The following is a 72,089-nucleotide window of genomic DNA, read 5'->3' as shown; positions in this document are numbered from 1 at the left end:
CTTCAAATTGCAATTCAAAGATGAAATACACTGCCTTTTTTCCTCTTTACAGTGTGTGTTCCTTTTGGTTGACAGATGTTAAGAGGATGAGAAGATAAGCTACAGACTGGAAGAAAACATTTTCAATCCAGATATCTGACAAAAAAATAATAAACCCTGGTGTCTAGACTACATAAAGGACTCTTAAAACTCAACATCAAAAAGATTTTTCAATTAGAAAAATGGGCAAAAGACATAAACAGACATTTCATCAAAAATGACAAGATGAATGGCAAATAAGCATGCAAAAATATGTTCATCATTGTTAGCCATTAGGAAAATGCAAAAATTAAAACCATAGTGAGAAATGACTATACACAAATTAGGATGACTGAAATAAATGGGGGGGGGTGACATCAACAAGATGGAATTATAGGGATTTCTAGTGTGCATCTCCTCGCAGAAACATCAGTTTGAACAACTATCCACTCACAAAAATAACTTTATAAGAGCTAAGAATTTCAGCTGAAGGATTAGAACACCAGGGTGAAGCACAGAAGTAAGAAAAGACGCATTGAAGACGGTAGGAAAGGCAATTGCACATTACTGCCCTGTCACTATTCTCCCAACACCAGGCAGCCCACAGAAATCCTCCCTGTGGAGGGAAGGAAAGTGAAGGCAGTACCAACGTTCATCAGGGCCCCAGCACCAGGCCCACACCAGCCCTGACTGGCTCCCCCAGGGAACATTCCTGTGGTCCCAAGCTCAGGGCAGCTCCCACGAACGCAGGGTCCTCATCCCAGTATCACCAGGCTCCAGGCATGCTCCCAAGGACCCAGGCTCCCGCCCCGCCCCAGTGCCAGGTGGTCCCTGCAGCCTCAGCCTCCAGGCCCATCTCAGTAGTCCCTGGTGACTGGCTAACTCCTGCCAACCCAGGATTCAGGCTTACCATGCCGACCATTCGGATTTCAGGTGAATGTTCCATCTAACAATTTATTGTTATGCTGACTTTCTTTGCCAAGTATTTCTCTCAGAGACCTGGTGAGGAGGCATCACTATATCCTGGGAAGAATTCATATATTTTGGGCTTCCCTGGTCATAACACCACCATAATAGCATTTTTATCTCAATATTAATGCAGTCTTGTGTCTTGTTTAAACCAACTTACTGTGAGTTGTTCAAAACAGCAATTTGGGGGTGGAACTTTCCCCTGAAATCCAAGAGAAGAGAACTCTGGCAAACTGGGCTGGGTACAGGCAGCAGCCAGTTTTCCTAAGTCATCTGGGTTCTATTTCAGGGATTCCGTCTCCTATATGACTCTCAAACTAGTATCTCTCCTCCTTGGAAAGAGCAATGAAAATAACAGAATGAGGAGCTTGATAGTATTTTTGCACTCAAGAACCTACAGAATTTTCTATTTGAGATTTTATTTTAAAAAGAGAGGAAAGTACTTACTTGAGTAGAATTAAGATGCATTATGGATTGAACTGTCTTCATTTATTCTCTGTTCATCCATTGTAACTAGTCACCATCCACTACTAAATCTGAGCCTATTTGTATTCTGGTTCCTTCTCACCACTCTTGTTCTGAGTCATTGTTTTAATCTGCTTTCCAGTCCTGTGTTGATCTATGTCCCAAGCTGACCCATGTCTCAACCTGACCCATGCTGGGTCCATTTAAGTGGATCAGAGCTGCTGTGCTTACTGCAAACACTTTTTGTTTCTTCTTCTCCAGTTGCTCAGCATGCAATCTTTAAATTGTCATGTCTTGATCTTCATTATTCTGGCTATATTTGTTAGGATCTATGCAATGCTGAATTGATAGAGGTACATCTACATCACTTCATGTCCCCCTCTGGTAATGTCTACTACAAAATGCTATATAAGGGCGGGGTGGGGAGATTAAAGATTGTTAAGAATAAGCATATTTTATGTGGAATTAAGAGGTCAGTCTTGCTAAATATGAGAGTTCTTGATGAAAATGAAGGGGCTGGAAGATGGGTGGAGGTAGAGCTCCATGAATAGAGAGGTTACCATGAATTTAGATGAAGGAGAGCTGAAAGATGAGGCTCCTGATTTTCTCAGTAAGGGTCAGGCAGGGCTGTATTTAGAGGTTTCTGTGTGTTGAGAACACCTGGAACATACATACCAGAACAGTTCCCTCCAATGAACTTTCTGCAAGGATGGAAATTTTCTGTATCTGAAAAGTACAATTTGGTAGCCAAGAGTCACATGTAGCTATTGAACACTTAAAGTGTTTTGTGTGACTGGGGTATTGAATTTTTAATTTAATTTTAGTTAACAGAAAGAGCCACATATGACAAGTGGCAACCATATCCAATTGCACAGTTCTAGAGAAAATAAACATTGTATGATTAATTGGGGCACTAGAAATTGCAGTTTATTTGATTTATATAGGCACCCAAGCCAGAGATTAGACAGAATATTTACTTATGTGGTTGGGAATTTTGTTTGGCAGGTAGTATGGTAAAAATATGTCTTCTAAAGCAGTTAATTTAAATACATTTCACTTCTTTTATCAGTACAATCCTGTCATCATTAAGAACACAAAACACTACCTTCTCTGCATTCTTTTATGAAAGTTGTTCTGTGGTATCAGTTCTATTGATATTTAAAATACTACCTACTCAATAAAACACAAAGTTCTGTGTGGGCAGGAAAAAAATGCTGTATATACAGTTGGAGGGAAGAGTGGTGGATGGTTATGAGTTTCTAGATATGGGGAAAGTAAAATTACTTTGGATTCTACTTAGAAAACTTTCCATGGTCTTTGGAGGCAACTCCTTCCTTCCACTGACCCATTCTCCAGGTAAAAGCAAGGGAAGAAAATTAACCAAAATAACTGGTACCCATTTTTTTTTTATTTGAGACCCTCTTAGTTCTGTGTACTCCTTATGGTGTTAAGGACCGACTTCATCTTTTCTAATTTTCACCCTAGAAACTCTGGAGAAATATGAGCTGTTCTTAAGGCATCAGGTAACTCTGTACACATCCTCTGTTTCCTCTGGCCCTGTGGTTGGCTAATGGTTGATATTTACTAATAAGCTAAAGATATTATTAGTGATATTGAGAAAAAAATGAGATCCTGAATTTAACAAGGATACAGGTCAAGTGAAAGGCAAAGACACTGCATACAAGACAGAGATGAATGACAACTATAGTCTTAATAAGAGTTTCAGAAAAGATTCTGTGTGACTTCTGACTCAGTCAACAGGAAATGTGACAGTTTGCATTTCATATCTGAGACAGAACAATCTGTCACTTAGAAATATTTGGGTCAATAATATTAGCTGAGAATAAAATCATGATGTGAACGTAAGAGTGATTCAAAATAAACTAGATAAACAGAAAGATTCCAAGGGCAGAAATTTTCCTTCCTTTTCTTCAAATTTATGTATAAATATGCTGCCACTATGAGACTGCAAGATAATATGTGGTTTATGAATTTCATCTGGATTAGAAAATCATTAGATTCTCTGCATCTTTACAATATGATGAATTTCACTTTCAAACATTTAGAACTGTTAGCAGGAACAAAAAAAAATGATCTCTTAAGGAAGCATATTGTGAGATGGAAAAAAGATGATTTGGGCATATACCGGCATAAAGAAAAAGAGAATAAACTGAAATACTTAATTTTTCAACAAAATGACTAAGGACTTAGAGTCAAGCAATTTTCTATTTAAACTTATCTTTTAAAAATAGCATACTTTATAGATCTTTGGGCTCAGAAACAAAGGTTGTGGCTATGTACAAATATTCTGTGATAAAATAATTAAAGTCACATACGTATAAATATTTAAGGCAGAGTTGTCTCTGTTTACCATAAATCTTGGACCAAATTCATTTGTTCTAAAAAGGATGTCACATTTCAGTTTATTGTATACTCACAGTGTGGCTGACAGAGGTTTTTGCCCACGCCCAAAACTCTGCTGCATTGTCTAGGCAATGCTTTATTGTATCTTAAAGTGTTCCTTCTGCAGAAAAAAACTGAGCTGTCTCGTTCTGGCTCCTCTTGCAACTGTTCAGCTATCCTGCAGTTTTCTATTTGCACTCTCCAGCCTGGGAGGTTGCAACACGGCAGATCTGCTATGTTTCAAGCTCCTTGCTCTGGATTTCCTGTTTAAAGATTAAGAGATTTGATAAAGCTGTATTGGTCAAGCTTTCATTTTAAATCTGTCCCAGGTCCTTGACAGAGTGGTCATTTTACTAACAGCACTCCATTTGTCTTAGGATCATAACATATGTTAGATTTCCAGTGTTATTCAATGATTATCCAGTCCAGCGCCCACAGTTTACAGATGAAGAAATTGACACTCAGAGAGCTGAAGTGAAATGTTTAATTACTGGGAAAATAAATTTCTTATATTTCTGAGAACCCAAACTCCAAGTATAAAATCTGCTGTCAAAAAAAAATCATCAGGGAGAGTGAGTTGCTGAGAGCGAGTCACCATTGGATAAAGGACTCTCTTAGGAATAAAAGTTCTTCTAAATAATCCCTCCTTTTTTTCTTGGTCTCAGATCAACGAATGGACGAATGTTGGGGGAAAAAATGCACATAACACATATGCATTTAAACTCATTTAACTTCAGAGTACCAAGTTCCTCTGAAGTTCACCGATAAATACTCTAGGTTAAGAATCCCTATTCTAAACTGTCTAGATGAATGTCAAGAGCATTCATTATATTCTGAACTAATTATTGCTTTTTTCTTATTGATATTCATTGAGTTCTTCCTATGTTCTAGGAGCTTTACATATATTTAGGTATTCAATCCTGTTAAAAATTTCGCAGACAATTACTATTATAATCCTCATTTTACAGATGATGACATTGAAACACAGAGACATTAAGTAACTTGACTAAGGCCACAGAGCCAATAAGTGGTAGTATCAACATATCAATTTGCTAATTTAGGTTGTCTGGCTCCATAATTGAAACATGCTTTTAACCACTAGGTAATATGATTTATCGAGTATAACATGCCAATCACTTTTGCTAACTATTTTAAGTTTTCCAAACCCTCTGAGGAGGTTGTCATTATTATTTCCATTTTTTAGATCTGTAAATTGAGGTTTATAGATATGAAGTCCAATGTTGATAAATCTAGTAAGTTATAGAACAGAGAACTGGACACAGATCTTCTACCATATAGTGCAGTGTTATTTTCTCTATAGCAATCCTGTCCAGTAGAATTTTCCACATTGATGGAAATGTCCAGTATGATAGATTCTACTCACATGTGGCTATTGAGCACTTGTATTGTGACTAATGTTAACTGAAGAATTTTTTTAATTAATTTATTTTTTTTACATCTTTATTGGAGTATAATTGCTTTACAATGGTGTGCTAGCTTCTGCTTTATAACAAAGTGAATCAGTTATACATATACATATGTTCCCATATATCTTCCCTCTTGCATCTCCCTCCCTCCCACCCTCTCTATCCCACCCCTCTAGGTGGTCACAAAGCACCGAGCTGATCTCCCTGTGCTATGTGGCTGCTTCCCACTAGCTATCTATTTTACGTTTGGTAGTGTATATACGTCCATGTCACTCTGAAGAATTTATTTTTAATTGTATTTAATTATAGCTTAAGTAGTCATACCTGGCTAAGGGTTGCCATACTGAACATCAGGGCTCCAGAGCCTTACTCCTCAGTGTGGTCCATGGGCCAGGACCATCAGCACCACCTGAGTGTTGTTAGAGATGCAGACTGCAAGCTTCATCCCAGACCTATGGAATCAGAGTCTGAATTTTAATAAGACTTCCAGGTATTTTATACACACATTAACATTTAAGAATTGTGGTTCTAGATCACTCCACCACTCATATTATTTGTCAAGACCAAGAAAATAAACTATTTAGTCTCAAGAGTTTTTTGCTCTCCAATTATTTTCCAAATTAAGGGTTTGTCACCTCTCTCCACTGCAATATGAATAAAAGCTTTAAAAGGAAAAAGGACATAGCAGATTAGGAGACTTCAGGCAAATTCATACCACCAAAGAGTAAATCATAACATGGAAATTAGTAATATTTGTAGCTGGAGATGTAGGTAAAAGTCAGATCACAAGAAGTCAAAAGTCAGATCATGAAGAGATGTATCATGTAGGAAAGTTGGACATTATCCTATGGGTAATGATCCTCTTTAAGGAGCATTAAGCTGAAGAGCTACATGTTACATGTAGGTGATCCCAACGGCAGTGTGGAGAATAGATTGGTTTAAAGACCATCTCAAACCAGGTCAGAGGTGATGAGTGATAAGTGTTAAGAGTAATAAGAGATAAATAAGGTAGTGGTAGCTAGAATAGAGCATAGGGAACAAATTCAAGAAATATTTAGGAGAAATAAATGGATAGAACTACATAATTGAATGTGAAAGATAAGAAAGAGAGAAGTTAAAAACAAGGGTTTTAGCTTAGGTGACTACCTAGCTTATTGCCTCCAGGTGACATAGAGGATACAGAAGGTAGCCACAGATATAAATTCAGTTCAAGAATACTGAAGTTTAAGTGACTTTTGGACAGGTAGGAGAATATATATACATGCAGCAACTATATAGGCAAGTTTAAATTTCATTAGACATATGTGGGGTATAAGATATAAATTTGGTGATCAACAAAGCTTAGGAGGAAATTGCAATGGATTTGTCAGGAAGAATATGCAAAGTGGAAAGAGTTTCCACAACATTTCTGAGGGACTGTGGAGGAAGAAGAGAAGTCTGCAAAGAGTCGCTACATTATAAGGAGCACTTGGGATTTTACAAGCCAAGAGAGTAGTTTACAAGACAGTGTCAGTTGAAACAAAGATGCAGAGTAACAAAACACCAAAAATACCACTTTAGTTTGGTAATTGCTTGGTCATTGGTGACCTTATGAGAACAGTTTAAATAGAGTGGCTGTGATGGAAACCAGATGCTAAAGAGTACAAAGTAAATGGGAGGTCAGGAAATCAGGGCAGTGAGTAGAGACTCTTCTTTGAAAACTTTTATGCAATTTTACACCAAGTATTACAGATCAAGGAGATTAAGGAGACATGTAAAGAGTCTAATTAACCAACTTGTGTTATCTCCAAATGGAAAACATTTTATTTGCCTGTGAATGGCCCTTGTACTGATACTGCATAGAAAGGGAGATCAAAATGAAACCAAACCAAAAGCAGCATGTTTTGAACAATGAAAAACAAAACTCTATTCTGAGCAATGGATATAAAGAGATGCAAGATGCAGTCTGTGGTCCCCGAGGCTCATCATAATGTATAGGAATAACACCCAAAAAAATCAAGAATTAAGTGATCAGAGAGCAGCTGAGAGTCAGAGCTTAAACATAAATTAGGCACCAGTGAATGAACCACTTTGTTCATACAACCTAACTATTCCCACTTATCTCTCTGTTGGAGGAGGTAATCAAGAGGGAGTGACACCGGTTGAACCTCGAACTGGACCTGAACAATCAAAGGCTCCTTACTCCTTCCCCTGTACTTAGAATGTATGACTGGCCCACTGTCCCCATGTTAGGAGCCCCTTAAGGATGCAGCCTTGAGAGAATGATGTGTTGAGACCATCTGAACTGGACAGTGACTGAACCCTGTTAATGGTCTCCATATGAACTATTACAGTTCTGGTGGGTAGGTGCAGAGATCTACTCACCTCATGATTGTCCCAGACAAGCCTCGAACTTAAGTTCCCTTGCTTATTAAAACTACCTCCTACCCGTCTGGAATGGCTTAACTCTTTCTTCAGTCTCTCTTGCCCTCCGTGTAGGGAGCCAGTGTCGGATTTCACCCAGGGAGCTCCGGTAGTGAACCAACACTCTCCCTGTGAAAACCTGTCCCTCAACAACTAAACTTCCAGACACATTCCCTTTCAGTCCCTAAACTACCAGGTAGAGTCTATACCATAACCCCTGGCTCCAGGGCTTTGAGGTCTCCCAGCTAAAGCCACTTAGCACTCCTGCAAGACCAGCTCATTCCCATTGCTGGGAACGTAAAGAACCCGAGGGCAATAGGATTGCATGTAGGTGATGAGTCTGCTCACCTGCTCTGAACTTATGCTCACATTTCACTGTCTATTTCTATCTCCAGTAGATTATTTTTATTAAAAATAAACTTTTGGTGGCCTATATGGGAAAAGAATCTAAAAAAGAGTGGATATATGTATATGTATGGATGATTCACTTTGCTGTACACCTGTAAGTAACACATTATAAATCAACTATACCCCAATAAAAATTGATTTAAAAAATAAACTTTTATTATGTAGCAAGTATCTGTATGCAGAGTAGTAAGTTAAAGATAATAGATACCACAGTAAGAGGATTAGATGACTTTATTCCTACAGTCAGGGATAAACACTAATACCTTATTGTAAGTTCTTCCACATTTTTTAAATTCACAAATATAAATATATGCATGTTTACTGAGACAAGATCAAGCTGTAATGTTATTTTTCCCATAGATGATTAACTCTTTAAGAGACCAAATTTTACAATTCTATCACGGGAGTGTCTGGCTTGGTATCTGACTTAGAATAAGACCCGCGGGAAAGAAATTTAAAAGTGCGTTCTGTTTCTTGAAATTTACTGAAAAGATTTGCACCTCAAGAGCCACCTACGAGGTCCAAGACTCATGGGTCCCTCTTGACTAAAGAATTAATGCTCACTATGCAGAACTGTATCAAGATAATGTGATTGAGTTCAAACAAAAAAGAGAGATGGGTAATGGTCGAAGTTGGGACCAGGAGTTGGAGTAGCCATGAGTGTGCTCTTGAATCCCTTCCTGTAGATAAAATGACCACACCAAGAATGTCCACAAGCATGGGAGCATGGGTGACATGGCCTAGCTGACCTTGAAGCTGATACCTAGCTTCAAGACCTTGCATATGTCAGAGATTCAAATTCTCTTTTGCTTCATGAAGAATATGGATTTATATCTCTTTCCATAAATCAAAACAATATGCATTGTAATCTTTCCATAAATCAAGAGATCAGTAGTGTGCATCCTTACTTTCCTAATGCTCAGTGATCCTTATCCTTTCTGCAGAGATATCTGTGTCTAAAAAGGTCTTTAGAAGAAGCATCTATACATTATATGGAAAAGTAAAAGTACAAGAAAGTTTTAGATTCTATTACTGCTCAACATCAGTAATTATTAAAGAAATGCAAAACAAAACTAAAATGAGGGCTTCCCTGGTGGCGCAGTGGTTGAGAGCCAGCCTGCCAATGCAGGGGACGCGGGTTTGTGCCCCAGTCTGGGAGGATCCCACATGCCGCGGAGCGGCTGGGCCCGCCAGCCATGGCCGCTGAGCCTGCGCATCCGGAGACTGTGCTCCGCAAAGGGAGAGGTCACAACAGTGAGAGGCCCGTGTACCGCAAAAAAAAAAAAAAACTACAACGAGATATCATCTCACACCAGTCACAATGGCCATCATCAAAACATCTGCAAGTAATGAATACTGGAGAGGGTGTGGAGAAAAGGGAACTTTCCTATACCGTTGGTGGGAATGTAAATTGGTGCAGCCACTATGGAGAACAGTATGGAGGTTCCTTAAAAAACTAAAAATCAATTTATCATATGATCCAGCAATCCCGCTCCTGGGCATATATCCAGAAAAAATGGAAACTCTAATTTGAAAAGATACATGCACCCCAATGTTCATAGCAGCACAATTTATGTAAATCCATTGTGGTCACAATGTTTCCATAATAAGGAAAACTCTCTTTAAATTAAGAAACTATCATAGCAACACTGTTTACAATAGCCAAGATATGGAAGCAACCTAAATGTTTATTGACATATGAATGGATAAAGAAGATGTGGTATATATATATATACAATGGACTATTATTCAGCCATTAAAAAAAATAACAATGCTATTTGCAGCAACATGGGTGGACCTAGAAATTATCATAGTAAGTGAAGTAAGTCAGACAGAGAAAGACAAATATCATATAGCACTTATATGAGGTATCTAAAAAAATGATACAAATGAACTTATTTACAAAACAGAAATAGACTTGCAGACATTGAAAACAAACTTATGGTTACCAAAGGGGAAAGAAGGGGAGAGGGATAGATTAGGAGTTTGGGATTAACATATGCACACTACTATATATAAAAAATAGATAATCAACAGGGACTTACTGTATAGCACAAGGAACTGTATTCAGTATCTTGTAATAACCTATAATGGAAAAGAATCTGAAAAAGAATATGCAAATATATGTATAACTGAAAAAATAATAATATATTATTTAACTTCTCTGTGCCTCATTTTTTACCTAAAAAGCAGAAATAATAAAAGCACCTACCTCATAGAGTTGTGGTAAAAATTACTTTAGTATATGAAATACTGAAATATGTTTCATACACAAAGATATTTCTCTGAAGAAGATATACAAATGCCATCAAGCATATGAAAATATTCTCAACATCACTAATCATCAGAAAAATGCAAATCAAAATCACAATGAGATATCAGCTCATACCTGTCAGGATGACTATTATGAAAAAAGAAAGATTATAAATGTTGGCAATAATGTGGATAAACTGGAACACTTGTTCACTGTTGGTGGGAATGTAAAATGGTGCAGCCATTATGGAAAGTGGTATGGAGGGTCCTAAAAAGATTAAAAATAGAATTACCATATGATTCATCAACTTCACTTTGGGGTACATATCCAAAAGAATTGAAAACAGGATCTCAGAGATGTTTGCACACATACAGTTATTAAAGCATTATTCACAGAAAGCAAAAGGTAGAAGAGGGCCTCCCTGGTGGCGCAGTGGTTGAGAGTCCGCCTGCCGATGCAGGGGATCGGGTTCGTGCCCCGGTCTGGGAGGATCCCATATGCCGCGGAGCGGCTGGGCCCGTGAGCCATGGCCGCTGGGCCTGCGCGTCCGGAGCCTGTGCTCCGCAGCGGGGGAGGCCACAACAGTGAGAGGCCCGCATACCGCAAAAAAAAAAAAAAAAAAAAAAAGGTAGAAGAACCTAAATGTCCATCAATGGATGAATGAAGAAAACATAGTGTATGCCTGCAACAGGATATTATTCAACCTTAAAAAAGAAGGAAATCCTGTCATACACTACGTGGACAGACCTGGAGCACATTATGCTAAGTGAAATAAGCCAGTCACAGAAGGACAAATACTGCATGATTCCACTTACATGAGGTATTTAAAGTAATCAAACTTGTAGAAACAGAAAGCAGAAGGTGTACCAGGGACTGGGGGAAGGGGGCAGATAAGGAGTAGTTGGGTGTAGAGTTTCAGTCATGCAGGATGGTGAACAGGGTAGCGCCCAGGGATCTGTTACACAACAATGTGCATATGGTTGACAGTATTGATCTGTACTCTTGGAAATTGTTGGAAGGGTGGATTTTATGCTTTTTTTTAGTCACACTTAAAAAAAAAGAAATTGGAAGAAATAAACTCTGTGGCAGAGATTGACACTTGATTATATCTAAATCCCCAGAGCCTAGCCTGAGATTTGGCAAAGAGTAAGGGTTTAAAAAATTGTTTCTCAGAGGAGGAAAGCCTGAATGAATGCAAGAGTCAACTTGAGATTCAATTTTTAAAGGCATTCAGCTACTGAATACTCACTAGGGACACTTGCCTCTCTCACCCTTGGGCTTGGTGTCTGTAAGTGGTGATTGGAAGATTAAGGGTCACCAGGGAATATCCTTGAGATGGTCAAAAAGATTCAAAAGTGTCATTTTCTCATAAGGAGCTCTGTGAGAAAAGTAGAAAATTCCAGAGTCACTGAATGCCCTTTTCCTCTAAGAAACTTTCTCTAAATTGTCCTACTTTCTGAGCCGTTATTGTCAGCAATTTTGCTTCTTCAATTCTTCATTTTTATTATCTTGGACTTCTGAAAAGTGATGTTTCCCAATACTAGGACAAGTCCCCCTCCTATTACATATTTAAGCTTAATTCTTAAATTAAGAATTATAGAACTGGGAGATTGGGGTTGACATATATACACCAAATATGCATAAAATAGATAACTAATAAGAACCCACTATATAAAAATAAAATACAATTTTTAAAAATATTTTAAAAAAAGAATTATAAAGTCTGCATATAGGTCACGCCTCTCATGTACTGCAGAAGCTAGAAGGATCTGAAGCAAAGGTGATCAGATGCTGAGTCATGCAAAGCTGGTCTCCTCGATGCAGGAAAACCTCACCAGCAAGTTCACCCAGTGTTCCTGGACCAAGGGCTCAGGGGGCTGACCTCTTTTAAATCCATTCTAAGGGGAGCAAGAGGCAAAATATATTCATTCATTCAAAGACCTCGGCATTAGGCACTCTAGTGCTAGGACAGGATTCTTGCCCTAAATCTACCTAAAGTCTGGTCAGAGAGACAGACAAGAAAATCAGTGATTAATCCCAGAGGGATAAGTACAGGAGGGTAGATATAGGCTCTGAGATAACAGAAGAATTACCACTGTCTTAGCTAAAGATGGCTGAGGATAGCTCAGTTAATGCTCTCAATAACAGAACTAATTTTTAAAAGATTAACAGGGTTAGCCACTGACAGGGCTGGAGGTTTGGTGGGGACAAGGGAAGGAAGCAAGTATACTATAGAGGGAGGCAGTAGCTTGCTTATATCATTTATGCTCTAGGAGGATTGATATGACTAGAGACAAGTGTCAAGATGGAGAGTGGGGGGAGATAGAATACAAGGGACTAATGCAAAACTCAGGTGCTCAAGTGCTTTCTGATATATTTGAACTATCTCGAAGATTAGTGGAAATGGAGTAACGTGAAGAGATGGGCTCTTCAGAAAGACAGCTTAGTAAGAGTGTGCAGCATGGATTAGAGAGAAAGAGATAGAAATGGGGAGCCTAGTTACATGGCTATTGCTACTCTTCAGGAGAGACGTTATTAAAGTCTGAACTCTGGAGGAGGTGATAGGAATGAAAGAGATAGAAAAGATTCAGAAGTCTTTCATCAAGGAGATAGTAAAAGGCAGCATTTAAGATTATCCTGGTGAGATATTATCCTGTTAATATCTGGTGCAGGATTTTTATCATAATGGTTTATAGAAAAGTTAAGTCCCTGATATTATACATAAACTTGTGGATATATTTAGGTAAATTTTTTACTAAGAAAAGGCTTTTTAATTTTCATCAGACTCTCAAACATCCTCTGTCCCAATAGGTTAAAAGTCAAATTATTAAGCTAAGTATTGACAGTGGCCCACTGTACTACTGGGAAGAAACAAAGCTCTTAATTTTACAGCTTATGTTGACAAGACATAGCCCACAAGGCCAGGCTAGAAAGCAAGTTGTTTTTTTAATATTTATCACCTTGGATTTTATGCAAGGCTACTCTTGCACTTCAGAATTCTTTATTGCTCTGAACTACACAGAGTTTTGTCAGGTAACAAGGAAACAATCTCTTATATTCTCAAAAATCTTTTTTTAAGTAAAATCCACGACTTTCCTGCAAAACTTGAGTGAAACTTAGTCCATCTAAGGAGCCCGGAAGGGGCAGCTCAGTTACACATGGCCATACATCCACCTAGAGAATATTTGGGGCACCTTTTCTAGAAGGGTTCACACATTTATCTATGTATCCTTGTAGTTTAAGAAATGGAAGCAAAGATGAATAAGGTACAGTTTTTGTTACAAAGTTATCAGTCACTTAATTTAATAAATGGACTCCATAAGAGTCATCCAAAGCAGGAAGTAATAAACTTTGTTATGGGATCAAGGAGTGGGAATATTGCCAAAGAGAGATGCCAAAGCAGCATCTCAAATACAGTGTAGGAGTTTTCCAGGCTGCAGGATCATATGAGGCCAACTGCAGGAGAGCTATCCCAAACTTAACGTGTTACCTTTGGCTTTATTTTGACCACGTCATATAAGTTTGTGTCTTTTTAATTGTAGGTCATGAAATCACTTTAGGGGGAAATATGTGGATATACCACAGTATGTTTATCCCTTCACATATTGGTGGACATTAGGGTGTGTCCACTTTTTGTCTATTACAAATAAAGCTGCTATGAATAGTTAGGTACAAGTTTTGAATGGTTGTATGAATTTCTCTCAGGTAAATACATAGGAATGGAATGGCTGAGTGTATGTTTACTTTTAAAAAAACTGCCAACCTGTTTTCCAAAGTGGTTGTATCATTTTGTATTCCCACCAACATTGTATGAGAGTTCAAGTTGTTCCATATCCACCTCAACACTTGGTATTGTCAATCTTTTTAATTTTTAGATATTTTATCAAAGGGTACTTGTAATTACTTATGGTTTTAATCTGCATTTCCCTAACGAGTAAAGAAGTTGAGCATTTTTAAGTGTTTATTTTATATATATATATATATATATATATATATATATATATATACATCTCAGATAATTTATATATATATACTACAGAATAGATGTATATATTTATCATATATATAACATGTACACATATTCTATAGCAAAATGTTCAAATCTTTTTCTTTTTGTTTATCAAATCTTTCTATTTATCAGGATGTTGATACTCATTAATAAGCCATTATGTGTTCTTTGTATATTCTAAATAAATGTCTTTGTTGGATATATGTTTTGCAAATATTTTTTTTCCATTCTGTGGTTTACCTTTTTATTTTCTTAACAGTGTCTTTTGAGAAGAAAAAGTTTTAAATGATGAAATCTAAATTGTGTGTGTGTGCGTGCATGTGTGTGTGTGAGCGTATGTGTATGTAAGTGTGTGGGTTCTTTAGAGGTGAGTGGGAATGAGGCAGGTTAGATAATCCCTTCCCCAACTCAGGAGAGAAGGTTGTGAAATAGAAGGTAATAATGTATGATTCCATATAAGTATAAGGAAGAGAACTAAAAAAGCATAAATTATAGCCCCAATTGTCCCTGTGCAATAGTGTAATAGTATATGAAATTGTGCTGCTATATAGGGGAGAAGGATGTGGGACAAAATTATAGCTATCTTAAGAATAGTGATAACTGGCATTTATGTACATTTATATATATATATATATATATATATATATATATATATATATATACACACACACACATATATATTCCCTTGAAACTACTCTTCTGAGAAAATCAATCATTTTCAACAAATTATGTCTTTATAAGTTGGCAAGTAAAAATACTACCAAAAGTGCAAGTCGAGGAACCAGAAAAGTCTAGGTTAAAAATCTAGGCCTCCCTGTGACCTTGAGAATTTTATTTAATACCTACTTGATTACAAAATGGTGGACTGAGCAATTGAAATGGAGTCTATAACAAAAAAGTATTTCTTAGAAGTTTTTTGTTTTATTGAGGTATAACTGACATATGACATTATATTAGTTTCAGATGTACAATATAATGATCCGATGTTTGTATATATTGTGAAATAATCACCACAATAAGTCTAGTTACTATCTGTCACCATACATTAGGGCTTTTTTAAAAGCATCTATGGATGCATACTTCCCCAGTCAAAATTCTGCAATGATTTTTTTTAGAAATTGAAAAATTGATTCTAAAATTTACATAAAAATGCAAAAGACTTGAAAAGCCAAACAACCTTAAAAAAATTTTGATGAACTTAATACTACTAGATTCTAAGACATAGACATAAACCTACAGTAATCAAGTCAACATTATATTTGAGTATAAAGACAGACAAATAAATCAATGGAACAGAATAGAGGGTTTAGAAATAGATTGATACATAGAAAGTCAATTGTTTTTGGTAATGCAAATTTAATGATAGTAGAACAATTGGGTAAACAAATGAAGAAAAAAATGATTTTCTGCCACTATCTCAAATAATGAAATTAACAATATAATAATTTAAGATGAACTGTAGATATAAATATAAAAGTTAAAACTTTAAAGCTTTAGGGACTTCCTTGGTGGTCCAGTGGTTAAGACTCTGCACTTCCAATGCAGGGGGGTGCAGGGTCTTTCCCTGGTCGGGGAACTAAGATCCCACATGCCACAGGGTGCTATTGTACAATACAATAGCCATTAACCACATTTGACCATATATAATTAAATTCAACTGCTTAAGATTAAGTGAAATTTAAAGTTTGATTTCTCAGCCACAGCAGCCATAATTCAAATGCTTAACAGCCAAGGTAGCTAAAGGTTATGATATTGGATAAGGCAAATAGAAGTTCTAATGGAAAGTGTTATTCTAGAAGACAATATAGGAGAATGTCTTCACAAGCAGGAAAAGATTCCTTAAATAGGGCACAGAAGTTGCCAACAAAAAAACTTAAATATCGATAAATTGGACTTTCTCAAAACTTAATCACACATTCATTAAAAGACACTCTCAAGAAACTGAGTAGACAAAACATGGACTGGAAGAAAGTATTCACAATATATATATATATATATATATATATATATATATATATGAAAAAGTGTTCTGTATGCAGGATATGTAAAGAACCCGTACAATTTTATTTTAAAAAGAGCAAAAAAAAGAAGCCAATTAAATGGAGCAAAAAATTGAACAAAAATTGTAAATCAACTGTACTTCAATAAAAAAAATTTAAAGATTTGAACAGACGATTCACAAAAGAAAGCATGCAGATGACCAATAAGTACTCAAAAAAATACTCAATATCATTGGTCATCAGAAAAATGCAAATGAAAACCACAAAGACATCGCTAGACACCTGTAATTGTGGCTAAATATAAAAAGAATGACACACTTGATATTGATGAGGATGTGAAGCATTCAGAAGTCTCAAATATTGCCATTGAGAATGTAACATAGTACAATCATTTTGGAAAACTGTTTGGCAGTATCTTATAATGTTAAACATGTAGTATAAAATTTCCATGGCTTGGCAATTGCACTTGGGTGAAGGAGAAACCAAAGCACATTTCCACACAAATATCAGCACATAAATGTCCCTTAGCAACTTTATTAATGTTAACCTCAAACTTGAAACAACCCAAATGTCCTTCATCAGAAGAGTAAATCATCAAATTTTGCTGGATCCATACAATGAAATACTACTCAGCAATTAAATGGGACAAACTGCTCACACACAGAAAAGCATAGATGAATCTCAAAACTTTTTGCTGAGATTAAAAAAAGGACTTCTAAAAAATATACACTATATGAGTTCACTTAGATGGAGTTCTAGAAGAGGTAAAACTAATCTATGCCTCTGGAAGGAGGTCATTTACTGGAAATGAGCATGAGCGAATTTTCTGGAACAAGGGAAATGTTCTGTATCTTGTTTGAGGTGATGTGTTCATGAGTAGAGGCATTTGTCAAAAATCACTGAACTACAATTATCATATGTGCCTATCACTGTATGTATACTCTCCCTTGATTAAAAATTAAAAGTTCTGGAGGGATTAAAGGAATTCTTGTATAAATGTGTAAATGTGTGTAAAAGTATATTCTAAATGTGCCTTTCCTCTCAGTATCTGCAGTGACTGCAGCTCTAGATACGAGTGCCCTCTGCCCACCCAAACCAAAGTGCTTTCAGAAGATATTCCTTATGGAATACCCTGTTATCAAGGACCAGTGCAGAAATAGAGACTTTACCTCTTGTGGTCTCCAAAGCCTCAGGTAACAGAACTCAGCCTTGTTCTTCATCCCTCTGCCTTTTGGTTTATTGATCATAACTCATCACAAAGAGTCTGACAAACTCAATATGTCATGGACAACTAGAGATTTTCTTATTCCATGAGCAGCTGACTCAACTATTAGTCATCTCAGAGATCAAAAATCTATTTTCTCATTCTAGGCTTGTAAACCTGAGCCCAGACCTCTGCAGACATCTTAAAGCCTTCTGTCAATTGATTTTTTTTCTTTTATATTCTGTAAATCTAACAATAAATAAATAATAATGTTCAAACATCCACTTTGCATTTGCTTTATTTATCACATTTTTAGGCACATCTTTTGGTTTTCAAGTGACCTGAATATGCTCAAACATATATTGACATCAAGTAGGTTGCCATGGGAACTGAATGCAGCTGCACAAAGAGATTTACAGGCAGGTAATTTAAAAAGCCCTGGAGCAAAGAATGAGTGCTTGATAGTGTCCTAGAACCCCCCAGGGCATATCAAAAGTAAATAAAGCACTAAGTCTTGAAGTAAGGGGTGGTTATTATACAGTAAACAGTAGCTGAAAGAAAAAAGCATTTTCCCCTAAATATGTGGTTTTCAGAATATGCATTATGATATTAATTTATTTGATGGAAAAAATCAGGTCTGGGTTCTCCATATTTACTCACTAGATCAAAAAACATAGTAGTTTGAAAATCTTTGAGTATATCCTTTATTGATAATATTAGTGTCCTCAAAAATGGATCAATAATGAATAGAGAGAGAGAGAACCACAGACTCAGAATTAAAAGAATCCTTAAAAGCAACTCACAATTTAGGCTCCAGTGACCTCTTAATTCTGCGGAAGGGCCAAATCATGTATATCGTTTAGAGCCCCAGTTTGGAGACCACTGATATTGTCATTCTCCCTAAACAGCACAAGGCATCCATACCAAATCATGAAAAAGTGGTTTTCTGACCTCTTTATAAACACATCCATTGGCATGAAATTCACAGTCTCAAAAAGAATAATAGTTGTAAACTGTGACTTTTGTAAGAGACCTAAACATTGAGAGGTTTGATCATCATTGTCATCTCTTCTGCAGGTCAACAAAACTGAGGGAAAGGTGAATTTTATCCTCTCAACCTTCCTACCTACTTATTAGCATGGCCATTTTCATAGTATTAGCTTAAAACACCCTCATTGTCAGAGTCAAAATTCTTTATGATGGTGTAGCTTCTCATAGTCTATGAAACGCTTCCCATAAGTTGTCCGATTTTCAAGCAAAATAGTGTTCAATTTTAAAATGTTCCATTAGATCCCTGGTTCTATGAAAAATTTAATACCTTCTACAAGTAAATCCATAATTACATAGTATCCCAGAAAAAACACAGAATTTAGAGTAAAAACAACTCACCTTTACTACTGAGTTTGTTATGTACCAACTGTGTGATATTAGACAAGACATTTACTTTCTCTAACTCTAAATTTCTTTCTTTGTAAAGTGATGATGATAATCACGCCGAGCTCCCAGAGTTGTCAGTTAGATTTTAAATGATAATATGTGTAAAAACATTTTAAAATCATAAAATAATAGACAATTACAATGTTCAATAATTTAAAGCCGAAAATTTGTCACATGTTCCCCCTCTTTCTTCACTAACAATGGACAGTTATCTTGGATAACATAACAGTTAGGTGGGATTATAGAAATAAGGATCGCTATTCAGTGATGAAGGAAAGTTGCACAGTTAACACAGCTCAAATGATAATAATGGCTATCATTTACTGAGTGCCAATCAAATGCCAAGAAATCAACGTAGTATCATTTATCAACACTATGAGGTAGAACTTAGCTCCGTTTTGGAGATATTAAAACCAAGTGTCATGACCATATTGTTTTTATTCTAAAGCATCACGTCCTTGTGGGAACAACTAGTCCCCATTTCATGACGCCTTAGTGAAACTTTCCATCACAGTTTCCTGACTTCCTCTGGCCATAGGAGTGAAAATATGCAAAACTGGGTCAATAAGACATCTTTTTGTGGACTTCCACATGAACTTGGGGAAGAAATCCTTTTCTGAGCTTCTAAGAAAAGATTAGAGTCTGAAGCTGCTGATGGTCATCTCACCTACTCTGCATGACCAACATCCGTGCAGAATAAAGTGGAGCAGAGAGGACCAGTACTAGGTGAGATGAAACCCCAGTAACATGATTGGAACCTGGTCCAATCAAACCCAAGCCTGGATGGACCATTCTCTCACACCCAATTTATAAGAGCAACGAATTCCTTTTTGATTACACTTATTTGAATTACTGTGAAAGGGTCACAGAAGGAAGTAGAATTTCCTGTGACAGAGTAACAGAGTTACTTATGCCTGAAGTTCTGCACAACTGATGAAGTAGCCACTGATCTCTGCTATCTAATACTTTACTGACCTTTGCGATGTTCTATCATTCTGACTTCATCTTTGAAATGACACCAGGCAGCTAATTGCCATAGTGAGTCAGTCTCCTGACAACATTTGATACAAGTGACAATTATATCATTCAATTTCACATTCCTTTGAGAGTGAAATGAAGGACCACTAAGTCCCCAAGTAGCTTGACATCTTTTGGGGACAAAAAGAGGAATGTATATGCAATGTGAGCTGAAAAAACCTTTAAAGAGCTCATTGAATATCAGAATAAGATGGGAAATACAGTTATAAGAGGCTCAAACTGAATCCTGAGGCTGTGAAAGTACATTTGAGTTTAAGATTGCTAGTGTAGAGCTTTAAAGTAAAGGATGCCTATTTTTGAGCTGAAGCATTACAATGTCAACTTACAGGCAGGTGTAGGCTCTGTGGCTTCAGAGAAATGAAGTATGGTCATAGTCATTCATTTAAGTCATACAACAAATATTTATTGAGCAAACATTATGTGCTAGGCTCTGTTCCAGGTAAATCTCAGACTTCATGAAGCTTACATTCTAGTAGGGAATTCAGAACATAAACAAGATAAAGGTACAAACTATATAGTATGTTAGATGCTGATACATGCTAAGGAGAAAATTAAAGCAAGGAGAAAATTAAAGCAAAATTAAAGAAAATTAAAGCAAGGGAAGAGTTAGGAAAATCACCTCGATTTTAGAAACAATGACCAAGGAAGGTGTCACTAAAATGGTGACATTTAAACGAGATGTAGGTGAGAGAGTAAATTATGTAAATATTAGCAGGGAAAACACTTCAAACAAAGCAACAATTGCAAACATTCAGAGCCAAGAAAAGACCCCTTCAGGCAACTTTTTAAAAAAATCTTATGACTAAGTATATCCACAAAGTAGCAATTAATCTCAAACAATTATATACCAATACACACAGAATTCTGTATGTAATTTATATGGAGAGGCTAAACAGTTTTAATACCACCACCACCACCACCACACACACACACACACACACACACACACACATAAATACTATTTGGAAATTGCACAAATATATGTGGTTTTCATCCAGTATGCAAGAAGAGCTCTATACATATCAAATGGTAAAATTCATGGGTAAAAGGAGACCAAAGATTAATATATGACATGTGCTTCTGTCCTCATTATGGCACTTTGCAATTAAAAACAGTATAAACTAAGATATATCTTCTGAGGCTTTGTGAGTCTTCATTCAAACTCTGTACAGACATCCACATGGGAATTCCATTTTCAGCAAGATGTCCTAGATGTACAGAGTAACAATAGTATAGAACACCAAAAAATGCTGGATAACATGTTTTTTTAAAAAATCTTTAAATCACAGTTGAGCTAGTAGTTGAGAAAATAATTTGGGTTTAGAATGAGAAAGCAATTCTATAATTATAAGCTAATCCTGGAAACGGCATTTGCCCTGGGGACATTGGATAACTCTTGTTGGCCTAGAGTCTGAATTTGAACAAAAAGTTGATGACAGCAGATAAAGTAACAGCTTGGGGGCAGATGTGAGGCCCCACATAAAGTTAAGATTGCTGAAGGGTGATATGTCAGTGAGTGAATCAGAAAGCCCCACCCCACAGAGACTCATCTGTGGCCTTGATTGTACATGTCTAAGGGCAAGAAAAGGAAAAATGATTCTGTCCTGAAAATCGTTAACTACAATACTACAATCACACTATATGTGACCCAGAAAACTTCAATCTAAAAACTGCTCAGAAGTGATTCTAGTTTTTTGTACTCTTCCAACATGTGTAAGAAGTAAGAAACTTCATCTCTCAAGGAGGAATCTACCTTCAATTGCAAATCTCAAAGAATTCCCACATTATAAATTTCAAAGTAATATAAGTTTACAATCAAAACTGAGCAAACCCACAAAAAGACTTGTGAACAAGAGTCTGGAGGAATAGTAAACTGCAGAATCAGATCTGTAAATACTACAGTTACTGGCCATATCAGATATGGAACCTAAATTAAGCATATATAATATGTTTACAGAAATAAAAGGGGGAATTGAAAGTTTGATAAGGAAGCAACTACTAAAATTGATCAAGCAATTTGAAAAAGAACCACATAAAACATTTAAAAATAAAAAATACAATAATTGAAATTAAAAGTCCAATGGTTCAGTTTAACAGTAATTTAGAAGCTAACGGTAGAATTTCGGAACTAGAAAATATTCCTGAAGAAATTGCTCAGGATACAGTGCAGAGATACAAAAAGATATAAAATATAACAAGGATTAAAGACAGAAGACAGAGAAGGCCCAATTTATGTCTAATCACATTTCAAGATGGAAGAGATAGAAAGAATAGTGGAGAGGTAATATTCAAAGAAATCACAGCTGTGAATATTCCAGAAATGATCAAAGAAATCAATCCTATAAGCCTGGAAGACCTAGGAATCATAAACAGGATAAAGGAAAAGTAGTCCACACCTAGACTTTTGTAGTACTAAATACCAAAGACAAGTGAAAGATATTTAGTTCAGTCAAAGAGAAAAATTTCCTACAAAGCACCGATAGCTGACTTCTCATCATCAAAAATATGAGTCAGGTCTTCCCTGGTGGTACAGTAGTTGAGAATTCGCTGGTTGATGGAGGGGACGTGGGTTCATGTCCCGGTCCAGGAAGATCCCACATGCTGCAGAGCAGCTGGGCCCGTGAGCCATGGACGCTGAGCCTGCACATCTGGAGCCTGTGCTCCACAATAGGAGAGGCCACAACAGTGAGATGCCCATGTACCGCAAAAAAAAAAAAAAAAAAAAAAATGAGCCAGAAGATAATGGTGAAAACATGGTCCAAGAAAAAGAGAATGTAAAGTAACTGTCATCCAGAATTAAACAAACAAAACCATTTCAATAACAAAGGTAAAATATAGACATATTTAGAAAAACAAAATCTAAGAAGTATAAAATGCATAGACCTGTAAAAAAGCAATTTCTATATCTATAGAATGTTCCACAAGAAGAAAAGTGATGCCAGAAAGGTCTGAAAATCAAGAAGGAATGGTAAGCAAAGAAAATGATACGCTGTTAGATAAAACCAAATAAATTGTAACACAGAAGAGTAAAAATATTTTTCTGTTAGAGTGGAAAGAGTATCAAAATTTTTTTTTAATTTAAAATCATGAATAACAGCAGTACATATGTTGGAATAATGGTGATGGGGTAAAAGTGATCTAAGAGTCCTGGCATTATTCTGAAGGAGGCAAATGTTGATTAACCTTAAACCATGTCATTGAAATAGCAATGTTAAAATTTCTAGGGAAGTCACTAAACCATAAGGAAAGAGAGTGTATAATTTCAAACTAGTACAGAGGCAGGCAGGAGGGAGAAATGAAGCAAAGAAACTCCATCAATTTAAAATAAAGAAGAAATGGAGGAGGAGCTTCAAGATGGCGGAAGAGTAAGACGTGGAGATCACCTTCCTCCCCACAAATACATCAGAAATACATCTACACGTGGAACAACTCCTACAGAACACCTACTGAACGCTGGCAGAAGAACTCAGACCTCCCAAAAGGCAAGAAACTCCCCACGTACATGGGTAGGGCAAAAGAAAAAAGAAAAAACAGAGACAAAAAGAACAGGGATGGGACCTGCACCAGTGGGAGGGAGCAGTGAAGGAGGAAAGGTTTCCACACACTAAGAAGCCCCTTCGCGGGCAGAGACTGCGGGTGGCGGAGGGGGGAAGCTTCGGAACCGAAGAGGAGAGCACAGCCACAGGGGTGCAGAGGGCAAAGCGGAGAGATTCCCGCACAGAGGATCTGTGCTGACCAGCACTCAGCAGCCCGAGAGGCTTGTCTGCTCACCAGCCGGGGCGGGCGGGGGCTGGGAGCTGAGGCTTGGGCTTCAGTCGGATCCCAGGGAGAGGACTGGGGTTGGCTGCGTGAACACAGCCTGAAGGGGGCTAGTGCACCACGGCTAGCCAGGAGGGAGTCCGGGAAAAAGTCCGGAGCTGCCAAATAGGCAAGAGACCATTGTTTCAGGGTGCGCGAGGAGAGGGGATTCAGAGCACCGTCTAAGTGAGCTCCAGATACCAGCGCGAACTGCAGCTATCAGAGTGGACCCCAGAGACGGGCATGAGATGCTAAGGCTGCTGCTCAGCCACCAAGAAGCCTGCGTGTTGGGCTTCCCTGGTGGTGCAGTGGTTGAGAATCTGCCTGCCAATGCAGGGGACACAGGTTTGAGCCCTGGTCTGGGAAGATCCCACATGCCTCAGAGCAACTAGGCCCATGAGCCACAACTACAGAGCTTGCGCGTCCGGAGCTTGTGCTCTGCAACAAGAAAGGCCGCGACAGTGAGAGGCCCATGCACCACGATGAAGAGTGGCTTCCGCTCGCCACAACTAAAGAAAGCCCTCGCACAGAAACAAAGACCCAACACAGCCAAAAATAAATAAATTAATTAATTAATTTAAAAAAAAAAAGAAGCCTGCGTGAAAGCACAGGTCACTCTCCACACCTCCCCTCCTGGGAGGCTGTGCAGCCCACCACTGCCAGGGTCCTGTGATCAGGGACAACTTCCCCGGGGAAAGCACAGGGAGCCTCAGCCTAGTGCAACATCATGACGACCTCTGCCTCCGCAGGCTCGCCCGGCACTCTGTAACCCCTCCTCCCCTGGCCTGAGTGAGCCAGACCGCCCTAATCAGCTGCTCCTTTAACCCCGTCCTGTCTGAGCAAAAAACAGATGCCCTCAGACGACCTAAAAGCACAGGCGGGGCCAAATCCAAAGCTGAACCCCGGAAGCTGTGCGAACAAAGAAGAGAAAGGAAAGTCTCTCCCAGCAGCCTCAGGCGCAGCAGATTAAATCTCCACAATCAATTTGATGTACCCTGCACCTGTGGGATACCTGAAGAGACAATGAATCATCCCAAATTGAGGAGGTGGACTTTGGGAGCAACGATATATATATATTTTTTCTTTTCCCCTTTTTCTCTTTTTGTGAATGTGTATGTGTATGCTTCTGTGTGTGATTTTGTCTGTATAACTTTGCTTTTACCATTTGTCCTAGGGTTCACTTTGTCCATTTTTTTGTTTGTTTTAATATAGTTTTTAGCTCCTGTTATCATTGGTGGATTTCTTTTTTGATTTGGTTGCTCTCTTCTTTCTTTCTTTTTTAATTTTCTAATTTTTTAATAATTATTTTTTTACTTTTTATTTTAATAACTTTATTTTATTTTATTTTATCTTCTTTCTTTTTTTTCTCCCTTTTACTCTGAGCCATGTGGATGACAGGGTCTTGGTGCTCCAGCCAAGTATCAGGCCTGTGCCTCAGAGGTGGGAGAGCCAGGTTCAGGACATTGGTCCACAAGAGACCTCCCACCTCCACATAATATCAAACGGTGAAAATCTCCAAGAGATCTCCATCTCAACGTGAAGACCCAGGTCTACTCACCAACCAGAAGGCTACAGTGCTGGACAACTGGTGCCAAATGACTAGCGAGACAGGAACACAAACCCACCCATTAGCAGAGAGGCTGCCTAAAATAATAATAAGGTCACAGACACCCAAAAAAACACCACCAGATGTGGACCTTCCCACAAGAAAGACAAGATCCAGCCTCATCCACCAGAACGCAGGCACTAGTCCCGTCCACCAGGAAGGCAACACAACCCACTGAACCAACATTAGCCACTCGGGGCAGACACCAAAAACAACAGGAACTACAAACCTGTAGCCTGCAAAAGGAGACCCCAAACACAGTAAGTTAAGCAAAATGAGAAGACAGAAAAACACACAGCAGATGAAGGAGCAAGATAAAAACCCACCAGACCCAACAAATGAAGTGGACATAGGCAGTCTACCTGAAAAAGAATTCAGAATAATGAGAGTAAAGATGATGTGAAATCTTGGAAATGGAATGACGAAAATACAAGAAACATTTAACAAGGACCTAGAAGAACTAAACAGCAAACAAACAGTGATGAACAAAACAATAAATGAAATTAAAAATTCTCTAGAAAGGATCAATAGCAGAATAACTGAGGCAGAAGAATGGATAAGTGACCTGGAAGATAAAATAGTGGAAATAACTACTACACAGCAGAATAAAGAAAAAAGAATGAAAAGAATTGAGGACAGTCTCAGAGACCTCTGGGACAACATTAAGCACACCAACATTCAAAACATAGAGGTCCCAGAAGAAGAAGAGAAAAAGAAAGGGATGGAGAAAATATTTCAAGAGATTATAGTTGAAAATTTCCCTAATATGGGAAAGGAAATAGTTAATCAAGTCCAGGAAGCACAGAGAGTCCCATACAGGATAAATCCAAGGAGAAACATGCCAAGACACATATGAATCAAACTATCAAAAATTAAATACCAAGAAAATATATTAAAAGCAGCAAGGGAAAGACAACAAATAACACACAAGGGAATTCCCATAAGGTTAACAGCTGATCTTTCAGCAGAAACTCTGCAAGCCAGAAGGGAGGGGCAGGACATATTTAAAGTGATGAAGGGGAAAAACCTAAAGCCAACATTACTCTACCGAGCAAGGATCTCATTCAGATTTGATGGAGAAATTAAAATCTTTACAGACAAGCAAAAGCTAAGACAATTCAGCACCACCAAACCAGCTTTACAACAAATGCTAAAGGAACTTCTCTAGGCAGGAAACACAGAGAAGGAAAAGACCTACAAAAACAAACTCAAAACATATAAGAAAATGGTAATAGGAACATACATATTAATAATTACCTTAAATGTAAATGGATTAAATGCTCCAACCAAAAGACATAGACTGGATGAATGGATACAAAAACATGACCTATATATATGCTGTCTACAAGAGACCCACATCAGACCTAAGGACACATACAGACTGAAAGTGAGGGGATGGAACAAGACATTCCATGCAAATGGAAATCAAAAGAAAGTTGGAATAGCAATTCTCATATCAGACAAAATAGATTTTATATAGCTTTTTTTTTTTGCGGTATGCGGGCCTCTCACTGTTGTGGCCTCTCCTGTTGCGGAGCACAGGCTCCGGACGCGCAGGCTCAGCAGCCATGGCTCACGGGCCCAGCTGCTCCATGGCATGTGGGATCTTCCTGGGCCGGGGCACGAACCCATGTCCTTTGCAATGGCAGGCGGACTCTCAACCACTGTGCCACCAGGGAAGCCCCAAAATAGATTTTAAAACAAAGACTATTGCAAGAGACAAAGAAGGACACTACATAATGATCAAGGGATCAATCCAAGAAGATATAACAATTGTAAATATTTATGCACCCAAAATAGGAGCACCTCAGTACATAAGGCAAAAACTAACAGCCATAAAAGGGGAAATCGACAGTAACACAATCACAGTAGTGGACATTAACACCCCACTTTCACCAATGGACAGGTCATCTAAAATGAAAACAAATAAGGAAACAACCTTTAAATGATACATTAAACAAGATGGACTTAATTGATATTTATAGGACATTCCATCCAAAAATAACAGAATACACTTTCTTCTCAAGTGCTCATGGAATGTTCTCCAGGATAGATCATATCTTGGGTCACAAATCAAGCCTGAAGAAATTTAACAAAGTGAAATTGTATCAAGTATCTTTTCCAACTACAGTGCTATGAGACTAGATATCAATTACAGGAAAAAATCTGCAAAAAATACAAACACATGGAGGCTAAACAATACACTACTTAATAACCAAGAGATCACTGAAGAAATCAAAGAAGAAATGAAAAATTACCTAGAAACAAATGACAATGAGAACAAAAAGACCCAAAACCTATTGGATGCAGCAAAAGCAGTTCTAAGAGGGAAGGTTATAGCAATACAATCTTACCTTAAGAAACAAGAAACATCTCAAATAAACAACCTAACCTTACACTTAAAGCAGTTGGAGAAAGAAGAACAAAAAAACCCCAGAGTTAGCAGATGGAAAGAAATCATAAAGATCAGATCAGAAATAAATAAAAAAGAAATGAAGGAAACAAGAGCAAAGATCAATAAAACTAAAAGATGGTTCTTTGAGAAGATAAACAAAATTGATAAACCACTACCCAGATTTTTTAAGAAAAAAAGGGAGAAGACTCAAATCAACAGAATTAGAAATGGAAAAGGAGAAGTAACAACTGGTGCTGCAGAAGTACAAAGGACCATGAGCGATTACTACAAGCAACTATATGCCAATAAAATGGACAACCTGGAAGAAATGGACAAATTCTTAGAAATGCTTCTGAGACTGAACCAGGAAGAAATAGAAAACATGAACAGACCAATCACAAGCACTGAAATTGAAACTGTGATTAAAAATCTTCCAACAAACAAAAGCCCAGGACCAGATGGCTTCACAGGCAAATTCTATCAAACATTTAGAGAAGAGCTAACACCTATCCTTCTCAAACTCTTCCAAAATATAGCAGAGGAAGGAACACTCCCAAACTCATTCTATGAAGCCACCATCACCCTGATACCAAAACCAGACATAGATGTCACAAAGAAAGAAAACTACAGGCCAATATCACTGATGAACATAGATGCAAATATCCTCAACAAAATACTAGCAAACAGAATCCAACAGCATATTAAAAGGATCATGCACCAAGACCAATTGTGGTTTATCCCGGGAATGCAAGGATTCTTCAATATACGCAAATCAATCAATGTGATACATCATATTAACAAATTGAAGGAGAAAAACCATATGATCATCTCAATAGATTCAGAGAAAGCTTTCAACACAATTCAACACCAATTTATGATAAAAACCCTCCAGTAAGTAGGCATAGAGGGAAGATAACTCAACATAATAAAGGCCATATATGACAAACCCAGAGCCAACATCGTTCTCAATGGTGAAAAAATGAAACCATTTCCACTAAGGTCAGGAACATGACAAGGTTGTCCACTGTTGCTGTTATTATTCAAAATAGTTTTGGAAGTTTTAGCCACAGCAATCAGAGAAGAAAAAGAAATAGAAGGAATCCAAATCAGAAAAGAAGTAAAGCTGTCACTGTTTGCAGATGACATGATACTATACACAGAGAATCCTAAAGATGCTACCAGAAAACTACTAGAGCTAATCAAGGAACTTGGTAAAGTAGCAGGATACAAAATCAATGCACAGAAACCTCTTGCATTCCTATACACTAATGATAAGAAATCTGGAAGAGAAATTAAGGAACCATTCCCATTTACCATTGCAAAAAAAGAATTAAATACCTAGGAATAAACCTACATAAGGAGACAAAAGATGTGTATGAAGAAAACTATAGGCCACTGATGAAAGTAATTAAAGATGATACAAACAGATGGAGAGATATACCATGCTCTTGGTTTGGAAAACTCAACATTGTGAAAATGACTATACTGCCCAAAGCAATCTACAGATTCAATGCAATCTCTATCAAACTACCACTGGCATTTTTCACAGAACTAGAATGAAAATTTCACAATATTTATGGAAACACAAAAGACCCTGAATAGCCAAAGCAATCTTGAGAAAGAAAAACGGAGCTGGAGGAATCAGCTCCCGGACTTCAGACACTACAAAGCTACAGTAATCAAGACAGTATGGTACAGGCACAAAAACAGAAATATAGATCAATGGAACAGGGTAGAAAGCCCAGAGATAAACCCACGCACATATGGTAACCCTAACTTTGATAAAGGAGGCAAGAATATACAGTGGAGAAAAGACAGCCTCTTCAATAAGTGGTGTTGGAAAACTGGACAGCTACATGTAAAAGAATGAAATTAGAATACTCCTTAACACCATACAAAATAATAAACTCAAAATGGATTAAAGACCTAAATGTAAGGTCAGACACCATCAAACTCTTAGAGGAAAACCTAGGCAGAACACTCTATGACATAAATCACAGCAAGATCCTTTTTGACCTACCTCCTAGAGAAATGGAAATAAAAACAAAAATAAACAAATGGGACCTAATTAAACTTAAAAGCCTTTACAAAACAAAGGAAACTATAAACAAGACCAAAAGACAACCCTCAGAATAGGAGAAAATATTTGCAAATGAAGCAACTGACAAACGATTAATCTCCAGAATTTATGAGCAGCTCATGCAGCTCAATATCAAAAAAAACAAACAACCCAATCCTAAAATGGGCAGAAGACCTAAATAGACATCCAAAGAAGATGTACAGATTGCCAACATACACATTAAAGAATGCGAAACATCATTAATCATTAGAGAAATGCAAATCAAAACTACAATGAGATATCATCTCACAGCAGTCAGAATGGCCATCATCCAAAAATCTACAAACAATAAATGCCAGAGACCGTGTGGAGAAAAGCAACCCTCTTGCACTGTTGGTGGGAATGTAAATTGATGATGCTACTACAGAGAACAGTATGGAGGTTCCTTAAAACACTCAAAATAGAACTACCATATGACCAAGCAATCCCACTACTGGGCATATACCCTGAGAAAACCATAATTCAAAAAGAGTCATGTACCACAATATTCATTGCAGCTCTATTTACAATAGCCAGGAGATGGAAACAACCTACGTGTCCATCATTGGATGAATGGATAAAGATGTGGCACATATATACAATGGAATATTACTCAGCCATAAAAACAAATGAAACTGAGTCATTTGTAGTGAGGTGGATGGACCTAGAGTCTGTCATGCAGAGTGAAGTAAGTCAGAAAGTGAAAAACAAATACCGTATGCTAACACATATATATGGAATCTAAAAATCAAAGGAAAAAAAATGGTCTTGAAGAGCCTAGGGGCAAGATGGGAATAAAGACACAGACCTACTAGAGAATGGACTTGAGGATACGGGGAGGGGGAAAGGTAAGCTGGGACAAAGTGAGAGAGTGGCATGGACATATATACACTACCAAATGTAAAATAGATAGCTAGTGGGAAGGAGCCGCATAACACAGGGAGATCAGCTCGGTGCTTTGTGATCACCTAGAGGGGTGTGATAGGGAGGGTGGGAGGGAGGGAGATGCAAGAGGGAAGAGATATGGGAATATATGTATATGTATAACTGATTCACTTTGTTATAAAGCAGAAACTAACACACCATTGTAAAGCAATTATACTCCAATAAAGATGTTAAAAAAGATAAAAAGAAATGGAGTTTTAAAAATAGGAAATGTGGGACATAAAGTACAAAATATGGTTTCTGCCATTAATCCAAATATTTCAGTAATTCCATTAAACAAAAATATATTAAATTTCTTCTTTTTAAAGATTATCAGGATTTTTAAACACAATCTAGTTATATGCCACTTAGAAGAGATAAAGCTAAAACATAAGAATATAGAAAATTTGAAAGAAAAGGGATAGAAAAAAATTGAAAATAAAGCTGGTTTAGCTATATAGCTAGTAAAAATGGACTCTTTCAAAAAAGATTGAGGCTTAATTCACAGGAAATATATAAGAATATAAATTTGTAAATTAACATCTAACCCTGCAAAGCAAAAACTCAGAGAATGACAAGAAAGGAATAGATCCATCAAAATAGTGAAGATTTTAATCCAGCCCTGACAGTATTTGATAAACCATACAAACAAATAAGAGCAAAGATAATGAGGTTTAAAAAACTGAAAAAAATGTTCTCATAGACATATATAAGCATACCTCGTTTTATTGCACTTTACTTAATTGCACTTTGCAGATAATGAAGTTTTTACAAGTTGAAGGTTTGTGGCAACCCTGTGTCAAGGAATTATATCAGTACAATTTTTTCAACAGCATTACTTTTAATTAAGAGATGTACATTGTTTTTTTTTAAGTATAACGCTATTCCACACTTAATAGACTACAGTATAGTGTAAACATAACTTTATTAATTTTTTTTTTTTTTTTTGCGGTACGCGGGCCTCTCACTGCTGTGGCCTCTCCCGTTGCAGAGCACAGGCTCCGGACGCGCAGGCTCAGCGGCTGTGGCTCATGGGCCCAGCCGCTCTGCGGCATGTGGGATCTTCCCAGACCGGGGCATGAACCCGTGTCCCCAGCATCGGCATCAACCACTGTGCCACCAGGGAAGCCCTAAACATAACTTTAATATGCACTAGAAACCCAAAATGTTCATGTGACTAGCTTTATTGCCGTAGTCTGGAACGAAACCCACAATGTATCTGAGGTATGCCTGTATAAAATAATAGATTGGGTCATAGATTGCATAATATTTATACAACAAAATAATATATAGCCATGAAAAATGAATCATAACAATAATCTAAAGAAGAAAAAAAGTATAATACATAATTTAAAGAAAGCAAATTCCAGGAGAATAGACATATTATGATTCAATGTATATAAAGTGTAAAAATGGACAAACTTATTTAGAGACATAAATACATGTGGTAAAATAAAAGAGAAAATGAATAGCATGTTTAACACAACTTCAGGAGAATGGCTCCTTCTGGATGGGAAGGACATACATTCAGAAGGGAAACTGAAGAGCTTCAAAGGAAATGGTAATTTCCTTTTTTAAAATAAATTTGTCCAAATATTCATTTTTTATTATTATTGCTGTTGCTGTTTAAACTGTGGTTTCATGTTATATATGTTCTTATGTCTAGTATACAGCACATTAAGACATTGAAAAATATGTACATATAGAGTCTAATGGAAAAACTTTACTGAAAAGCATTAAGTGACTTTCTGGAAGCTACAAGCAAGTCTCACATCCAAATCAATGATTTTCTTGACTGTGCACAAATCAGCCTTATCCTATAGAAGATTACTCTTATCATGTCAGCCCTACATAAAATGAGGTCATTTTTGAAAGAGTTTGCTGATAAAATGACAGAATCAAAAACTCTAACGACTTTAAATGACTTTAAATTATTTCTCAAGTTTGAGACAGGATATATTTCATGAATTTTATAAGCAGTTCTTACAACAGGCCATGATTTGTCCTTATGTGGCAACATGTACCTAGACAAAAAGACTAGAAATGGAAACCCCATTGGAAAACCAGATTATACAAATGTTAGCATCTTCAAGAATTCTAGAAAAGACTTTCTTTAAAAAGATAAATTGAGAGATGTTTAAAGAGCATTAGAACCATGGCTGATCTGAGTAACCAAGGGCAGAATCCATAAATAAACTTCAGAGCATAAGCAGGAACTTGGTGGGGGAAGGGAGAGTAGGCAGTAATTATTAAAATACGTAAGACTGTTCCAGTTTAAAAAACATTTTGATCCTCAAGTCCTCGCAAATCAGTATAAATTTAGCCTTATTTTACAGAAGAGAAAATTTGTATTAAAATATATTGAAAAATTCTTAAAGCTGTTCAATAAAATGCTTATCCTTCAATGTTTATCAGCACTAACATGGATAAGAGTCACTGAATTACAAACAGCTAGGTTTCAAGCATTAAACATTTACTATCCTATTTTTATGCACACAATTTTTGCCCTAATTTCTAGGTATAGTTGAGAAATTCATTTTAATTATCTCTGTTCTCCTTTCTGTTGTTCTCAGCCCCATGATACTCTGCGGAGTGAAACTAATAATGAGCAGAAAGCTGATAAAACATGTGAGAGCAGAAGCTGAAGATGGTGAACTCAAGATGGTGAATTATTTTTGCAGGCAAAATAACTATATAAATTTTAGCAAATTTGGGTTTGTTTTATTTTTAAGATTTTTTAAAAATAAATTTCTGTTCACATTAGAACCAAAACACAGAACCATAATGAGATAACAGTCAAAGCTGAACCAACAAGAGTTGCAGTTCAACAGGAGTCAATAAATATGGCATCTTGCTGCCCCTACCTGGTTACCATGGCAGGTTGTGCCTAAAATTGCCTGGAAAGATGTGCTGTCTTATACAAATTTGAAACAAAATCTTCTAGACAACTTAACCCCCAAATATAAACATCATCTTTATGTCAAGTTCACAATTTCTCTTGGGCACAATTTTTTTTCAGTTTTTGTTTAAGCCCAGACCCTAGAAATTGATGAAACTAAGGGCTGGATTCCACCCCTGAGGCGTATGATAAAAAGCTCTTCTGGAAGAGGAGAAAGGGTTAACATGAATTATTCTGGGGGTCCTCCAGAGTCTGCCACAATAAACAATCCAAATATGTGTGTGGCAGGATCATTTTTTTTAATATTAACATATCTTCCCAAGTGTATTTCCCCTATTTGACTTTCAAACTATCCCACACACTCCACACACTTTCAAGCAGTTAGGTTACTTCCACATGATGGTCTTAGTCCGTCCAGGCTACTATAATAGAACACCATAGACTGGGTGGCTTGTAAACAACAATCTGTATTTCACAGGTCTGGAGGTGAGAAGTTCAAGATCAAGGCACCAGCAGATTTGGTGTCTTGGGAAGACCTGCTTCCTGGCTCACAGTTGGTCATCTTCTCACTGTGTGTTCAAAGAGCAGAAGAGACAAGGGAACCCTTTGGGGTCCCTTTAATAAGGGCACTAATCCTATTCGTGAAGCCTCCTTCTTTATGAGCTAATCACCTCCTAACAGCCCCACCTCTTAATGCCATCACACTGGGGATTAGGATTTCAACATATGAATTTTGGAGGGAGATAAACATTCAGTCTATTGTAATGATTGTCTCACAAGCAAAGTATGTCAAGGCAAAAAGTTTGAACAAGTCTTCCTGGTTTTGATTTCCAAAAGGAAAGTGGAGAGAATTTGGGACTTAGGCCAAACGTTTGAGAAAAATTGAAGATTAGAGAGAGTGAAACTTACCTTTAAGTCTCCACAATATTTGCCCAGGCTGGGAAGGGAATTGCAGGAAAGCAATAGGAAGAGAGGTAATGGAAATAAATATATTAGAGAGATTGGAGGATGGAGAAATCACTAAAGTAAGGGAGTACTCAGAAAGGCATATTCAAGCAACCAGGAGTTGTTCAGGACAAGTAAGTCATCATATCCATACCTTCAGTTGCTACGTGACTGAGTGTGAATGTAACAGATAACTGACCTTCTCATTGGCCTTCTGATGGGAAGTCCCTCTGGTAACAGCCAGTATTTCACCAACAGGAGCAACACCATCCATGCCTTGAGAGTCACCCAGTTTCTATCCAACTTATTCCACATGAACTAAACACTAAATATGTACTTTGGTATAGACCAGAACAGAGTAAATCAGAGAGAAAGAAGGAGGGTGGTGTCCTAGATACCTAATGATCTGGTGAAGGGACTGTTATAGAAAATACCATTAGATACTTGTCTGGTAGGAACGGGGTCTAGAAAGAATAAGCTCCATTCTCCCTAGACTAGGATCCCTGACAACACTACTCCTCCTCTCCAACCATTCCTATCCCCTCTCCCCTCCCTGCCCTTGCTTACCTGTTTTGCAAGAAAAAAGGTTATAACAACAAACACTTATTATGCTTTATAGCATAAAAAAGACTCTCTCACATGTAACTTCATTCATCTTCAAACAATTGTGTGAGATGGGCAGATCAATGCCCATTGTTATCCCCAATTTACTGATGAGTGAAACTGAGGCTCTGAGAGGTTATGTAAGTTACCCAAGAGCACACAGACACTAGAAGGTGGCAATAGTCCCAGCCTGTTCATTATCTGTGGTTCTATTGTTCCTTCACTACCATTTTGGCCCTGCTCCGAGGTAGAGCAAGCTGTTCCCTACAGTTTAAGAGGCCCTGAAGCCCTTCCCTCGTGAAATGTTTCTTCCCAGACCTTCTTAAGTTCCAGAATACCCTGCCTTAGAGACATTACTCTAAGTTTAGGCAAGGTCTCCAGGAGGCCGTTGGTAAAATGAGACATTCAACCTGGGTTCCCTTAACTGAGACGTCTATGGGCCAGGGCTACTGTTTAAGAAACTTAAATGAAAGAACAGACAAAGTGACTATCATGGAGTAAATGCTCAATAAATAGTTGTTTTCTTTTTTCTAGTTAAAAAAATTTCAGGAACTTTTTGACCCCCATGACATAATTCCTTTGCTTTCCAAGTAAATAAATAAATAACATAGTCATGAATAATATAACTTCATGTAATTCCAATGGTAAAATAAAATCTCAGAAAGTTTTTTTTTGAATCTCAACAAATCTTTCTGAAAATAATGAGCCCCCAAAATCAGCATCCCAAAGGAAAACAGTTTGCTTACCTTAACTCTACTCTGAGGAGTAAAATACTAAAAATTATTTTCACAAAAATTACTGAATTTATCAGTTCCCCTAGCTCTGTGACATATGAGCATAAAGAATAATACACCCCGGGACTATGTAAAAGCCTAGATTAATATTGAATGAACAGCAAAGGATAAACAGGACTCTCTGCTCTGCTCTCACTGAAGACAAACACAAACAGTAAGCAGAGAATCAGGCATGGATCAAGCCCATGAATGCAGCATTGGTTACTGCAATACCAACAGGGCTTTTAAAATGTCAAAGGAAAAATATACTTTAATAAAAATACATGAAAACTGTGTTGAAAAATTAATGTAGCACACTGTGTGCAAATAAACCCCTACATGAATAGAAACTTGAGATTATCTCCATGCATCAGTAAACCTCAGGTGACAAATCACTGGTGACAATTTCTCTCCCCCCTTTCAAATACGATTAGAGGTCTTTGGGGGATTGTTGATGCATAAGTGGGGTCAAAGATTTTAACTCAAACAACCTGGATATGCAGAGAAAATGTTTTTTTGTTGTTGTTTACAGTTTTCCACATGAGCCTCCATCCTCTGGTTAGAGCTAAAATTTTTAAATGAGTATCTAACCCAGTTTAGACCTAGACTGATTTGACAGCTTAAATCGTCCCTTCAGGCAATATTCTCCCTAGGAGTGGAGAGGGAAGTCGCTCAGATTTCTTCTGCGTCTCTCTACTCATCTTTGAAAGAAGGCAGTTAGGTGTATACGTGGGGAGAGAAGGAGAGGAGTGTGAAATGGGGTGATGAGTGACCTTGAGGGTGGTGTTCTGGTCTTCTAGTTGGTGTTGCCTTAACCATCTGGTTGCTGTGTTGGCATTCATGGCTGGAGTCTATAACTGATCTCATTCTCCCAATTTGGTCATAACCCAGTTCATTCTCTGGCCAATTCGGTCTCACTTGGTCACCTCCTGGCTCCAAAACCCCGAGGTTCCCTGCCAGCCTCCAAGGCCAACTCTGAGGCCAGCCCCCCATCTCCTTGGGAACTGATGGTGGTTCAGGAAAGCTAACCCTAGGAGGTTCCGGCTCCCTGACAACATTACACAACCAAAGGAAAGGAGGTGTGTTCGGTGCTGGAAAAGTTAGGCAAGGTCTCTCTTCACAGAGCCCAAAAAGGGAGTCAGGGCATATAGCCTTCTCCCTTCACCTCCTTGCAGCCCACACCCTGAATCTACCCTCACCGTCCACCAAGGGGAAGCGGGGGCACACATCCGATCAATGTGCTCCTTCCTTCTCTTCCTCTCTGGCCTCTCCCCATCCTCCTCCTCCAGAATTGGGAATGAGGTGGGCTTTGCTCTTTCTTCTACATTCTGTATCTATTAGGCACAGGGCTTTGCTATCATGGATGGAAGGGTACCTTCTCTGCGGGGGATCTTCGCGGTTAAGTACCTGATATGTTAGACGGAAAAATAAAGAGATCTGGAAAACGGTCTCTCAAGATCATAGTCTGGGTTATAATGCTTTTATTTCACTTTGTCCCTGTTTTTCATGTCAGAAACTCTATATTATTCAGTTTTCCTCTTCATCATTCTTTACAATAAATTATCTTCCCCTATCAGGCAGATGGTTGCTCAGATTGACTTGGGCAAAATCATGGACAACAAAAGGTAATGACACATTAGTAATTTCTAAAGTCTTATCACTCACTCCCTTGTGCATATATATATGGTCCACTGTTCCTATACATTATGTGTTTAACTCAGTGTAGATGAGTGTGCAAAGCTATCCCTTCACATAAACATTCTGTTACATGGCACTTATCCAAACACATTTATTTTTGTTATTTGTTTGTTTGTCTCTAGCATATAATATCTACTGGGGATTATTTCGATGACCATTATTTCTGTGGCATTACCACATAGAAACATAAATTCCTAACTTTATGGCAAATGTGATAAATCGTGTGTTAACAAACATTTGTTTTACAGATAATTGGAGTAAATAGAAACATTTATCCTGATGTAGCAAATGTTGGGGCTGGAAGAATATATATGAGGGAACAACATAGCTGCTGTCTTCAGATACATAGTGGTTTAAAAGTGGAAACCAAGTCTGATCCATCTGACTTCAAGTGGCAAAGTTAAAATTAAGGAAAGAGTTAATGGGAAAGGTAATTTGGTTTAGCTTTCTGATAATCAAAGCTGTCTTGGAGTGGGTTGACACCTTGAGATTCAATGATTACATCCTAACTGGGATTATTCAAGCTGGGCCACGTGACCACTTAATAAGGATGTCATGTCGATTATTTAAAGGTGTTAAGCATGCTGAGTTTCTATACTTCTTAAAGTCTTTAAGCTGAAGGTTTCAGAAATTCAAGTACCTCATAAAAGATAAAGAACCATAGTAACATAGAGCTGGCAGGAAAATCGTCCATGACCATTTTTTGAAGTTAATCACTGAGGTATTAAATAGGAAAAATTCAAATCACCTATTTGTGATATAATCAGAGTTGAAAGCACAGTTTATGACAAAACTGGTGAAAATAAGGCCATAGGAGGGAGACCAGAAAGTTTTGGCAAAGGATACTTCAAAGAATTAGAGGGAAATAAAGACCACTCTGGATTGGTTAAATAAGAGAGAAAAGCATCATTACAGTGATTCTATAAATAGGAGAAAAAAAGATATAAGGTATAAATGTTGAAATGGTGGTGTTGTTGTTGTTAAACTTAAGATGATGACATTTTTGAAGATTTAAATTATTTAGTGAGTCCCAAGCAACCCCAGATTATATCTTTATTGATTCTTTCCTTCCCTTCTTTAGCATTTTGCCAAGAGTGGTAACAAGAGACAGTATAGCTGGGTATTGATTAACTGTTAACAAGCCATTAATAACAGGTATAGGAAAGAAAGGAGGAAGCAGAGGACAATTAGAAGGGTGCAGATAGGGGCTGCATCACTGGTCATCCTTGTCATAATGTCATGACCCACAAACCCATATTCATTAAGGAGATGGCAGGGAAAGGGATAGGGTCAAACTAGACAAAAGTGGGTATGCAGTGCCAGGAAAGTCAGTGCAGGATGAAGCAGACATGTCTCTGGGAGTGGAAGTCAGAAGAAAGGAGGTATATAGGCATTGAATGTGTACCAGGTGCCAGCCACTGCCATACGCACTTTGTATCCTGTTAACTCATTCATTCTTCACTTCTACCCTCATAGGAAAATATTCATAATCTCTTTTCACATTTAATGAAGATGAAAATGAGACTCAAATATTTTGCATATCCCAGGTCACACAGCCAGTTACGGGTTGCTGGGATTTTAAATCCCAAAGCTTATGGTCTTTCCACTACCTCACACTAGCAAAATGTGCTCAGGCATGAGCAGATAAAGATAAGTGACAAGTGATGCCAGAGACTGGAGCCAGGTGGCAAAAATAAATCAAGCAGGAATGGATACATCAAGCAGATGGGGGAAGGAGCTCGGGGAATGCATGGGGAAGGCTGGGGGTGTCTAAGATTCACAGCCAGACTGTCCATTTGAATAAGCCAGAAATCCAGGAGCTAGAAAGATATTAAACACAGAAGAGGACAAGGGCATTCTCAAGAAAACACCCCTGACAAAATGCTCCAAAATCTTTGGGTACTGTTACCACAATCTTGTCTTTTATTCTTCTTTCTTCTTTCTTCGTGTTTTCCATCTCCTGAACAGAGGGGAAGAGGAAACTTTTGCCTTCCTCATTTCATCTTCATTCTTACTTCAACAGTGCTATAACCTGTGATTATGAGCCAGCCAAGGTAAAGCTGCATCAAGAGGTAAAGACTGAACTGAAAAGACTCAAGAGAGATTTTAGAAAGAAGTCACTACTCTGTTTCTTGTTGTCAAATTTTTTGGGATTCATTTTTCCATAGAATCCATGAATCTCCTTACTGTGTGTGATCCATGAGTCATCAGTACCATCAGAACAAGTATAAAGGGAGAAAGAAGACAAAGTGAGCAAGAGGACTAAGCCACTGCAGCTTGCATGGTCAGATTTAGTAATTTTTAATCAACTGAAAGCCCATCTTGAATTTGGACAAAAGCCCTGTTTTAGTAATTTTTCAAGTGAAAGCATGAAAAAAAAGTCTTGCAACTAAACAAGTGAAAGGATATACTATGTAAGACACTCTCAAAGAATATAGTAATTACACAAATATAATGTACTATAATTGTGTTCTCAGAAATAGATCTATTCAAAGAAGGCTTTCATATATGTGATTATGCATGACAGCTAAATGAAGCAGACATTAGCAAGGTCTGTCAATATGCAAATGCTATTTCTACCAGTCCACTCTGATATGGTTTACCAAATGGCATTAAACATCTCAAAAGAAACAGACTTCTCTTATTTCCCTAACACATGGCAAACACCTCTCTTTCCATACATGTGAAATAGTCTCTTCATCTATTGTAACACATTGCTCCCAATAATTAGATCTATGTTCTTTGGATTATGTTAAGGGTGAAATCTTTCACAGTTACCGTACCTTATTATAATCTAGGTAAAACTCATTTAAATGATTTGTGTTACTGAGAGAGTAATAACACCCATTAGAAACTGTTTTGCTTGCCCAGGGAGTTAAAATACTATATAGTCTCAGATGTGCTCCTTGCCTTTTTAAGGCCACACTAACTCCTAAAATGAAAACATCTAGGTAAGTGTGTATGTGCAAATACACACATACATCCACACCCACACATTTTTTCTCTCAGGAAATCCAGAGCATTTTTGCTAGGTTTCATTATAACTGAATGGCATATGATTGAAATATAAAGTTACCACTGCAAAGACCTCTCACAGACATCCTTCTAAGCTCCAGGATAAGGGCCCTGTGGCATATTTGTGCAGATTTACTCTGCTGGCTTTTCACAAATGGCTCTGTCAAAGCATAACATGTGACTTCCATAATTGAATGTTATTTACATCAGAATGAAAAGAGACTGCGTAACTATTAATGTGAGGTTCATGATTTTGGTGCTACAGACTGGAGAAATATCTTGTTTCCAGGAAAATCGTTTCCTAATTTGTCCTACATTTGGTTAGTAATCTCACTCAGAGGCAGAGAGAGTCAGAGAGCTTTCACTGTGCCCAGGCACGTTCAGCACTTAGCAAGCCAGGGAAGAAAAAAGACTGGGGCTTGGGCCTTGGTGACTTCAGCATCCCACTCTCAACACGGAGGGGCAGGGACTGCGCTGAGAGTGCTCGCAAAGTGAGACCCCTGCACAGGGCCAGGAATAGGACAATAGGATCTTTGAAGTAGCATGGTGTCATATAGTGACTGTTTGTCAATGGGCACAAAAGAAAATTTCATCTGGAGGCCATAGACTCCCACCTCCCAGGTTTCCAGACTCAACTTGAGCACACAGCTCCAACAAAAGAGGAAAGCTCATTTAAAAAAAAAAAAAAGAAAGAAAGAAAGAAAACAAACCTGAAGAATCTTAAAGGAACAACTCCCTCAAGTTCACAGGGGACCCCAAGATCTTCTAGAGGAAGGTCAAGTTGCCCAGAATTTGGAATATTACTCAAAGATAGGAACTGCAGCTTCTTAGTAGTCATTAGTATGCTGCAGCAAATTGGAAAGAGTGTGTTTGTTTCAGAATCTCACTGGAGCATCCTCCTTTGCATTATCCACTATACCTCTCTCTGTCTGCCTCCCAGTTTAACTCAACAAGTGTTTGTGAAACACCTACTATGTTCATATCTCTGTGCTTGTTATTACAAGAACATGCCAGATGAAAAAAAAATCTAGTCTCTGGCTTCGAAGAGTAGGTGGCCTGGTAAGGGAGACAGTGCTGTAAAGAACTTGTCTATCCAGTCTAGTAAAGGAGAGGGAGATTGTATAACTACTTATAGTAGAATAAGAAGCAGCTTGATTGACAGGCAATAGACAATGGAAATAGACATCAGATTCTTGGCTCCATCACTGACGTGTTATTAGGGAAAATCACTAATATTTCTGGATTGTTTCTTTTTCTCTAAAATGGGAATGATCACACCTACCTTCCCCTTCCCAGTGTTGCCTTTGGAATCAAATGAAATGTATGAACAGAGCCTTTAGAGACTGGATGGCGATTCATAGGTCTAATAGCTAGTAAGAGCTAATATTAATTAAATAGTCTGTGCCAAGCACTGTGTTAAGTCATTTAAATATTTTCTTTTTTAATCCTCATAACAACCCTGGAAGGTTAGGGGACATGCCTGAGATCACAGACTCACTCGTCACCACACTGTCACAGTGTTAATTCTCTGCCACTTACAAGCTCAGTGACTTTGGACAAGTCCTTTAATCCCTTTTGATCCTCAATGTTTTCATCAGTAAAATTAAGATGGTCTCAATGAAATTTGTTTTAATTGTGCTAACATACAACACGAGATCTCTTCCCTTGACACATTTTTAAGTGCAAGATACAGAATTGTTCACTAAAGACACAATATGGTACAGCAGGTCTCTAGAACATTTTCATCTGCCCGTTGATTATCAACTCCCCATTGTCCCCTCTCTGCAGCCCTGGCCGCCACCATTCCACTCTGATTCTATGAATTTGACTATTTTAGAAACCTCATATAAGTGGAATCATGCAGTATTTGTCCTTCTGTGACTGGATTATTTCACTTAGCATAAGGCTCACTCTTGTTGTGCATAGGGCAGGATTTCCTTTCTTAAGCCTGAATAATATTCCATTGTATATATATATAGCACATTTTCAATGAAATTTCTTGGACCAAACAGTCCAAAATGCTATAACAGAAGTATGAACTCTTTCAAGAGCACAGAGGAGAAGTCATTAATCCCTATTAGTCAGAATTTATTGATGTGGAATAAACCCCAATACATTACCCAACTTCCAGTGTTCCTGCTTCATCAGGTCAACTTTTTGTATTTTTATTCATACAAACTCTTAGTCCTACTGGCAACTGAGGCTTATTCATGTTTATCATCTTTCTGAGACCCTTACAAATGTTTGTAGAAATGACTGGATGGATGAGTGGATGGATGGCTCTTATCTGATAACCTGGGCCAATTTTGGCCTTCATTATCTTCCATCTTCTGATCACTTTCTTAGGCCCCCAAACTTCTGGACCAGGTCAAATCTCAATCCTATGTATCCCCATAACTTCCTCTACATTATTGTGATTGCCTGTGGATGTCTGCCTTCTCCATCAGATTTTAAGTTTACTGCAATGAACACTATTTGTCTTGTTCACCACTGTGGCTCCAATTCCTAGCTCATAGCAGGTGACCATTAAATATTTAAAGAACGGTGGATGACTGAATGAGTTTTCTAAATCCTCTGTTTGTCAGTGACCTAGTTTTGGGCCATCCAAAGATAAATTCTGCTCCTGAGAAACCTTACTAACCTGGCATTGCCTCTCTATTTAAGTTAAAACATTCAGTGTATTTGATTCAATATTTGTAAATAGCAAAACACTACGTATGTATTATCCTTTTAATATATATTCATAAGATAACAGACAAGCATACACACGCACACACACAGCCTGATAAAAGGATGGTTTTTAAAAACTGCCTCAAAGCTGCCTCCAAAATAGAAATCATATTAATTATTCCATCTATAAATTCTGTTTTAATATCAAGGTCCTAGATACCCTGAGAAATACTACAAGAATCTAAAGCATCAAAAAGAGTAAACAGATTTAGTTTTACTAATGTAGGAGAAGAGAAAGAGATATTTCAGAAAGATTTCTGAAGATTTGAGTGTTTTCTGGTTACCCTTGAGTTAGGCAGAATGAATCTGACCTTACTTCAGTATTCATCAAGCTTTATGCTTTGACTAAAGAAACCCAAGTAGCATTAAATATTTGAATCATACAACCAATTTCCCTTTATCTCAATCCCTGCCTGCTCTAGCATTCAAGATTCATCCAGGAAAGCAGAAGACAGTACAAAGTACTTCATGGAGAAAATTGGTTATACAGATGTTGATGAGGAAAATACAGGGATTAGCAACATCAGGAAGCTACAAACACCACTGGGCTAGAAGAACAAGGGGAAGAGGGAGTGTTACTGTAGCCTACGGGTCCAGGGCAGTTGATGGAAACTAGAACTAGGCAGGAGACTCAGCCACCACCAAAGAAGTCACCTAAGGCAGAGATGGATGAGAAAACATACACCACATTTCTTTCCTTCTGTCCTCAAATCTGAGGAGCACAGATGACAGGAATTAGCTCCCTTGTGATACAGAGAAAATGAAGGGAAGGCAAGGAACCGATGTGAGGTGTGAGAGCATACAGGCCCAGCATCAGTATGCATACCTACCAGCCTACTGATCTGTCTACCCACGTAGCTTCAGGGTCACTGAAGCAAGTATCTGACTGTTTTGAAAGAGTCACAGATGTAGAAAACAAACTTATGGTAACCAGGGGGGAAAGGGGAGGGGAGGGATAAATTGGGAGATTGAGATTGACATATGCACACTACTATATATAAAATAGATAACTAATAAGGACCTACTGTATAGCACAGGGAACTCTACTCAATACTCTGTAGTGGCCTATATGGGAAAAGAATCTAGAAAAGAGTAGTTATATGTGTATGTATAACTGATTCACTTTGCTGTACACCTGAAACTAACACAATATTGTAAATCAACTATACTCCAATAAAAAAATTTTTTTAAGTATCTGACTGCTTTGAAAGCTTATTTCTTATTGGATGTTAATAAATTGATGTTCTGATTTAAAATATTTTATTGTTTTAAAAAACCTCTTCTAAAGTTGTTGTTCTTAGGTTCTACTATTTTATATTCATTTCACATTTAGAGTTTCTGTTTCAAAAGATAACCCTAACCAGTATGTTATTATTATGTAAAAGTCATGTGATAAAAAAATAAATACTCCGTGTTAAGGATTATTCAAAATAATAGTTAACAGCCAAGGAATTAGTGTTGTTTGTCATTTTGCTTCTTCCAAGTGGGAAGTGTGGGCAAAACTAAGATCTAAGGGAAGAATAAACAAAGGAGATGCATAATAAGACTCAAATGGTTGAATGCTAAAAAATTTTCTGATAAATCTCTGATGTCAAATAAGAATCCTTTTGGAAAACAATTTTTTTTAAAGCATGCCTAAAATCACTGTTGTCAGAAAAGTCTTACAGGAATTTAAATCACTTGATTTTTCAGAAAATATATCTTGGAATATACAACATGCACAGAACCTGCCCAGCTCTCATTAAATATTCATTTTCATTGACCAACTCAGTCACTCCACTACAAAGCCCTGACTTGCCCATGGCGTTATTTCTTTGGTCCGTGGCCTTATCAGATGGTGTAGGCCAAATAACCTCCAGGTGTGACCATTATTGTTTGGATGGAGCCTTTTCTACCTTTTCTATAAATAATAAATTATATATATAATTATATATATAATTATATATATTGTATATATAGTATATATATAAATAATATAATAATAAATAATAAATAAATATAATAATATAAATATAAAATATAAATAAAAGCCTTTTCTATAAATAATGGTATAGGAATTTGATACTACAGTAGGTGTGAGACAAATGGATGTGGTTTTCATGCTTTGTCCTTCCCCACTACAGCTGATCCTTCCAATCTCAGGGGTCATTTTCTTTTCAAAACATCAGACAGCCTACATTGTCATTAAAATCACCAAGAAGCCCTCTTAGGCATGCCTGGTACTGATTGTCTGCTGAGACAAGCCCAGTCTTGTGAGGCTTGTGAAATTCAGAGTTCTAACCACTAGTGCCCATTAAGGATCCTCCAGCAATTTTCATATGATTAAAAACAGCCAATGTGTAATGGGGAAAAGTACATTCCTACGGCCTCCACACCCCCTGCAGTTTTAAATGCATTCGATCTCTCCTGCTTTTCCTGCTTTAAAAAGGTAAATTAAGTAGTGCAGTTGGGCATTACTAACCAGCTACCGTGTTCCTTCCCAGGAGGGCAGATTTGAGGGGGAAGAGTCTCATTAATACAGCACAATCTTTAGACATGAACTGTCCCTAAACTAACGCAACAAACCAAGGAACAATGTTTACCTCCTTAGGAATATTTAACCCACTCTCCAGAAATTTTGAATACATAGATGAGGTCAGGGACAAATCAATTTTTCTCTAAGGTGTCTTATAATGCCTCTCACAGTCTTGCTACTTAGTATATTTTTAAACAGAAGAAGAGGTGAGAAATGGATACTGTGGGATGGAAAGTACTCAAGTATAATAAAATTTCAACCTTGAGACTAGTTTTAAAATGCCAACTCGGCCAGATGAGGAAGAGAAAATAGAATTGGGTGGAAGAATGAAATATTTTATTCTAGAAATAAATATAGATGTGCCTATCAAACGTCTTTATCTCTACTAGTTTCTGAATAATCCCTAAAATTTTCCACAAAACTGCTCCCATTTTTCTACTTTGGAATAAAAAAGACTTAAAATTTGTACTTACTTCATGGTTACACAGGATATCTCATTTGTGGTATCAAACAACATTAAATTGCTTGAAACTAAGATAGTTTCAAAAGAGCCAAAACTCAGGGTATAAAATTGAGAAACTCTCAGATCTCATACATTTTGAGCTGTTATGCTGCCTGAAATGTCATTGACCAACAATTCTTTGCCCCAAGTTCTCAATTAGAAATGTCCCAGATTGCATCATCAAACATTTTTCTCTATTTTAAGTGTCAATTCTAACATTTCCTGACTTCGCTATATATATATTTATAACAATGTCCTTAGACACATAAACATTTTTTAAATATTACGTTGATGCCGTCCTTTGTATAAACCAAGACATAGCACAATACAGACTTATTTTTAATTGTTTAAAATCTAAATGTACATTTATTAAAGGTTCCACTTCTCCTTAGGATGTAGAAAGCCACAAGACAGCATCACGTCTGACCTAAAACATAAAAAAGCTGAATAATCTACAAGATTATAACTTTTCCTAAACCCATCAGATGGTTGAGGTTGAAAGGCAGATATAGTAAATTTATTCGATGGACTACATTAATAATTACAAAGAGGGGGAAAACACTGATATACATAACATGTAAAAATCTAAAAATCATTATGCTGAGTGAAAAAAGTCAGACACAGAAGAATACATGCAGTATTTTTTTTTTTACATTTACATAACCTTCTAGAAAGTTGTGAACTAATCTAGAGAAACAAAAATAGATCAGTGTTTGCCTGGGGTCTGTGTGAAAGGAAAGATGGACCGCAAAGGGGCACAGAAATCTAGAGTGATGGAAATGTTCTGTGTCATAATTGCAACAATTACCTCCCATGTACATACATCTGTAAAAGCTCATCAAATTGTATATTTTAAACGGATTTATTTTACATAAATTGTACCTACCTCAATAAAAATGACTTTTATGAAACCTAATTTTCATGGGAGGCTTAAGTCAATGCAATTAACTCAAAGTCTCCCAAGAAGTTTCTGAGCTTTCATTCTAATCAGATTTATCTTTCCTCAGTAAGGAGGACATCACAGGATCAACATCCCCAAAGCTAATAATCCAACTGCTATTTACATAAAGGATTCACTAACAAAGAGCAATAGCTCTTAATGAAAGCAATAGTCACTTCTGTTGGAGCAGGAGAACAAAAGAAGCAGGAAAGTCTAGTAGCGTATCTTCTGACGGTCCTGACAGGGCAGCAACACTCAAGAACTCCCAGGAGCACCTGAAATTGCCCCTGAGTCCCTCAGCTCAGCATTGCTACTATATATACATATATTCTTCTTCAGATTCTCTTCCCTTGTAAGGTTATTACAAAATATTGAGTATAGTTCCCTACTGTGCTATACAATAGGTCCTTATTGGTCATCTATTTTATATATAGTAGTGTGTATATGTTAATCCCAAGCTCCTAATTTATCCCTCCCCTCACTCTTTTTTGATACAGGGCTATCTCTCAAACATAAAAACAGGCCAGCCTAGAATTGCAGTATACTGCCATCATTTCACTTTGGAATGGTTTAAATAGAAAAACTGGAAAAAGTCCAAAATTTATCTTCTAAAATACCCACCAAGTCAACGCCTAAATATTTTCTTGGGCCTCACAGATTCACCATACTTATATTCAAATTAACTAATCTCTTTTTAGATGAAAAACCACAAAAGAAAATTTAGTGCAGAGGTATCCTCAAAGTTTTCTTTTTCACTGAAATTAGGATGACATTTTTTTAAAAACTGCTTTTATTTTTTTTATTTTTTTAAAGCATTTCATGTTTTATTTTTTTAATGAAACTGTTGGATTATATTGAAGTCTGTGTGTGTTGGGGGGTGTGGATGTATGTGGAGAGGGTGGTATTTAAGTACACTGTTGTTTTATGGCTACCCATTTGTGATATAGTTTGCTGATAGACTATAAAAAAGACCAAAAGAAATTCAACTTCACCTTGAAAACAGTGCATGCTTCTTTTTTTCTAGAGAGTTTATGTTAGTATTATTTTGCTGTATCTGTTTGTCATTTAAAACATGATATTCATGTAAAGTTTTATTGTTAGTGGCCTACTGTCAGCTCTCACGAAACTGGATGTATTGTGCTATTGCAAGCTTTGTATAGGTGAGAACTTTACAAAAGTAATTAACAAAGCACATTGAGTATAATAATCAATGCTAACAACAGTCATGCAGATAAAATTATTTGCATAAACAAAATATCCTAATTAGTATGAATTCTTTCTTGATGAAGCATGAGAACTATAGATGATAACCTTTTCAATATCTTTAATTCTCTGAAGCACTTCTAGTTCTGGCAACAGTTTCAGAAATGTCATAGCAACTACATTGGGAGATTAACATCTCTAATGCCTTCTTTGTACTGGTAATATTAAGCTTTCAATAACCATCTTTTGGATGGCTGCCACTTAACTCTATACTGCATGTAAATTTTAGTCAGTGTCTTTTAGATAGCTAATTCATTCAAAAAATATGAATGAATACTATATGTATCTACACATCAGAGATATAGCAGTGGTTTTTTTTTTCTTACTGTGCATAGTTTAGTTTTATATATGCATTAGCAATATTTTTTAAACTGCTTTTAAAAGTGAACTGCCTACCTTTGGAGAAGAAACTATGAAACTTAGCTGTTTCATCTTCATGGTCTTTACAAAACCAAAACACCCTGATGGGGAATGAAGGAATTAGTTATTCAACTACTGACACAAAACTTCTAGATTTTTTTTCCAAATATCCCAAATTCTGTTATCCTAAAAGAGGAAGAATCTTTTAAATGATTTATTTTCACTTTAAGAAAAAAGTGATTTATTTTCCCTTTAAAAGCAGAGTTAGGATATTGTGGATATCACCATGTAGCAGGATATGGCCTTAGTGAAACGCTCCATGTTTTAGAGCTTCTTCCTTCAGGATGTAACCTACAGTGTGGTTGGGTTTTCTAATTGCTCTGTCTGTCATAGTGATAACTTTCTGATAACTGCTTCCAAATGTGGTCACCAGCGTGGCTGAAATAACAATGGGTTTGAAACAGTCTATTTTATGCAGGAGCCCATGTTGAAAATTTCATAATTCGTCTAAATTTTAGGTTAAATAAAAATGATTTCAGGGCTTCCCTGGTGGCACAGTGGTTGAGAATCCGCCTGCCAATGCAGGGAACACGGGTTTGAGCCGTGGTCTGGGAAGATGCCACATGCTGCGGAGCAACGAAGCCCGTGAGCCACAACTACTGAGCCTGCACTCTACAGTCCGCGAGCCACAACTACTGAAGCCCGCATGCCTAGAGCCCGTGCTCCGCAACAAGAGAAGCCACTGCAATGAGAGAAACCCACACACAGTGAAGAAGAGTAGCCCCTGCTCACCACAACTAGGGAAAGCCCGCGCGCAGCAACAAAGACCCGACGCAGCCAAAAATAAATAAATAAATAAAATTGATTCTTAAAAAAAAAAGAAATGATTTAAACCTTGAAATTGTTTTCTTCTTAACAGTTTGAGGCTCAAACTCTAATAGACTATAAAATAATTAAGGGAAAAATGCTAACGGAAGCACACATTTTCTAAGAGGGAGAAAGGTGGAGAGATTGGATTGTACACACCAACAGGATCAAGGAAGAATGCTAGCTGATGATGATGAATCTGCGTGCCTTATTCCTGCTTCCAAAGAAATTAAGTGTAAAAGGAAAGGGTTTCAATTAGAAATTCACATGATATCACCTAAGGAGACTTAAGACAAGGTATCCTTATCATACCAAAAAAATGGAAAAAAGAATATAAAAGTCTATTAAATGAAAATGATTTGACAGACAGAGAGCAAGAAATGGTGCTTTTGCAATTCCAGAATGTTTGAATTATTCATCTTCTCCTTGAAAATGTGTCAATTGTAATAACGTTTGCCAGAGCTTTCCACACTAAAATAATTTATGGGGCATTACACTGAGAACAAAAAGCAAAATAATATCCTTTATACAAAAGTATTTTTCCTTCAAATTGCTTAATAAAACCAAAAATTATGCTTTTCAAATTAATAATTCTAACTTCTTCAACAACTTAGGTGCCAATATAGCTAAGAATTATCACTCTATCAGCAGTTTTTTAATAAAACATGGAAGTGAACATGCTGTCTAATAACAAACTGATAAGAATCTAAGTGGAAAAACATCAACTAGACTTCAAATGAATAGCATAAATCTAAACATGTCCCCCTGAAAAATTCAGAAACTGGCAAAACATCTGTTGGGCTGGCTGGCAGTCATCCTAAGTGATGATGCATGCCTTTTACTTCCTGGAGAAATAATTAAGCAGTAAGTTTAACAGTTTCTTCCAGATCCTTCAAAAATTGGAAGTCCCAAGGACTCAGAAGTTTATTATCAAAAAAATTTTAACCTGGGACCTTGGGTATCCAGGCTGCTCAGGACCAAAGCAAGGCAGAGATGTGGGCATGGTATAGAGCCCTGCTCAGTGAGTTAGGGCCCCTGTTTTGGTGTTTTGGTTGTCACAAAGCCACCCTGAGTCCTGCAAAGATGACCCAGCCTGACAGGCTTCTCTCCAGCCTCTCAACTTCTCTCCTCCAAAGGGACCTGGATGAAGCAGAGACCTGGATGGACCAGTCCTGACTCTGTGAGGTCCAGTTTCCTCTATGAATACATGTATTCCTCTATGAACACAAAACATGTATTCAAACTACATGAGCTGAGGAAGTAAGAAGAGAATATTTGTCTCTTTTGCTTAGCGTGCCCTAATTGACAAGACAAAACACACCTAAGTAGCTCTAGTTCATGAGAAAGGCAAAGGAAAGGAATGGCACTTTTCTATGGTACCAAATCAAGTTTTTAGTGGATAAATAGATAAAGTATCCTATCTCTGCTAGGCACTAATATATTGGGCAGGGGGACACCCCATTAATGCACAATGTGAAAACAGAATTAAACCTATTAAGTAAAGGATTTATTCTACATTATCATTTAATTACCAACATGTCTCTATATTCAATTATAGTACTATGGTTTCATTAGGCACTTTCACTGAGATTTTCTAATTAAAACCCTCCCAGGTAACTGATGCTCAGTAGATTTGATTAGCATTTTTATCTTTCTTTTTCTCATTGAAAGTAAAATGACCTATCTTTGCACTTACATCAAAAATAGCAGCCTCCTCCCTAGGTCTCCTTTGCACAGACACTAGTCACAATTTCCTGCCAGATGCCTCAGGGGAGAATTTCACCTTGCACAATTCTACTGGAAGATGCTATGGTTTCCTATTGAACAGAATATTGAGTCTCCTTGCACTGATACAGTTTAGGAATTAAAAGACTTTGGAGTCATTAACCTGGTTTCAAACTTCAGCTCCTCTACTAACTAGTTGCACGTCTGGCAAGTTACTTGACCTCTGTGACTATTTCTCATTCACAAAACGAGGACTGTTATGAGGCATAAATGACAAAATGAGTGAAGTGTTTAGCACAGCATCTGGCACGTAGTGAGTGGTAATTGTTATTGTCACTATTGTCATTTTTGCTGTTGCTGTTACAGGGTGTGGATAAGGAAAATATTCAGAGATTTTAATTAAGGTATGTGTTCCCAGGCAACTTAGTTACTGGAGGCTGTATCATAAGCATCTTGCTCCAGAGGCTGGTCGGCATCCATTATTTAATATTAAGGTTTGAGCACATTTCTTATTCTGTTTATTCTCTGATTGTGCTGTCCATTCTGTTCTCTGCCCTTCCAAGTTCAGTTTTGTGTCATAACAGATTGTCCCACACAGACTATCATCTCTGCTCTCCTGTTCTCTGGCTTCTGGTTGGACTTAGCCAGTGGGAGGCACCACTAGGAAATCTGAGCATGAGAGAAGACAGGTCAGGAATGTCTCCCTCACTGCCACCTGCTTTGGAGTCATAATTCTGGCAGTGGTCAGATGTCTCTGCAGCTACCCTGGAAGTCCCTTCACACCTCCAGCTTTCACTGGACTCTGTTAACAAGTCTAGTTTCTCCCCTCATCCCTTCAGGCCTAGGAGTGGCATTAGCTTCTTTTGCTGGTAGCTAGAGCCTGAACATCCTTCATTGGTTTGCTTATTCATACTTTGTAAATAGTCCCTTCTCTAACTACTCATCAGAATTTCATCTAAGTGCATCTCTGTTTCCCACTGGGACCATGAGTAATGTACCCCTTCAGATCAATATATTTCCCTGTAGCCAACTGGGTTAATGTTCATTTTACAATCTTTATTGAGTTCTTACTATACACTAAACACTGAGCTAAGTGCAAAGTGCAAGGGGAAAAAGTTATATATATATATATATATATATATATATATATATATATATATATATGTATGTATGTATGTATTTAAATACATATACATGCCCTTCTCTTCAAAGATGTCAGTCTTTCATTGTGACCTCAAACAGGAGAAATTTAAAAGGCAGAAGTATAAGGAAGTGGCATTTCAAGCATAGAAGAGAATGTTTAAAAGTCATGATGACCTGAAGATTCACAGTATATTTAGTGAACAGCAAAGTCATTCGGGGTAAGGAGAACATAGCGCTAAGATTAGAATGGTGATGAGATGGGAGGATGCCATCATGAGGTATCGTTAAGTGGCTGGAGATTGGCCAGGTTTGGAAGGACATTATTGGAAGTTGTGTAAAAGGGTTTATGCTGTGGAATGATTTTATACTAACTCAATTTTGACAGGTATTTCCGGCAGCAACAATATTAGGGTGACCAGTTCAATGGATTGCAAGAATACAGAAGAAATACAAAAGCAGTGGTTATTGGAGTTGAAAGCAGGGGACATACTCAACAAATATTTCACAGAGAATTATCAAGACTTCAAGACTTTTGAATACAGGAATCGGAGGAGTATTAGCTATGGGTTCAATTTGAGGTGTCTGTTTAGACTACATCATAAATTGTGACTCTGTTAACTGAAACAGGAAATAGAGGGAAGGGAGCAGATCATGTAGGGGTAGATGAATTCCTTTTTGAAAAAAAAAATATGACCTGTTGGTGTTACAATAATTGGCTTAAAAAAGAGACCTAATCATCATTTTGAGAAAAGAGGAAATAATCTCACAATTAAAAAAAATAAAAGTCATGCTAGAACAGCACCAGATGATTAAAATTAGTGAGGCCCCTTAAATGTAAGAAATTTCAAAAATAAATGCTTCAGAAGTTTCAAGTTGGACATTCGTATCTACTTTGGCATCCTCCCTATATCACCAAGCACAGTTAGTGTCTGCCTATACTGCATTTCCACAGCATCACCTCGTTATAGTCTTGTTCATTACCTACCTCTGCCTCCCTAACTTACTATGACGTATATCCATAATGACCTATGCAGTGCTTGGCATGTGATAAGTCTACTTAATAATCAGTTTTTAGTATCATAAATTGGTGAAATGCCAAAATTATGAGACCACTTCTGTGCTTCAACATTCGATTCCAAAATAACAGATGTGTTACTTTTTTTCTCATCAACTGTTTTAGTCATTGTTTTTTTTTAACCTGCAAGGATGTTTCCTCCCACTCATCACAAAATAATTATATCAGAAAGATACTGTACTCAAGTACAATCAAGCTTTTTTTTTAACATCTTTATTGTAGTATAATTGCTTTACAATGGTGTGTTAGTTTCTGCTATACAACAAAGTGAATCAGCTATACATATACATATGTCCCCATATCTCCTCCCTCTTGCATCTCCCTCCCACCCTCCCTATCCCACCCCTCTAGGTGGTCACAAAGGACCGAGCTGATCTCCCTGTGCTATGTGGCTGCTTCCCACTAGCTATCTATTTTACATTTGGTAGTGTATATATGTCCATGCCACTCTCTCACTTCGTCCCAGCTTACCATTAACCCTCCTCGTGTCCTCAAGTCCATTCATTCTCAACATCTATGTCTTTATTCCTGTCCTGCCCCTAGGTTCTTCAGAACCTTTTTTTTTTTTTTAGATTCCAGATATATGTGTTAGTGTATGGTATTTGTTTTTCTCTTTCTGACTTACTTCACTCTGTATGACAGACTCTAGGTCCATCCACCTTACTACAAATAACACAATTTCGTTTCTTTTATGCCTGAGTAATATTCCATTGTATATACGTGCCACATCTTCTTTATCCATTCATCTGGCAATGGACACTTATGTTGCTTCCATGTCCTGGTTATTGTAAATAGTGCTGCAATGAACCTTGTGTTACATGTCTCTTTTTGAATTATGGTTTTCTCAGGGTATATGCCCAGTAGGGGATTGCTGGGTTGTATGGTAGTTCGATTTTGAGTTTTTTGAGGAACCTTCATACTGTTCTCTTTAGTGGCTGTATCAATTTACATTCCCATCAACAGTGCAGGAGGGTTCCCTTTTCTCTTCACCCTCTCCAGCATTTATTGTTTGTAGATTTTCTGATGATGCCCCTTCTGACTGGTGTGAAGTGATACCTCATTGTAGTTTTGACTTGCATTTCTCTAATGATTAGTGATGTTGAGCATCCATTCATGTGTTTGTTGGGAATCTGTATATCTTCCTTGGAGAAATGTGAATTTAGGTCTTCTGCCCATTTTTGGATTGCATTGTTTGGTTTTTTTGATATGGAGCTGCAAGGGCTGCTTGTATGTTTTGCAGATTAATCCTTTGTCAGTTGCTTCATTTGCAAATATATTCTCCCATTCTGAGGGTTGTCTTTTGGTCTTGTTTTTGGTTTCCTTTGCTGTGCAAAAGCATTTAAGTTTCATTAGGTCCCATTTGTTTATTTTTGGTTTTATTTCCACTTCTCTAGGAGGTGGATCAAAAAGGATCTTGCTGTGATTTATGTCATAGAATGTTCTGCCTATGTTTTCCTCTAAGGGTTTTATAGTGTCTGGCCTTACACTTAGGTCTTTAATCCATTTTGAGTTTATTTTTGTGTATGGTGTTAGGGAGTGTTCTAATTTCATTCTTTTACATGTAGCTGTCCAGTTTTCCCAACACCACATATTGAAGAGGCTGCCCTTTCTCGATTGTATATTCTTGTCTCCTATATCAAAGTTAAGGTTACCATATGTGTGTGGGTTTATCTCTAGGCTTTCTATCCTGTTCCATTGATCTATATTTCTATTTTTGTGCCTGTACCATACTGTCTTGATTACTTTAGCTTTGTAGTGTCTGAAGTCCAGATGGTTTCTTGTTTCTTGAGGTAGGATTGTACTGCTATAAACTTCCCTCTTAGAACTGCTTTTGCTGCATCCAATAGGTTTTGGGTTGTCGTGTTTTCATTGTCATTTGTTTCTAGGTATTTTTTGATTTCCTCTTTGATTTCTTCAGTGATCTCTCGGTTATTGAGTAGTGTATTGTTTAGCCTCCATGTGTTTGTATTTTTTACAGATTTTTTCCTCCAGTGGATCTCTAGTCTCATAGCACTGTTGTCAGAAAAGATACTTGATACAATTACAATTTTCTTAAATTTACAAGGCTTGATTTGTGACCCAAGATATGATCTATCCTGGAGAATGTTCCATGAGCACTTGAGAAGAAAGTGTATTCTGCTGTTTTTCGATGGAATGTCCTATAAATAACAATTAAGTCCATCTTGTTTAATGTAGCATTTAAGGCTTGTGTTTCCTTGCTTGTTTTCATTTTGGATTATCTATCCATTGGTGCGAGTGGGGTGTAAGTCCTCTACTATGATTGTATTACTGTGAATTTCCCCTTTTATAGCTGTTAGCATTTGCATTACGTATTGAGGTGCTCCTATGTTGAGTGCATAAATATTTACAATTGTTATATCTTCCTCTTAGATTGATCCCTTGATCATTATGTAGTGTCCTTCTCTGTCTCTTATAATAATCTTTATTTTAAAGTCTATTTTGTCTGATATTAGAATTGCTACTCCAGCTTTCTTCTGATTTCAATTTGCATGGAATATCTTTTTCTATCTCATCACCTTCAGTCTGTATATGTACCTAGGTCTGAAGTGGGTCTCTTGTAGACCGCATATATACAGGTCTTGTTTTTATATCCAATCAGCCAGTCTATGTCTTTTGGTTGGAACATTTAATCCATTTACATTTAAGGTAGTTATTGATATGTATGTTCCTATTACCATTTTCTTAATTGTTTTGGGTTTGTTATTGTAGGTCTTTTCCTTGCCTTGTGTTTCCTACTTAGAGAAGTTCCTTTAGCACTTGTTGTAAAGCTGGTTTGGTGGTGCTGAATTGTCTTAGCTTTTGCTTGTCTGTAAAGGTTTTAATTTCTCCATCGAATCTGAATGAGATCCTTGCTGGGTAGAGTAATCTTGGTTTTAAGTTTTTCCCCTTCATCACTTTAAATATGTCCTGTCACTCCCTTCTGGCTTGCAGAGTTTCTGTTGAAAGATCAGCTGTTAACCTTATGGAGATTCCCTTGTATGTTATTTGTTGTTTTTCCCTTGCGGCTTTTAATATTTTTTCCTTGTATTTAATTTTTGATAGCTTGATTAATATGCGTCTTGACATTTTTCTCCTTGGATTTATCCTGTATGGGACTCTCTGTGCTTCCTGGACTTGATTAACTATTTCCTTTCTCATATCAGGGAAGTTTTCAACTATAATCTCTTCAAATATTTTCTCAGTGCCTTTCTTTTTCTCTTCTTCTTCTGGGACCTCTATAATCGAATGTTGGTACATTTAATGTTGTCCCAGAGGTCTCTGAGACTGTTCTCAATTCTTTTCATTCTTTTTTCTTTATTCTGTCTGCGGTAGTTATTTCCACTATTTATCTTCCAGGTCACTTACCCGTTCTTCTGCCTCAGTTATTCTGCTATTTATTCCTTCTAGAGAACTTTTAATTTCATTTATTGTGTTGTTTATCATTGTTTGTTTGCTGTTTAGTTCTTCTAGGTCCTTTTAAAACATTTCTTGTATTTTCTCCATTCTATTTCCAAGATTATTTTGGATCATCATTTCCATCATTCTTTTTCAGGTAGACTACCTATTTCCTCTTTATTTGTTTGGTCTGGTGGGCTTTTACCTTGCTCCTTCATCTGCTGTTTCTTCAGCAGCTTGCAGTTCTCCTTGTTATGTTTGCCCTGCAGGACCAGCTTCTTAAAGTACACATAGGCCATTGGCACTGTCACAGGCTCCAAAACACACTCCTGGGACAAGTTCTGCATCTCTCATTTTAAACTCCTAATTTTGCTCAGCATCAGCTTGATGTGCAGGAACTCCTCCCAGAAGGTCTCCTTCATGTCCTTCTTGAGGTGGGAGGGCTTCACATACTCTATCACTGTGGTCATGTAGGCTGTGAAGATGAGGACGTGCTTGCTGCAGGGTCACTGAAGGTCAGCCAGGAGGCTGGGATTGTACTCCAGGGCATCCCCCACATTGGCCCCTAGTTCTGAGCCAGCTGGTGCCACCCTGGTCAGGACAGGTTTACATCTGGACCCCAGCAGAGCACGAGGCACTCTGGGTCAGGGCTGAGGCAGTGGGCCAGCTTGAGCATGACCAGGGTGTTGGTGGGGTACAGATCTTGGTAAGACACAACCTTTCCATCTGCCCCCAGCTCAAAGTCTTCCAACTGGAAGACCATCTCAGAAGACATGGAAACGTCACCGGACGGATGCCTCTGCTTCTGGCTGTCCACCCTCAGGTCACTGACACGCAGGCCTTCTCCACAGGGCAAGACAGAGAAGGCTGCACACAGGGACTGCTTGGCTCAGATGAGCATAATCCTGCTGTTCCTGGTGTTGTACTGCCTCATATTATTGATGAAGTGAGACTTATTCGGGCCTTTGTGTCTTGGGGATCCAGATGTATGTTTGGTTCTTTGAAGGGAGGCACATCCCACCATGTCTTCCAGAAACTCAAGGGCAGCCCGTCCAGGGAGATGTTGTTGAGGAAGAAGAGCACAGCCTGGCGGCACCAAGAGTCCCCTCACCTCTGCAGTGCCTGCGACACAGTCCAGACGGCAGTGCCAGGGGACTGGCCCGGGGATCCACCCGCCGTGGCCGCAGCCATCCTCCAACTGAGTCCAATGGCCACCCGCCACCTAAAATCAAGCTTTTAAAAACAGGATCACTTATGACAATAATGCTCAACCTGAAAACCCAACATTTTGCTCAAATAGTCCCTTAGTAAAATTCTTTGCAGCTACAACTGTCAGACTTCAGGATCCCCACACATTATAATTATTGTTTTCTCCCCTCAGATTACCATGTTAAGAAATATCTTTGAATTTTTGAGACTGACAATATGAACGTTAAACCTCATGTTATTCTAGTGAATAGTGGTGAAGAACGTGTGCACACACACACACAGACATACACACACCCTCCAATATATTCCAACATAGCAACCACATCACCATGCTTTGGATCTTACACGGATATCCAGGGTTTTACTGCCAGGTGTTAGAAGGGTGTTATCACTAATAAATCTTAATTCTTCTAGTGTTTTCAAACACAATCAGACCTAATCAAGGGATCCACACGATGGAAATTTTGATTGCTAAATCAGGATAATACATAACTTCTCTAAGGAGATCTATAGAAGACAAAAAAACTAAGTGGACTCAGTAGGCTTGGTTCTTCTTAGTCTTTTAATTAAAACAAATACCAAAAACAAAATTATTCTTGACCCATTTTCGCCATCAAATTCTTTCACAGGTTTACTTTCCTATTTTCCTATTTAAAAGAGTCTAAACATTCTGTTTTTGTGACATCTTACTGAAGGAAGTAGAGTCTAGTGAAAAGACATTGAATTGAATTTGGTGTTCAAAGACCTACATTCACTTGAAAAAGAAGAGCAACAGTGAGGCAAGGGGATTGCTGACCCAATTAGATATATAAGCATACCCTAAGGTCTCTATAATCAACACAGTGTGGTGTTGGCATATGAGTAGCCAGGCAGGTCAATAAGAAAGACTAAAGACTCCAGAAATATATGCAATTGCTGGTAGTATTCAACAAAGGTGAAGTCTCAAATCAAGTGGGAAATATGGGCACTTTAATAAATGGTGCTGGGATAACTGGATAAGTACATGAAAATAATAGAAATTGAATTCATTTCTGACACCAGAAATCAGTGAAAATTCTAAAGGAATTAGAAATTAGAATATAAAAAATGAAATTACACAAGTACAAATATTTCTGAATTTCTTTATAACCGAAAGGCAAGGAAAATTCTCTTCCCACTCAAAATATTGAAGCAGTAGGGAAAATCATTAATAAATTTGACTACATTAAGATTAAACGTGCATGGCAGGGATTTCCCTGGTGGTCCGGTGCTTAGGACTCCACACTTCCACTAGGGGGGCATGGGTTTGACCCCTGGTAGAGGAACTAAGGTCCCGCATGCTGCATAGTAGCACAGCCAAAAAAAAAAAAATGCATGGCAAATACAACTTCATAAGCAAAATTAAAATAACAACAATGCTATTTAAAAAAGAGGCTAGACAGGACATGGAAGCAACCTAAGTGTCCATCATCAGATGAATAGATAAAGAAGATGTGGCACATATATACAATGGGATGTTACTCAGCCATAAAAAAAAAAGTGAAATTGAGTTATCTGTAGTGAGGTGGATGGACCTAGAGTCTGTCATACAGAGTAAAGTAAGTCAGAAAGAGAAATAAAAATACCATACGCTAACATGTATATACGGAATCTAAAAAAAAAAAAAATGGTTCTGAAGAACCTAGGGGTAGGACAGGAATAAAGATGCAGATGTAGAGAATGGACCTGAGAACACAGAGAGTGGGAAGGGTAAGCTGGGACGAAGTGAGAGAGTGGCATGGACATATATACACTACCAAATGTAAAATAGATAGCTAGTGGGAAGCAGCCGCATAGCACAGGGAGATCAGCTCAGTGCTTTGTGACCACCTAGAGGAGTGGGATAGGGAGCGTGGGAGGGAGGGAGACGCAAGAGGGAAGAGATATGGGGAAATATGTATATGTATAGCTGATTCACTTTGTTATAAAGCAGAAACTAGCACACCATTGTAAAGCAATTATACTCCAATAAAGATGTTTAAAAAAAAAAAAAAAGAAAAACAGGCTAGAGACGTGAGTAGATAGTTTCCAGAAAAGGCAGTACAGGCAATGCAGTTTCTCATATGTTTAGGACTCTATATGTCTCATAATTTAAAAAAATAGCTCATAATAAGAGAAATACAAATTAATGTTACACAGATATATCTTATTTATCACAATGACAAAAAATCAATAGTGTGATCACATATTTAGTTGGTAAGACTAAGAGGAAACAGGCACATATGTGTTTCTAAAAAGAATGCAGAATGTTATGAACCCAATGGAGGGCAATTTGGCATTATTTAATGATTCTACATATGTTTTTATGTTTTCCCCTTCTCTAGGAATCTATCTAAAAGATAAACATGAAAATATGTATACACATGGATATTTACTGCATGATTTAAAAAGGTAAATACCAGAAACAACCTAAATGTCCATTAATACATGATGAATTGAATTAACTTCGAGATACTTACTATGGAGCACCATACAGCTGGTTTAAAAAAAAAAAAAAAGTACTTTCTAATATGTGGTCTCCAGGATATATTGTTAAATGAAAACAGCAAGTAGTATAAGCAATATGTATACTATATATTGTATTACCATTTATCTGAAAAAAGGGAGTCTGTGCGTGTATATATGTGTGTGTATACATGCACATACAATGGGAGATTAAGCTATATTTAAATAAAATTATTACTTATATGTGATGAGAGGTAACATGTAAAGGAGACAGATATAAAAGTCAGGGACGGGCTTCCCTGGTGGCGCAGTGGTTGAGAGTCCGCCTGCCGATGCAGGGGACACGGGCTCGTGCCCCGGTCTGGGAAGATCCCACAATGCCGCGGAGCGGCTGGGCCCGTGAGCCATGGCCGCTGAGCCTGTGCTCCGCAACAGGAGAGGCCACAACAGTGAGAGGCCCGCATACCGCAAAAAAAAAAAAAAAAAAAAAGTCAGGGGCAGGCAATTTACAAGATGAATCTTAGTATTTTGTCATTCCAGAAAGCAAGGAAGTTATCAAAAAAATATTGGAATAGTGTCAAAAGGGCTCATGAAACATCTTGAAGTGGCTCCCACTGCACAAAGATGAGTCATCCTCAGCATCAATAAGAGTAAAAACATCAGTGGGTTGAAATCAATCCAGGAATTCCAATGATCATGTTTTAAAAAAAGATCACCTTTGGAGGATGCTAGGAAACCAACTCCATGTTCTAAAAACTGATGAAGGGAAAGAATCATACAGATTACTTGTTTTTATAGTAAAAACTATACCTCAGGGTATTCAAAAGTTGATGAGAAAAAAATCTGTCTATGGAAGTATTCCAACTAACATATAAAGATGTAATTACATAATTGGAATATTACCATTTTGCAAACCCCAAAGTAAACTCTGGATCTGGGAAATGATCCTCAGTGGCACCTAATGCCACAGCAGTAGACAACTGGACATTATGCCTCTCTTGATGGAAGTTTAGAACACCATTTATGAAGTAGTCTTACCAAAAATGTAACCTAAATATGGATCCAGCCTCCTGATCTAACCACCAGTACAGGAAATACATGGGGAATAGAGAAACAGGTTTTCTTTAAAAAATGAGAGTACAATCAGCGATATCCAGAAAGCAGGAAAGTTCATGAGACAAATTACTCATTTTTTTCAACAGATCAATTTCAAAAATTTTTTAATATAAGTTAAGGTAGCCTATGAAATTAAAATATCCATGAGATGTACCAAGAGAATGCAGTGGTGCACCCTGTTGCAATCCAATTAGAACAAACCAGCAACATAATATCTATAAACAAACAAAAATAAAATAAAACATGTATGAGAAAATACTGACTAGATATTTGATGATGTAAGACATGACTAGGTCTTCTTATGTATGAAAATGGCACCATGACTGGGTTCATTAACAAGAGTATTTTTCTTTCAGAGACACATACTCAAATATTTATGCGTGAAATATTATGTACGGTTTTTGCTTCAAAACAATTCGGTAGGCAGAGACGTAAAGGAAGTTTCATTAAATGCAAGTGTGGCTGTGAGCTAACGAGTGTTGGGGCTGAATAATGGGTACATGCAGAGGCACTGTACTTTTCTGTCTACAATGAGTGCTTAAAATTATCCACAATACACTACTGGTGGGAATGTAAAATGATGCAGCTGCTATGGAAAATAGTATGAAGTTTCCTCAAAAAAATTTAAAAATAAAACTACCATATGATCCAGCAATCCCATTTCTGGGATTTAACCAAAATAATTAAAATCAAGATCTCAAAGATATATATGAGTTCCCATGTTCATTGCAGCATTATTCATAATAGCCAAAATGTGGAAATAACCTAAAAGTCTATCTATGAATAAATGGATAAAGAAAATGTGGCATATACATACAATGGAATATTATTCAACCTTAAAGGAGAAGGAAATCCTGCTATATGCAACAGTATGGATGAAACTGGAGGACATCGTGCTAATTGAAACAAGCTAGTCACAGAAGGACATGCATGATCCCCCTCATATGAAGTCTCTAAAATTGTCAAATTCCTGGAATCAAAGTGGAATGGTGGTGACCAGGGACTGCAGAGAGGTGGCAGTGGGGAATTGATCATCAACAGGCATAAAATTTCAGTTAAGCAAGATACAAATGTTCTAGATACCTGCTGTACAACATTGTACCCATAGTTAACAATACTGTATTAGGCATTTAAAAATTTTTTAAAGGGGTAGATCTCATGTTAAGTGTTTATAACACAAGCTTTTAAAAAAGAAAAACTATATATATATATCCATAATAAAAAGGTTAAAAAAGACCCACACACAAATTCTGGATCCACCATTTGTTTGCTTAATACCAAGCAAGTCACTTAACACATTTTAAGCCCCCATTTTCTCATATGTAAAAGGGATATAATAATAACAATTTTATAGGCTGGTTTGCCATCTCTATTTTTGGACCCTGATAATGGTTAGTTGAAAAGAGAAAGAGGTTTTGGAATTATTCTTACCAACAGTGTATAGGTAAAATTATGTATAATTTTAAACACACATGGCAGAGAGAAAAGTACAATGCACCTGTTTGTAACTCGTTATTTAGCCTCAACTCCCTTTTAAATATCTGGCATAATTTTATGACACTAGGCAAGTACTTAACTTTTCTAGGTTCACTTTCTTTCATGTAAAATGGGGATCATACCAGCATCATACCATTGTTATGTGGACTATGTAAAGTTGGAACTTTATAAATAACACTTTCTCTCCTCCGTGGAGCCATTTTGATTCCTAGTTGGAAATAGTCACTCTTCTGATAGATTTACTTTGATTACTATTATACTAATAATCTCCCTTGAATTATTATTTAAATATTTTTTATGAAAAGACTCTGGGTCCTTTGAAAACAGATTATTCATATCCTCTACCTCATGGAAGGCATATAGCACATAGTTGGAGATCAATAAATTTTGATGAATTAAATCCCTTGAATAGATTAGATGTTACCTCCAAAACTGATTAATCTTCTGCAACTACTGACACTGAATGCTCTGGCCATATATTACTTAAATCTTTTAAAATGCATGTAAGATCCCTAGGAAAATGTCAGATTGTTTCCTGGACAAACAGTAAATGAGTTTGTCATATGTCAAGAAATCACCCAGTTCATTGTGTTGATAAACCTGGCCTGCAAATCTGACTCTGCTTTTTACCTATCACATTTATGGTTTGCCCAGGTTTGTTCCTACAAACATGTCACAGATTCTTCAGTAGAAAAATTGTTTCTAGCATAAGGTTTCAGCTTTATTCCAAAAAATGTGTCCCTATGAAGAATCACCTAGCACATATCCATGATGCTCCAAATATAAGCGTGATAATGGAAGGGTAAATTTCCATATATTGCCATTCCCCTTAAATCAGGTCAAAAACTAGCAGGAAAAATGAATGGAGCCTCCAAAAGATAGTGGTTCTGGAAGGCTATTTGAAGTGACAAACAAACCAAACTTAAATGTAGTTCAAAATATTTCCACTTGAGATAACACTCAGTTTCAGCATTCTGAACATGGAGACAGCATAGTTTTTACTTCTGAGTATTGTAAGACCCTTTTCTCATAAAACCTGGAGAAAGCCAAAAGCAGTTCAATTAAAGTGTCTAAATGTGGTCATCTTTTATCTATAGCTCAGTGGGACAGCTCAGCTAGAGCCTATAGAGTTGAGCTATGCACTCTTCCCAGAATATTCACTAATGCTTCTCTGAAGCTATTCATTGTACAAGTCACTGTAGTAAAACTCACACCTCAGCACTCTCCCTGGATGCCAACAAGCAAACACTAGAGTGCAGTGCAGAGTAAAGAAAGGGTTTGCCTCTGAGTAAAAGGAAGATCATGATCTGTAATTTCAAAGTCCATCAAATAGAATCCTGTAAGAAAACATATGAGCTATGCATGAAGTTATAGAACCTATATCAAAAAAAAGAGAGAGAGACAAAAAATTAAGTCAAGCTCCTTCCAAAGTAAGACATTTGAAAGGAGATCATTGCAACATCATACGTTCACCATGAAGTGATGCATTCATATTTTACAAGACAAGAACTGTACTAAAATCTTTAAAGTCTCTACAGAATTGTGTTTGTCAAAACATATTTGGTGCCATAACCCACAAGTTTATTGACATTCTTAGTTTACATCAAATATTTTACTTATTGTGATACTGGAATTTTATTTCACTTCTTAGAAAGTTTTATGCTTAAAAAGGGAGCAATCATAATATATTCCATAGAGTTTTCTCCAATTTACATCATCATATTCTGAAGTAAACTGAAATAAGCCAAGGCTTTATGTAACTAAATCTTTCTATTATTTTCATGGCTCGGAATGAGAAGGGAAATGAAGAATAAATCTGTAAGAGAACAAAACGTAAATTCATTGTACTCACAATGTTGCATTAATCAGGAAAAATCTCTGTAAAATTGATTAAGAGGGAATCTGAACAAATGGCTGCATGCATTCAGAAGAGGCTGCACTCACTAAAATAAACTAGAGTTTCATTTCTCCCTTAAAATATCTATTAAAAGTCTAGATCAGATTCTTCATCTGTGAAATAGATATCATAATTAATTCCTACCATATCTATCATAGAAAAATTGTGTGAGGTTAAAAAATGAGCCAATGTATGGTGGAGGGGAGCTTTGTAAAAAGCAAAGGAGCTTAAAAATGTGAGTGATAATCAAGATGATCATTACCTGCTTAGATATAAAAATAAATAGCATTACACCGAGCATGCAACAAAGCACTTAGCACATACTAAGTGTTTACTATATGTTTTAACTAAAATATTAATAGGTATTAGGCAGTCACATTGTCAAAAGTACTGATTTAAGCAAAATTAAACACAAAATAAACCTGGAACATCTTGTAATGCCAGAATGTAAGGAAGTACTGTACTCAAACAAACAAAGCACAATGATGAGGAAATGTCAAAGGAACAAAGGACCCAAATGAAAGAACTCAAAGGGGCCAAAAATGGAAAAATCTAAGCATCAAGATCAATGAAATAGAATTGGCTTACAACCCATAGTACAGAATAAATAGCTATAAGTCTGCAGTGAAATTATTTAATTAATCAATTTAAGAATCAGTGGGGGAGGGACTTCCCTGGTGGCCCAGTGGTTAAGAATCTGCCTGCTAATGCAGGGGACACGGGTTTGAGCCCTGGTCCGGGAAGATCCCGCATGCTGCAGAACAACTAAACCCGTGTGCCACAACTACTGAGCCTGCGCTCTAGAGCCTACGATCTACAACTACTGAGCCCACGTGCCACAACTACTGAAGCCCGTGCACCTAGAGCCTGTGCTCCGCAACAAGAGAAGCCACTGCAATGGAGAGTAGCCCCCGCTCACCGCAACTAGAGAAAGCCTGCGCACAGCAACGAAGACCCAAAGCAGCCAAAAAAAAAAAAAAAAAAGAATCAGTGGGGGAGAATAAACAAATTTCGTCTGTAGAAGGATTCCAAATAATTTATATAGATATTTCATCCTCAAGGAGGATGCTGTGCACAGCAACTTTATTTCAAGGAGTACAAGTAGGAAAGCAATAGGAGGAACTTCACAGTGGAGAAATCTGACAACAATAACTCAGCCAGGTGATCAAGGTCAACAGCAACAGCCATACGTCATGTTGATAGTGTAGATCCTTGATATGATGTGATGAGAATGGCATTTTACCTCTGCGGTTTTCCTCTCCAAAATCCATAGCCCTGGTCTAACTATGAGAAAATTATCAGACAAATCCCAATTAAGGGATATAATGCAAAATATCTAAACAGTACTTGACAAAATTGTCAAAGTCATTGGAAACAAAGAAAATATGAGAAACTATCACAATCAAGAGAAGCCTGAGGAGATATAACAATGAAATGTAATGTGTTATACTGATCCTAAAACAGAAAAGGGACATTAGGTTAATACTAAGGAAATTTGAATAAATGATGGATGTTAGTTAATAATAATGTATCGAGATTGGTTCGTTAACTGTAGCAAGTGTACCACACTAATGCAAGTCATTAAAAACAAGGAGAACAAGATGTGGGGATGGAGGGGCAGGGAGTATTGGGGAATTCTTTGTTCTATCTGCTCATGTTTTCTGTAAATCTAAAACTTAAATTGAAAAAGAAAGAGGCTTACTAAATATACCTTTTCTTTTTTCTTTATAGGTAGTGCAAGGTACAGCAACTTGTCCTCCACCTTAGAAGAGATGTCACAACACACTCCTGCCCGTTGGGTTTCTAAAAACTTCACTAATATGGCAGTCTTCTGAAATTTTGTGGGACTTATCTCCCACCCTCTGGTTCACATAGGTCTTACTAAGGCATGAAAAATACCCACTACTCTGTGCATATTATATTCAGTCAGCATAATGTCCGCAATGTAGTGGATCATTATAACATTTTGTCAAATATCAGTGCAACCATGGCCTCTGGAGACCCTATTGTGGCAGAGAGAGCAGGAGGATTGACACAGGCAGGCAACTTGGTGATGGTATATTGTTGTCTCTGCCAGGTAAAAGTAAACAGCTTCTGGTGGTCCTTACGATACAGAGAAAAAAGTCTTGACCAGGTCATAACTGCATATCAAGTGCCAGAAGATATGCTAATTTTCTTCAGTAAAAATACTACACACTGCAGATCTCCACCTGATAAGGTTTATAGGGTCCACAGCCATTCTCCAAAATCCATTCAACCTCTGCATAGGCCAAGCAGGCAAGTTAAGGAATGATATGATATGATACATATCACCACCTCTCATTTTTTAAGTCTTTGATAGTGTCACTAATATCTGAAAATCCCCCTAGAGATGTGGCATTGCTACTGGTTTACTATCTTGGTAAGGAGAAGAAAAATTCAGAAGTTTCCATTTGTCCTTCCCACCATAATGGCTCTTACCCCATGGCCCCAAGGCAAGTGTGGGGATTCTTCCAGGAGCCAAGTATTTCTAATCCAATTATACATCTAGATACTAGTGAAACAACACAGTGTGCCTATGAACTAACTGGGTACTCTGTGAGTCACATCTGGGTTGTGAGGTACATCCATGTATATCACCTGACCAGAGCCACCATGGTATTTTGGGTCATTGGAATTAGCAACAATCCAGAAGCAGTATTTAATAATTCCCTAAGGTCTGGGTATTTTTCCCTAGTGCACTTTCACTCTGCTAAATTTATGCAGGCTTGAAGATAGATTCACAGTACATACTTATGGCAATACTGCAGGGTTCTTCCTCAGGTGAACTTGACCTCCCCTTCAAGGATACCTGACTTTCCCTTTTCCTTCAATAAACATAAGATACTCTGGGACTATGAACATGCTTAGTTTCAAGCAGTGTTCTTACAGACTTCCCATCTATTTTATTCCTAGGGACACTGTGATCAATTAGCTACAGTCAGTGGTCCCTATGGACCAAAGTGTTCAGATTACTATTATGTCCCTACTGGCCTTTCTAGTAAATGTGCTTACTTTGTCCTTGTCAGTTGGCCACTTGGCCTCTGATACTCTGGCATCCCATTATCTCTGTTAAAATCAGGGAACTCATATAAAGAGTGGTGTTAGCCACAGTCATACCTGACTACAAAAGAGAGCAACCCCAGACCTTTTCAAGGATGCAGGTGGTCCCCTCAGTGTATGCATCAATATCTTCCCCAGTGAAGGGATTGAATTCTGGGCCTTTTAATTCCTTCTCCACATCATGCCACACAAGCACTGGATCTCAGCCTCATTAAAATAGGCCACTACTGATTTCAAGGTTTGGTTAACCAACCAAATAACTTGTTGGAGTCACCACCAACTCCATGAGCTAGCACATTAAATCCAGAATGTTCAGTAACTGCACCCATATCAATGCATTTGGCCCAGCTTTTCTAGTGTTATTTCCATGCTCCTTGGTCTAACTCCCTTAGAATCCACTTCCACATACATTATGGATAATATATATCAGCAAATTTTGCAATTCTATTTCCTCTTGAGTCATTCTCCGTACCTGATTCCTGAAGCATACTGAGTTTTTGCCCTAAGAAGATCGACCGAACTTCAGAGGTATGTGTCTTCATTTCAAAAGGTATGAAACCCAGACCTATGGACTTTCTGGATTCTGTTACTTTTCTCAGAAAAAAATAGAATAAAATAAAATAAAAATGATAATAATGGTTTGTTGGTTGGTTTATCTGTTTTAGCAGATAGCTTAATTGGACTAAAACCCCCAAATTTGTCTTTCTTTTAAAGGGTGGAAGCTGAAGTCTTTTTTTAAGTTTTTTAGCCTTAGCTGGGTTACTTGGCAGCCACATGCATAGTTCAGAGGTGAGCCAGAGATCAGAAAAGTGTTCATATGCAGAATGTAGGTCTTTAGCTCTCCAGCTCTCCTCCTTTTAGAGTTGAAATCTCCACTCTATCTGCTGTGGTCAATACAAATCCTACCCTCTGGTTTTTCAGGCCAGTAAGACCACATATTTCTATCAGAGTGTCAGTCATCCTGCATGGTGATAACAGGAGTCTGCACTCAGGCAAAGGGCCAACCAGTGTCATTCCCTTCTTGAAATGGTGGGTTTTTTTACTTTTAACTATTTAACTTTTATAACTGTTATCTGTAGGAAGGTTGGGGCAATAGGAATTGCTTTGCCATTCCTGGATATAAAACCTTTTCCAAACTGAGATTTTAAAAGGCTCAGCAAAAAATAGTATATGTCAAATCTATTTTTCATATCACTTATGTGGCAGATTGTGTTTTCCTAAGTGACCACAACAACATCACCCCCATCCCTTTTGGTTATTTCCAAATTGACTTTAGCACTTCTCCACCAAGAGTTGTCATTTATGTTTCTTATCCTCTTGAGTCTAGGTGAGGCTTGTGCCCGCTCTGACAAATAAAGTGCAGTGGATGTGATGTTATATGACTTCAAGGCTAGGTCAACAAGAGGATACGCATCCACAAGGCTTCTCTTCTTGGATGGTAGCTCTTGGGGACTGAGCCAGCCAAAAACCAGCACCTACCATCTAACAAATGGGTGAAAGAGCATTTGGATGGTACCAGATTCCAGGCTTCAAGTCTTCCAGCTGAGACCTAAGACATCATGCAGCAAAGACAAGCTGGTCTCATTGTGCCTTCTCCAAATTACTGACACGTAGAATCTATGGTTGGCTTTTGCTACTGAGTTTTGGGGTAATTTGTTAAACAACAATAAATGGCCACAACAAGTTAGATGTTAGGATTATCCAGCTATGACATCTATAACAAGAATGGTTTCCAGTTTATTTGGGTTGATATAGATGCTTAAAGAGATGCTCCCTTTCTCTCTCACAATTCCCTCCTAAAGTGACAAGTTAAAAAAGGAAGTCAAATTTCCCATATAGAAGAGGACAGTTCAATGTATTCCCTCATTAGGACCTCGTGTCTCTTGGAAATTTGAAGAGACTAGTCAGTTATTTAAACCTGAATTCTTTGTCTCCAAGAATCAATAATTTAATTTTTATTTGGAGTATTTATGAGTTAATTATATTGCTTCCTGGAATCACATATATGCAAGGTCAACTCTTCACTATACAAGCCAGCATTTCTTGAATTTTAAACAGGAGACTAATGCTCTTAGTACAGATTCAATAAAGGGAGAGTTAAGCAAATTCTGTCCACCTTTTTCAAATAATAAATAAAGCATGTATTAGGTAAACAGTTGCAAATAATAATAAAGGATAAGTGCACAGCTCCATACCCAGGAGTGGGAGGAGGTGGGGGGAAGATAAGTTATAGCTATAAACTTCCTTCTGAAGAAGACAATCTGAGAAGGGATTCAACATCAAGGGGAATTACATAGGACCTGTTATATAAAGGTAGACTTATGTATTTAAAGATAAAACTTCTATGCTATACTTCTCTTGAGTTGTTTGTATTTTCTTCAAAAGTCATTGATATACATGAGTTTTTCAAACACAAATATGGTCTAAAATCTATCACTTATGATTACAGAAGAAAACAAGAGAGGTAGATAAAGATAATGGCAAATTAATGCGGTGTACTTAAGGTCAAACTCATTCATCACTAATGGCAATATAAATTGGTACAACGCTTTTGGAGAGCCACTTGGCAATGCCTATCAAGAGAAATAAAAATGTTCATATCTGATCACTCAGTGATCCCATTGTTGGGAATTTTTCCTAAGAATTACATTAAAAGCATAAAAAAGCTATAAGTATGAAGGTTTTTATTTCATAAAATTTTTAGGCTCATTAAAAAACTGGAAACAATCTAAAGGATGAACAATTAGAGAATGGTTTTGAAAAGCCAGTGAACTCTTAGGTACTTATTAAAAATAATAATTTTAAAGGCTACGTAACACCCTGGAAAATATGCTAGTTTTGTCATATAACATTAAATGATAATAGAACAATATAATAGAAAATGCTACTATACTAAGTAAAAAAATAAATATAAAATGTGTGCAGGGCCTCCCTGGTGGCGCAGTGGTTGAGAGTCCGCCTGCCGATGCAGGGGATACGGGTTCGTGCCCCGGTCTGGGAGGATCCCATATGCCGCGGAGCGGCTGGGCCCGTGAGCCATGGCCGCTGGGCCTGCGCGTCCGGAGCCTGTGCTCCGCAACGGGAGAGGCCACAGCAGTGAGGGGCCCGCATACCGCAAAAAAAAAAAAAAAAAAAAAAAAAAAAAATGTGTGCAAGTACTGGATGGGAACACATAAAAGTGTGTTGTTTTTAGGAGTTGTGAGCATCTTCAATTAATTTTACCTTTTTAACTGTTGATATCCTTTAATTTGTAAACAATGCTGATTGTACAATAAATGATAATAGACCCATAATCCTTAAGACATTGTTGCTATTTATTTAGGTGTCTGTCATCTCTTAGCGCATTAGTAAAAAATTATGCTAGCCATTCTAACAGGTGTGAGGTGATATCTCATTATGGTTTTAATTTCCATTTCCCTGATGATTAGTGATATTGAGCATATTTTCATGTACCTGCTGGCCATTTGTATGTCTTCTTTGGAAAAACATCTATTCAGTTCCTTTTGCCCCATTTTTAACTG

General features: G+C 37.5%; 1 pseudogene across 1 annotated transcript; it reads right to left on the bottom strand.

Moving 5' to 3' along the window:
* Positions 1–37,309: 37,309 nt before the first annotated feature.
* On the bottom strand, positions 37,310–63,790 carry LOC309792004 (CDK5 and ABL1 enzyme substrate 2-like; annotated as a pseudogene). Its single transcript has 4 exons — positions 63,713–63,790; positions 57,511–58,527; positions 49,136–49,200; positions 37,310–37,483 (listed from the first exon to the last, which is right to left on the bottom strand). The product of its transcript is annotated as a CDK5 and ABL1 enzyme substrate 2-like (transcript).
* Positions 63,791–72,089: the final 8,299 nt, after the last annotated feature.

The sequence above is a fragment of the Mesoplodon mirus genome (assembly GCF_964341445.2).
Source record: "Mesoplodon mirus genome assembly, chromosome: 16".
NCBI classification, from domain to species: Eukaryota; Metazoa; Chordata; class Mammalia; order Artiodactyla; family Ziphiidae; genus Mesoplodon; species Mesoplodon mirus.
Note: the sequence above shows the minus strand (reverse complement) of the source record. Positions and strands in the feature narration are given on the sequence as shown.